Below are 72,089 nucleotides of genomic sequence, written 5' to 3' on the forward strand. Positions count from 1 at the left end.
TATATACATATATATATGTATACACACACACAGAGATTAGTATATATACATAAGTGGCATCGATCCCAGCAGTTTGAAATATCCTTAAAGAAACTTGCAGTCTATTTTCAGGATCTCATACGGCCTAGTCTTAAATTTTAGTCCCTGCCAGATAGATGGTGTCATTAAATATTCATCTATTGTTACTGGAAGGATAATGAATTTGTGTTTTATATAACCCTGAAAGGGATAATCTTGTTTTATTCAAACTATATTCCTCACACATTCATCAAGACTGTTTTAATGCACTTCTCAAAGTTCACCAGTGAACAAGTTTCCAATACTAGTAAACAAAAGTTATGTGTAGATAGTGTCACCCTAAAGATTAAGAAGCTGAGAGGGGAGAGTTTGCATTTTCACAGACCACAGAGAAAGGCACCATGATAATGTAACCATCATCAAACTGATTCTGTGCTCAAGTCACACCATCACCTAAGTTTGTTCAGCTTTGGTTGGCTTTGGAGAAAAAGAATTTTCAAAGAAAAAGATAACATTTGCATAATATTTTACTTATGGCCTTTGTGACAGCTTCCACGGTATTATTCAGAAGTCTAAAATTCTTCCAGATACAGAATTAAGTTCACACCTCAGTGAAGCAGATGAACTCATCTTTACTGATCTCAAAAATTTTTGAGACATGCGATATTTTTAGATGTCTCTGGCCAAGTGTTAAATAAACTACAAGCTAAAGGAAAACTATAGGTCCTTCTTAATATAAATCAACTAACTTGAAGATGATGAAAAACTCACCTTTCATATTTTTTTAGTATTTTTCCAGCATTTGTTATGTAAAGAATTATATTAGATAAACTTCACTCCTTAGATCTCCTCTTCAAGACCAAGTACTTTTAACCTATTTTTTGCAATGCTTGGAAGAAATATGTTTTAATTTAATCATTCACGAATGTTTGAAATGAATTATTAGCTCAATCTAATACCAAATTTAAAGGAAAAAATAAGAAGCTTAGTTTGTGGTTTCATAATCCACTAAAATGTGTTCCAAAAACTATTCTCTTATTATTATTTAATGTCTTGTTAGTCATTCAGTCATGTCCAACTCTTTGCAACCCCATGGACTGTTGCCCACCAGGCTCCTCTGTCCACAGAATTTCCCAAGCAGGAATACTGGAGTGGGTTGTCGTATCCTTCTCCAGGGGATCTTACTGACCTAGGGTTTGAACCTGGGTCACATGCATTGAAGGCAGATTCTTTACCATCTGAGTTAATGACTTAGTCCTACTATTAAATGGTTTTAATATTATCTTTTGAAATTAGAGGTTAAAATGGTCTTTTTCATCTTGTTACTCATTCTATGCCTTTTATTTATATATATATATTTTTTTAATTTTTATTTTTACTTTATTTTACTTTACAATACTATATTGGTTTTGCCATACATTGGCATGAATCCACCACGGGTGTACATGCGATCCCAAACATGAACCCCCGTCCCACCTCCCTCCCCACAACATCCCTCTGGGTCATCCCTGTGCACCAGCCCCAAGCATGCTGTATCCTGCATCGGACATAGACTGGTGATTCGATTCTTACATGATAGTATACATGTTTCAATGCCATTCTCCCAAATCATCCCACCCTCTCCCTCTTCCCCTGAGTCCAAAAGTCCGCTATACACATCTGTGTCTTTTTTGCTGTCTTACATACAGGGTCATCATTGCCATCTTTCTAAATTCCATATATATGTGTTAGTATACTGTATTGGTGTTTTTCTTTCTGGCTTACTTCACCCTGTATAATCGGCTCCCGTTTCATCCATCTCATCAGAACTGATTCAAATGTATTCTTTTTAACGTCTGAGTAATACTCCATTGTGAATATGTACCACAGCTTTCTTATCCATTCCTCTGCTGATGGACATCTAGGTTGTTTCCATGTCCTGGCTATTATAAACAGTGCTGCGATGAACATTGGGGTACATGTGTCTCTTTCAATTCTGGTTTCCTCGGTGTGTATGCCCAGCAGTGGGATTGTTGGGAAACTATAAAACTCCTAGAGGAGAACATAGGCAAAACACTCTCCGACATAAATCACAGCAGGATCCTCTATGATCCACCTCCCAGAATTCTGGAAATAAAAGCAAAAGTAAACAAATGGGATCTAATTAAAATTAAAAGCTTCTGCACAACAAAGGAAAATATAAGCAAGGTGAAAAGACAGCCTTCTGAATGGGAGAAAACAATAGCAAATGAAACAACTGACAAACAACCAATCTCATTCTATACCTTTTAAAGGTAAAGCTATTTGGCTGGAAAAAAGAGGAGAGAGTATTTTTAAGGACTGAGGGGCCATCATAAATTGGAATCCCGTGAGAGCCTTGCACAGCTGACGGTGTAAGAAACAGGTGCCTGCTGGGTTTCTCTTTGCTTTGACAAGCAGGTGTGTGGTTTGCAGCTTTTGCTGATCTATCCAGACACTCAAGTTCAGACAAAAGCAATCCGAAGTTCCTGTCATTTTTTGTTTATTTTACCTAAGTAACTCTTGTGAACTCCACCCAGGCCTGGGAGTCTGCTTGCCCAGGAATAATTTTACTGGGTACATTCAGTGGCATTCCAAATTTCAGAAGGATGACTATATAGAGTTGGCTAATACTCTTTTTGTAGAACCTGGCCTTATCTCTTAAAGCCTCCTGGAAGGCAATATCAGTATAACCTATGTCTATTCAAAGTAGATGTTTAAAGGAGAATAAGTCTCTAGTTTAGTGCATTTAAATTAACCTCCTACTCTTACTCACTCATAGGCATATTCAGAAAACCATGTTTTGCATTTTCCTGGGTAGAAGAACCACAATTTTCCAAAAATTCTCAATGGGTCAACTAATTTCAAAAAGTAAAAACAACAGACATAGAGAAAATAATAAATGATTACTTGTCTTTGCTTTAGTATAAAGTATGATACAACATTGTAACATTGACTTCCTATGTCCTTTTATAATCACAACAATCAAAGGCTGATTATTAGGCCTTTTTTCCTCTCCTCAAGGTTAATGTGAGCATCTCCACAGGACGTATTGCTCAGGGTGCCAGGCCCTTGAGAGGGCTGTCTGCCAAGTCAGTTTTAGGGGCAATCAGAGCACTGGTGGAATATCAGATGATTTTAGATGGCACCAGCTTGACATTTAGATAAACTCAGCTAGTCATGGATGTCTCCCTTGACATACTCTTTCAGTGCTTCCAGTTACAGCAGGAGCATAGTACCAGTTGGCATAGGGATTATTTTACCACTTCAGTAACACTCCCTAGTGTCTCCTTTCAACAGAAATAGCAGGCCTCCAGCTCAGTCTTCACTGGAAAATATATCTGACAAGAATTTAATAACATTACTTAGCTCATGGTATTTTTTTTTGGGGGGGGGGGTATTTCTTTTTTTATTCTATTTAAGGCAAATAATCCGTTTTCAATTTTTAGTTAATAAGAACGTTTACTTTTTAAATAAGTATACTATTAAAAAGAACAACTTAAAATGAACAACTTAAAAATGTTTTTATTAGTACAGATGACACAAGGATATGATAAAATCATAAGACTGGGATGTAAATAATAGAAGTTTGAGGAGCACCAGACTAAACAATTGCTAATCAAGTCATGCCTTTTATTTTTACAGAGATTAACAATCTTTTAGAAAATTCGGTCTGTTTAGGATGTCTTATAACCAGCAATAGCAATTTCTAATAAGCTTTCCTGAAAAAAAAAAAAAGTATTTTTATGAGAGATGGCTTTAATATTAATTACTTAGGATGCTTTTAAATGCTTATAATAGAAAACATGCAGGGTTTCCCAGGTGGCTCAGTGGTAAAGAATCTACCTGCTAATGCAAGAGACACGGATTTGATCCCTGCATTGGGAAGAACTCCTGCAGAAGGAAACAGCACCCCACTCCAATATTCTTGCCTGGGGAATCCCAGGGACAGAAGAGTACAGTCCGTGGGGTCGCAAAAGAGTCAGACACAACTTAGTGACTAAACAACAGCATTAGGAAACATAACTAAAAGTATCTTGATAAGAACTAATTCCTAACAGTTCCAGCATAGATTCAGCACAGATTCAGTCAGTGACTCAGTGACATCAAGGGTCCAGGTTCTCGCCATCGTTTCTTCTGCCGTTCTCAGCATGTCAGTTTTGTCCTTGTATTTGTTTTCTCATCTCAGGAGAGCTGGATGGCACCAGCTCTCATCCAACAATAACCAGATTCAGAAAAGTATGAACGTTTTGTCCCTTTCCAGAGCAGAAGAAACCCAAAAGTTCCCTTATTTGCCTCCACATTTCTTAAGCAAGATTACACCTGTATAAAATCAAACATTACCAGGAAGAAAAGGAATTACATCAGGATTGCCTTAACCTAATGCTCATTCATCCACTGAGGCCAAGGAGGGACCAATAAAGATTATGGGCTTTCATGGAGTATATAAGGTTTTCACAAAAGCTGGTCAGGGTTCTTAGGTAAGAGGAGACTCTGCCTTGGGCCCACCAGTGTAATAAACTGCACTCCACTATCTGAAAAAAAAAAAAGAAAAGATTATGGGCTTAGTAACTGAACAGTGTTGGGATTCTCTTGGCAAGGAAGTAGGAGGGTTATGGCTGTTGAATTTCAGTCCGCATTGCTTGCCATGGGCTTGCCTTAACACAAGACTGGAACAAGTTAGGACATGCAGAAAGTCTAAGGATTAATGTTGGAGAAAACTCTTATTTCAGTGTCACAAGTAATAGAAACCTGGGCCAAACGGACAAGAAACACACAGAAAATGGAAACTAACAGTTTTGTTTTGTTTTTAAGAGTCCAAATAGAGTAAACTCTCAAAAAATTGTATCTCAAGGATTTAAAACACACTGGTTGGTTGAAAATCCTCCCTTATTCCACCCGCCTCAGCTATTGTGAGCAGGAAAGACCTGAAGGGCAATGCCGGGCCAATTTTTAAAGTGGCTGTGATTGTTAAAAAAAAAAAAAAAAAAGTGGCTGTGATTGTTATTACTTTTAAGAATACAATATTCTTTAAAGCTGCAGAGTAGAAATCATGGAGGGAAAATGAGAACATTGAACTTCATTAGATATTTTTTTACACTTTAACTTACATGTGGAGTATGTGAAGGGGCATCTTTATCTTGCCTGTGCAGAGGCCTTGTCCATGTTTTAATCTGGTCCTGACAGATAACTTTAGCTCCTGCAAATGAGATGTTCTGATAGCCTCCAACTCATCTCAGTTGAGTTACTAGTGTTATAAATGCACTCTAAGCATAATTCTTGGCTTTATTCCACACTCCAGAATGAATGGAATCAAATAAATGACTGAAGCTGGATCTGGACTGAGACATGCGACAGGAAATGGCCATTCAACAAATATTGACATATTGATTGAGCACATAAAGGGTCCCAAGTTCTTTGTATTTATTCTGTTTTCATCCAAACAATTACTCCATAATACAGTCATTTTTTAAATTTATCTTTAACTGGAGTATAATTGCTTTACAATATTGTGTTGGTTTCTTCCATATATTAACATAAATCAGCCATAGGTATACATATGTCCCCTCCCTCTTGAACCTCCCTCCCACCTCCCACCTCATCCCACCCCCCTAGGTTGTCACAGAGCACCAGTCTGAGCTCCCTGAGTCACATAGCAAATTCCCACTGGCTATCTATTTTACACATGGTAAAGTAGGGCCAAAGTAAGGGAGTGATTTCTTCGAGTTTACAAAACTGGTAAGTATGGAACCAAGATTTGAACTTGGGCTTTTCTGACTCTAAATCCTGTCTTCTTTCCATTGAACTAACCTGCCTCCTGAGGGTCTGTGCAACCAAATACCAAAGAACAAAATTAAGAGGTTATGAAATGAGATCCAAGGTACAGGCTGAGATGTGAAGGAATAGAAAAGCAAGAGTCAAAACCAAATCTAGGTGACAAACAGATATTTAGCCCCTACTATGTGCCAAGCCGTGGAATAGAAGAGAGGTCGGGATACATGTCTAGATATGATGGAAAAGGGGAAGTAGGTCAAGAATCAATAGTGACTCCAAGACATTCTGCGATCTCAAAGGAGGGGCTTTTTATATGTTCCTTGGTGTGGGGCCAGAACAGGGAGTAGGTGTGGCTGGGACTTGGGGATAAACAGGCACACCTGGGCAATAGGAATGCACTTGGCTGGGTGGGGTTGGTGAAAACAAACTTATTGGTAAGCTTGCCTTTTCACAGCTGGGTGAGATTTCCCATACTTTATACTTATGTGCATCTGAGGGCAAATTCTAGCTATCCAACTCTTAATTAACTGACAGACATTCTCTCCTTAATCATCATCCAAATATTTCCATATTTTATATACTGGTAGAATTTACTTTTATCTTGAATTTTAGTAACCAGAGTGTATTGGGGACTATTAAATCTCTAATAGTGTTGCCATAGCTGAGATCCCCCTGGAAAGAATATTGCTCAATTAGCATTTATTCTGTTCTCATTCCAAAAAGCTGGGCTATTGTTCCCTGAGTTGTCATCTGGGTGTAGCTGTTATCTTTGATATCTGTCACTTGGAGGGTAAATATTGTTATTACGGTTGTTGGCCCAGATGATACCACATAGTTTCAGCTGTATGATTCATCTTGCAGAAAAGAATGTAAGTTCTTTCAGTGTATCGACTCTAACCTGCCAGTCTTCATAATGGCCTGCATATTTTTGACCAGGTCTTCTCATACTTGGGCTTCCCTGGTGGCTCAGAGGTTAAAGTATCTGCCTGCAATGTGGGAAACCTGGGTTCGATCCCCGGGTCAGGAAGATCCTCTGGAGAAGGAAATGGCAACCCACTCCAGTATTCTTGCCTGGAGAATCCCATGGATGGAGGAGCCTGGTGGGCTATCAGGGGTCGCAAACAGTTGGAGGCAACCAAGCGACTTCACTTTTACTTTCATTTTCTCATACTTATCAGTGCTACCGAAACAATGTAGCAGATATCTGTATCTAGCCAAATCTAAAGAAAAACAATGTTAGTGCTGAGACATAGTTTCAATTTGGGTGTACCAAGAGCCCATTTAGTTTCATTTATAGCCCAAAGTTGGATATATAACCCAAAGCAAGTTGGAAAAATCCTGGAAGGTCAATCCATGCAAAAGAATTTCCTGAGACAGAAAAATCAATGCCATACCCCTCCCTACCCCCTTTCTCTGAGTGCACAGACAAAGGAAACTACCCTACAGGCTACTGGGCAAAGGTCAAAAGGTACTTGGATCAGTTTAATGCTACTGACCCCAGGAAAGTACACATAAACTCATTTTACCAAATATGGTTGTGTCTCAAAAGCATTGGACTCATTTTTTCTAAATGTATTTTTCTGTATTTAAACATAATTTGGAGTTAGCCTGTAAAAATAAAGGTACTGTGAATATTGTCTGCTTGACTTAGGACCAGCTCTATTGTGAAATAGCTAGAAAGCTCTGAAGCTGGAGTCAGAAAGAATCTTAGGTTCAAATTCTGACTCAACTATTTAATTCTGTATTACTTTAGGCAAGTTACACAACTTCCCTAAATCTCTTCATCTAAAATATAGGGATAATAAATTTTACTTTAGCAAATCGTTAGTTTGAATCCAATGAGATGATGCAAATGAGTACTCATAACAGTGAGTGACTCTGAAGAAGCTAAAAAGTGGCTATTTAGATTTAAAAAGCAATAGACTCAGTCACGGGTCAGGAAGTGAATGTACTTAACATGTAGAGTGACCATTTGATTATTGAGAAAAAAATTGGAGGTTTGGATATTTTGAAAATTCCATGTAAGATATACAGCAGAAAGTGAAAGGCCCTCAGTCGTCTCCGACTCTTTGCAACCCCATGGACTATACAGTCCATGGAATTCTCCAAATATTCCAAATACGGGGTCATTGGTATTTGGAGAAATACAGCAACCACCCTCCAAATACCAACGATCCCCGTATCTAAATTCGCAGCTTTGACCTCTCCTCCAAGCTTTAGACTCTGATATCCAGCTCCCCACAGGTCTACTACATCTCAACATGTCCAAAACTGAACTCAGCATCTTACCCTTCAAAACCATTGTTATTTCCTAGCTCGGTGGAGTGTGCCTGTAATTCACTCAGTCACAAAATTCAGAAATTTGAATGTCGTCCTAGAATCCTCCATCTCTCATGTTCCACCCTAAACATCTGAATCAAGGGCAGTAGAACTCTGTTTCTTAAACCTGGCAGAGCTTCAGAACTAGGGTACTTTGGGAAAATATCAAGTCCTGCCCCAGAGGTTCTAACAGGAGACAGGGATGAAGAGCATCCCCATGGAAAAGAAATGCAAAAAGGCAAAATGGCTGTCTGAGGAGGCCTTACAAATAGCTGTGAAAAGAAGAGAGGTGAAAAGCAAAGGATAAAAGGAAAGATATAAGCATCCGAATGCAGAGTTCCAAAGAATAGCAAGGAGAGATAAGAAAGCCTTCTTCAGTAATCAATGCAAAGAAATAGAGGCAAACAACAGAATGGGAAAGACTAGAGATCTCTTCAAGAAAATTAGAGATACCAAGGGAACATTTCATGCAAAGATGGGCTCGATAAAGGACAGAAATGGTATGAACCTAACAGAAGCAGAAGATATTAAGAAAAGGTGGCAAGAATACACAGAAGAACTATACAAAAAAGTTCTTCATGACCCAGATAATCATGATGATGTGATCACTAATCTAGAGCCAGACATCTTGGAATGTGAAGTCAAGTGGGCCTTAGAAAGCATCACTATGAACAAAGCTAGTGGAGGTGATGGAATTCCAGTTGAGCTGTTTCAAATCCTGAAAGATGATGCTGTGAAAGTGCTGCACTCAATATGCCAACAAATTTGGAAAACTCAGCAGTGGCCACAGGACTGGAAAAGGTCAGTTTTCATTCCAATCCCAAAGAAAGGAAATGCCAAAGAATGCTCAAACTACTGCACAATTGCACTCATCTCACATGCTAGTAAAGTAATGCTCAAAATTCTCCAAGCCAGGCTTCAGCAATATGTGAACCATGAATTTCCAGATGTACAAGCTGGTTTTAGAAAAGGCAGAGGAACCAGGGATAAAATTGCCAACATCCACTGGATCATGGTAAAAGCAAGAGTCCCAGAAAAAAATCTATTTCTGCTTTATTGACTATGCCAAAGCCTTTGACTATGTGGATCACCAGAAACTGTGGAAAATTCTGAAAGAGATGGGAATACCAGACCACCTGACCTGCCTCTTGAGAAATCTGTATGCAGGTCAGGAAGCAACAGTTAGAACTGGACATGGAACAACAGACTGGTTCCAAACAGGAAAAGGAGTACATCAAGGCTGTATATTGTCACCCTGCTTATTTAACTTCTATGCAGAGTACATCATGAGAAACACTGGACTGGAAGAAACACAAGCTGGAACAAGATTGCTGGGAGAAACATCAATAACCTCAGATATGCAGATGACACCACCCTTATGGCAGAAAGTGAAGAGGAACTAAAAAGCCTCTTGATGAAAGTGAAAGAGGAGAGTGAAAAAGTTGGCTTACAGCTCAACATTCAGAAAACGAAGATCATGACATCTGGTCCCATCACTTCATGGGAAATAGATGGGGAAACAGTGGAAACAGTGTCAGACTTTATTTTTGGGGGCTCCAAAATCACTGCAGATGGTGATTGCAGCCATGAAATTAAAAGATGCTTACTCCTTGGAAGAAAAGTTATGACCAACCTAGATAGTATATTCAAAAGCAGAGACATTACTTTGCCAACTGAGGTCCGTCTAGTCAAGGCTATGGTTTTTCCTGTGGTCATGTATGGATGTGAGAGTTGGACTGTCAAGAAAGCTGAGTGCTGAAGAATTCATGCTTTTGAACTGTGGTGTTGGAGAAGACTCTTGAGAGTCCCTTGGACTGCAAGGAGATCCAACCAGTCCATTCTGAAGGAAATCAGCCCTGGGATTTCTTTGGAAGGAATGATGCTAAAGCTGAAGCTCCAGTACTTTGGCCACCTCATGCGAAGAGTTGACTCATTGGAAAAGACTCTGATGCTGGGAGGGACTGGGGGCAGGAGGAGAAGGGGACGACCGAGGATGAGATGGCTGGATGGCATCACTGACTCGATGCACGTGAGTCTGAGTGAACTCCGTGAGTTGGTGATGAACAGGGAGGCCGGGTGTGCCGCGATTCATGGGGTCGCAAAGAGTGGGACACGACCGAGCGACTGAACTGAACTGAACTGAACTGAGGTACATATACTGTGGGAATCTACTTTCAAAAATAAATATGTTGAACTTCCACAAAGAACTGATACTCTTCCAGAGCTGGAAGCCACTGTTGTAGCACACAGTCTTACGAGATTATGTATATGTATCTTCATCTCCACTCCTGTGGCAGCTCCTTTACTCTATACCCTCACGTCTCTCTTTTTAAACATAATTCTATGTACTATCTTTTTATTTTTGGCTATGCCGTCTTCACTGCTGTAGGGGCTTTCCTCTCGTTGTGGTGAGTGCGGGCTACTCTTTTATGTGGAGCATGGGCTCTAGGGCACAGAGTCTCAGCAGTTGCAGCTCCCAGACTCTAGAACACAGACTCAGTAGTTGTGGCACCTGGGCTTAGTTGCTCCGTGGCATGTAGGATCTTTCTGGATCAGGGATCAAACCCATGTTTCCTGCATTGGTAGGCAGATTTTTTTTTTTCACCATGGAGCCCCCAGGGAAGCCCTTCATCTCTCTCTTGAATCCAGAAGTCACTGAATTGGTGGTCACTCTGCTTCTAGTTCCCCAGCCACCATCCCACTTCGTCTGTCTTTCCAGTGCTGCCAGATCTATGTGAACCTAAGCTTTAGAGGAAAACACATCTAAATTCAAATCCCTGCTTTGCTAATTACATGTCTATAACCTTGAGCAAATTAGTTCATCTCTCTAAGATTCAATTTTCTCATGAGGAAAATGAAGATAATACTAATACCTATTAAATGAGATTTGGATGGATGAAATTTATAAATCTCTTAATATAGATACAGGGACTGGAAGATAGCAAGCTATTAGAATTATTTAGCTAATATAATTCTTTTTGCTATTATGGCACAAATCTATGTAATTCCTGTTTCATTTTCTCCTCTGGCTCCTAGTTTCCTTTTCAGCAAATAAATCCCAAGTTAGGCTTTCTTCATCCCAATTGCCTTTCTCCTACCTGGACCTCTGGGCTTCCCTGATAGCTCAGTTGTTAAAGAATCTGCCTGCAATGCAGGAGACCCCGGATTGGTTTCTGGGTCGCAAAGATCCTCTGGAGAAGGGAAAGGCTACCCACTCCAGTATTCTGGGCTGGAGAATTCCATGGACTGTATAGGCCATGGGGTTGCAAAGAGTCGGACACAACTGAGCAATTTTCAAGTCACTTCACTTGCCTGGACCTCTAGTAATCACCAGTCATGAACATCCTCTGATGTGGCATTTGTTCTTCCACATTTCTTCCCAGGACTCATACCTGAGGCCTGCACAGATTATACAGCTCAGCCAAGTGGGAATTTGTGTGATTTGGTTCATCCACTGCCCAGGTCTGACTTACCTAACTACCAGCTAACCAGAGGGTATCTTGACACTAAATAAGCTAATAAACACAATTCTCTATATGTCTTGTATAGGCCCAATTTACCACACATAAAGGGCATACAGTACATAATTATACTCTCCTCTCTAAACATAAAGTTCTGAGTGTTCTTGCCTTAAGCAATACCTAAAGCTTAAGCTCAGATAGAAGAAAAGAAAAGTAGAAGCTCGGGTAAGCTCAGGCAGAAATAAAGGGAAACAGTCTGGAGAGAGTTCATTTTCTGGAGGTGGGCTAGTTAGGTGGTCAGATCAGCTTTGTTACGGTTGTTGAGTCACTCAGTTATGTCAGACTCTTTGCACCCCAGGCTTCCCTGTCCTTCATCATCTCCTGTAGTTTGCCCAAACTCATGTTCATTGAGTTGGTGATGCCATCCAACCATTTCTCCTCTGTTGCACCCTTCTCCTCCTGCCTTCAATCTTTCCCAGCATTAGGGTCTTTTCCAATGAGTCTGCTGTTTGCATCAGGTGGCCAAAGTATCAGAGCTTCAGCTTCAGCTTCAGCATCAGTCCTTCCAATGAATATTCAGGATTGATTTCCTTTAGAATTTTCTGGTTTGATCTCCTTGCTGTCCAAGGGGTCCTCAATAGTCTTCTCCAGCATCACAGTTTGAAAGCATACCAATATTCTTTATCAGGGAGTGAAACATCCTAATTCCAGAAACTGTGCCTGGGGATATTTGAAGGACTAGGGAGGCAGAGTGAAGCCCTTGAGAAAAGAGATTAGCAAGACACAGCAACAACTATTATGATGATGGTGCTTGCTAACTTTTATTGAGTTTTCATTTTAGACCAGGTGCTATGTTAATTCTTTTACAAACATTTCCTCTAATTGCTATGTTAATTATTTTACAAGCATTTCCTCTAATTGCTTCATCAACCCTTCAAGAGGTTAGGTACCAGATGGAAAAACTGAGTCTCAGGGGGTTAAGAGACTTGCCCAAGATTACAGGGCCGGTGAACAAACCCACTCCCCCCCAGTTCCCCCCAACTCAATTCCCCCGCAAAAGACTAACTGTTAAGTGCACTTAAAGCAGGGATTTCAGCTCACTGAGCACATGTCCCAGGGGCTCTCTTGAATCAATTTGCATACTTCACTCAGAAGAGCAATTAGTTCCTGTTTCTTTCATCCCCAGAATCCCTTCCTCTTAGTCCAGCCAGACAGGTCTGAGCCCGCTGGTTGTAAGTGAGGCTGGAGCAGAGAGTGACCTGGGTGATTCAAGTGCCACTAGGTGGACAATATAGTTGTAGACACTGACCTAGACAACACTATGCTCTTAAATCACACAAGAATTCTATGATAAATCCACTAGACTCTGCCCATCACAGAAAAGTAAATAGCCTCCCTAAGAATTAATTTTGAGGAATTAATTCAAAATAGTCAAGACATGAGGCCTCAGTAGTTATAATACCAAAAAAAAGCCTAACATCATAGGAATGAATAAGTAATTTTTGGCTCAAACTTACAAAAGCAGTCATTAAAACTCACATGACAAATTGTGCCTGCCAACTTTGAAACAACAGAAAATAGACTTTGATAAGCTAAAATTTCAAAAGGAGTCAAAATTGTATCTACCATATGGACATAATTATGTTTTTGTTAAAAGCATAGAGGATAACTCTGAAAGAATACACCACATTATGAATGGGTGGTGGAAGCAGAAATCATACTGTTTATTTTTCATAAGTGACATCTTACAGTATTTTTAATGAGCATAGTTATTATTTCTCAATGAAAAAAAAAAGCTTTATTTTTTTAAAAAATAAAAAGAACTAGTCTCCTAGTGAGTCCTAGTACATTTTGAAATTGTTTCTGAGTCTAACTCAGCCCACCTCTTATTTTCTTCATTATGCACCCATGATCCCATGACCCAACAGCCTGGTGGCCTGTGGTAATCAGAGCTGTTAAGTAACTTCCCTGAAATTTTAAGGCTTTTGACATTTTCTCCACTACCTTATAAAGAATGTTCAACAGGTTTTTGGCTTCATAACCTACCAGAAATCCATTCTTCCTCCCAGCTGTCCATTTTATTAGAATGATGTGTTGAAACACAGGACCACACAAGCAAGGGCTGGTTTTAATTGTTAAACATTCCCCATTGTGTCTGGTTTCTCTCTGCTGCCTGATGGGCTCCACTAAAACTCCTGTAACTTGTGTTCCTGAGGGAGTCCCAGCACAAATAAGACTGCCCCCTGCCCCATGCCAACAGTGCATCCTGAGCAAATGTCATGCCACAAGCCATGTCACAAGCTTGCATCAGCTAATGATATTCCAGAACCCTTCCCTAAGAAGAAAGTGGATGCCAGGTGATCACAGTGAACACAAAACTATCAAAATACTGTCTTCCAGCGATTGGTACATTTGCAAGTTCTGTTCCAAATACGTTGGCAGCCATTTTACTCCAGGAAGCCAGGGAGGGGAAAGTCTGTTCTTGCATCATTACCAGCAGCCTGGGGAAAACCCAGTCCTTTCATACACAAACCCAGCTGGCTGCATTTGACTGCACAGAGCCTACCTGAGTCTCCTTACCAACCCATGCCTTTGGCAGGTACTTAACTCAGCACCCCTCTGAGATTTAGTAGAGAGCAAAAAAAATACTCCAGTGGCACCTTTCAGACATGTAAGGGTGAAACACATGTGATTTTCCACACCCTTGAAGATTCAAATTCATTTCCATAAAGCAACGTTGCTCTATATGACTCTACAGAAACCACAACAAAGGTACTGAGTGAAGGCTATCTGTATTACTAGAAAGACACTTTGTCACACAGTAGATTTTCAAAGAAGTGTGACAAGTGCAGTGCAGGGCTGGATGAATCCAAGAAGATTGAGAAAAAGGAGCTGTAACAGTGCAGGAAGGACAGGGGCATCAGGGGAAATGTAGATCTATAGATGATAAAGGAGAAAAAAAATGGAAAGAAAAGAAAACCTGGGGCAAATTTCCATTCTGCAGGAAAAAAAAAAAAAAACCACTTTTTACCTCACTTTGAGTCTACATCTGAGAGTATGAACAGCGCTGAGGAACTCAGAACCTTCTAACCCGGTAAATTCACTTTTCCACAAATTGTTTCCTCATCTACAGCAAACTTCACATCTTCTTTCAGCCTTCCTCTCTTCCCCACACAAATGAAAATAAAGAATCTCTGATATTTATGTTTTGCATTTGTCTCTTTTTAATTTCAATGAAATGAGTTAAGACTGAGGAAATCAAAAATGCCATAAAGCGAATTGAAAAAATACTCTGCAGAGACCGACAGCCACTTTGGTGTTACTGCCTCCTCAGTAAGTTTTGCATGACTGTGGCCTTGTCCAGCTCTCACCAGAGAGCCAAACAAACCCAGTAAAAATCAGCACCATTTATTAACACTTCATTTTATCAGACTATGAGAAAACCCAGAGGAAGAGTATAGATGGCTTCTTCCCTTAAGAAACTGAGACTCTCAAAATGCTGCACACATAAGCCCCAGCTAAGATTGTAAAGGATCTCAGAGCTGGTTAACAGTAAGAAAATGCATATTCATCAGATAATGAAGAAAATATGGGAGAAAGATTGGAAGAAAAATATGGAAGAAAGAAAACCCTTCAGAGACCCTAAAAGATTTTGTAGTACGAAACGTGATCCATGGGAGCTTGTTAGAAATGTAAAGTCTTGAACCTACCCCAGATCTCCTGAATCAGCGTTAGCGTTTAACGTAATCCCCAGTATAGATGTGTGTGCACTAAAGTTTGAGAGGCATTTCACTAAGATTTCTCAAGCCACTTTACACCCGCTGTTAAAAGGAGCCCAGTCTGGCACTCTGTAACAATCTAGAGGGGTAGGAGGGAGAAAATATGACTGTTTCTCGTTGTACAGCAGAAACCAACACAACATTGTAAAGCAGTTACCTTCCAATTTAAAATATTTTTTTTTTAAATTGAGCACAATATGGCTTAAAACTTTAGATGGGTAAAGTGACTGAAAGTCGCTCAGTCGTGTCCAACTCTTTGCGACCCCCATGATCTATACAGTCCATGGAATTCTCCAGACCAGAATACTGGAGTGGGTAGCCTTTTCCTTCTCCGGGGGATCTTCCCAACCCAGGGATCAAACCCAGGTCTCCCACATTGCAGGCGGATTCTTTACCAGCCGAGCCACATGGGAAGCCCAAGATGGGTAAGAAAAGGTATCGATAGTAGTGTAGAGAGAAGACCAACTGTTGGGGTTTCTAGGGGGGGTTTTGTTTTGTTTTGTTTTGTTTTCAAAAAAAAAAAAGGAGGCATTTCAGAAAGTGCAACAAAACTAATCAAACAAGTACAGGAAGAGGGAAAACAGGGGCTTCAGTTACTGATAAGCTTGATATGAGTCAAATGTCTGCGGCTACCAAAAAAGAAAAAAACTGAAAAGCAAGCAAGTACAAAAGCTAGAGGCTGCCCTACTCAACCTTACAACTGGTCACATCTTATCTTAAGTGCATTCAGTTCAAGACAGTGCAATTAAGAAACATAGAGACAAACACAAGAACACGCTCACTTGAGAAGAACCATGATAGCGAAATTAAAATAATGACCTGGGGAGGGTAAGGGGGAATTGTTGAAGGAATTAGAGTTGGTAAATTTGTTTAAGAAAAGTTTGGATGAAAAAGAAGCTCAAAAATATGGAAGAAAATCATTTGGCCTGTGGACAAGCTTTTGAGAACCATCTGTTAAGATATTTGAAGACCATTCAGGCCCCATAAATTTGTCACTTAGGACTTCTCTGGATCTTCAGAGCATCTTTTGCAAAACCCAGCAAGGCAGAGAAGCAGGTGTCATTCTCCTCAAATTACCGGAGAGCATGATCAACAATGGAGCTTGGTCTAGAGCAAGGTTTTCTGAACCTTTGTCTAAGGTACTTTCATTACCCAGCTTGCTAAGAAATTCCTACTTTGGTAATCATTACAGAAGAAAAGGAATGAAACATGACCCAAAAAGTTTATTTTGATTTTTTCTTCTACCCTGTCATCCAGATACAGTTGCCACTAGCCTCGTGTGCAGTTGTGTATCTGACACACAGATAGTGGAACTGAGGCACTGAAATTTTATTTTCTTTTAACTTAATTGAAAAACTATAATTATTTTATTTAAACCAATATTTAACTCAGTTTTGAGAAAACTTTAAGACATTTTAGATACATAAATTTAGTTTTTCAACATTATGAGATCTAAATATTATTTTCAATGACAATTTAGCATCCTAATTGATGTGGGCTGTATGTGGAAAATATGCCCCAGATATCAAATATTTACATGGAAAGAAATACAAAATATTTCAGTATTTTATATATTTTTATTCTAAAACATTTTAGATGTATATTGAGTTAAAATATATTGTTAAGATTAATTTCACTTCTTTCTTTTTACTTCTATGATGTGTTTATTAAAAACTTATAATGATCTATGTAGCTCACATTATATTTCTATTAGACACTCCTGTTCTGCGTCATTCTGAAAAAGTTTGAAAAGGAACTCAAACCTCTCTCTCCAAACTAAGGCTGCCAGTGGTTGACTTTTCTATCAAACATGCCTGACTTCATAAGGAAAGATGCAAACCCCACCGAGAAGAGCACGCTCGCCAACATTTGTTCCTCCGTCACCCCTCCAAGTATTGCAGAGGTTTGAGTCGAGTCCCTTAGGAATGCATAATTTCCTTGCTGCGAGACACTCTCAGACAATGAAATGAGACATTTCTGGAATGTATTAAATATAAGGAGAAATCCCTTCTCATTCCTGCTCCTTAATTTCAAGTGAGTGGTGATCCTTTAGATGATTCACCTCTTTTGCTATTTCCTTGTCACCCCTTGGGTTAGACTGGTCATAGAGGAGATCACCACCCTGTTCCATCCTCTGCAGGAGAATCAGTAAAAATCAAGCTGTACATACACTTGAATAATAGGAATGAAGTTACAGATAGCTCAATTCTTCCCATCTCCCCCAGACAAAGCTCAAAAGCTCACCACTGGGAGCTGTGGCTTAAGAAATAAGCTTAGATTACCTCATTCCTTTCTTCTCCACCTGGCTAACTCCTGCTCATCCCAGTAAAGATTTCTTCTTTCAGTAAACATTTCCAGTATCCCAACTGCTAAATGTCAATGTCCTTTCCTCTACCCCTGTTGTACCTTGTGACTCCTTCTTTCATATTTATCACCATTCTCTATGTCAAAGATCTCCTAGAATCTCCTGAGGTATATTTCCTCATCATCGCCTGACATTCTTAAGGTAAAGGCCAACATGCCAAGGACATCCTGACTTTTGAGAGACTCTGACTAGTTTATGGTCCTAAGAGTAAGTAAGGAGATAGCCTAGAGTATATGACGGTGCTTCCCTAACCTCAAGTAGCTACATGCCAATTTCATATTTTTTACCATACCTGAGATCTTATTAATAAACATCTTTAAATAACTCATATTTTTCATTTAGATGTATTTAAGGAAGGAACTTTACATCACTGTCATAAATGGAAAACTAATATATTTATATGCATTGATAGTATATAGCAATTAAACATTTATCCATTACCGCCTAAATTTTTCTCTTCCACCACCAGTGGTATACCCATCGCACAGAGGAATAACGGTCTAGAACGTCGTGGCAGAACAGATGGAAGTCTAAACTATGGATATGAGCTCATGAAAATTCCACAGAAAACTAATTTGGCTTAGGATATCAGCTTTTTCAGAACAAAGACTTTCTCTGAACCAAGATCCATAAGTATGAAGATCCTTTTTCTGAACTCAGAGCTGAGGACAGGATGGGCCATAGGGAAGTGCAGGAACCCAGTAAAGTCCAAGAAAAGCAAAATGGTCCCAAGAAACTCATTCTCCAATGCAGTCTACCCCCAGGCTCTAGCTCCCAGCAGTGGCATCTGGGTAAGCAGCACCCTGCGAGTGTTGGCATGGAGAAAGAGTTTAGCTGGGAGGCAGAAAGAAGCAGATAGATGTAGTCTGAAGTTTAGAGTGTACTATGCATCCCAAAGTGACCAGGCAAGCTTCTCAAGTGCTTCACTTCCTCCTCTATCAAATCCTTTTTTTTTTGGTGATAGTTTCATAATCTCCCTTAAGCCAAGTTCTGCAGATAAAATTAATTCAGCTTGACTTTTTCTTCCAAGTTCCCCTTTTTTATTTGGGGGTTACAGTTTTTACCAGCACAGTTTAGTTGTTCTGTATCCATGCACGTGAAATGGAATAAAGCTTCTCCCTTCAGAAAAATCACCTTAAAATTCTAGGACCTCAAACTTTATTACAATCCCCCAGGTACATATAATGACTTTAGGTCTAGACTACATGTAGTTTTCTGTACATGATCTTATTTCAGCCAACTCTCAAATGGGAAAAAAAAACAATTGTATTTTAAAAACTAAATAAACACGGATTTTACATGATATATCCATAGGGATTTAGGCAATTAGGATGGCAAAAAAAAAAAAAACAGCTTCTGATAGCTAAATGGGTAAGAAACAAGCAGTTTCCTTCACAGCTAATAAAACTAAGGGTGCTGCAGAGGTTATTTTGAAGGCAGATTTCCACGAACTGTCAATCACTTTCAGTTAACAGAAAATTACACCCATATATTCTTAGAAATCTCTGTTTTCTTCTTACTACACAGTGCTAGGGTGATAACGTTCCTCTTTGAGGTGGTGTATATTAAATACACGTGGCTTGACGTGAAAATGCTAGGGGATTTTTGCATACTTTCCTAGCCTAGATGCACATAATGCTCTTAGAAATATTTTGCAGAGGGAAATGTTTTATGATTTAACACATGTTCCACACAATCTTTTTGAGTAGTGGAAATATTGTTCTAAAACTTAATGGCTCTTTAGAAGAAAAGGATTATTTTCTTGGTAGAAAAAAACACACATTAACAATTGCTATATTTAACATGTATAGCTATTACCTTTTTACTCTTTTGCCTGAAATATATGACAATATTGCCTTTCTAGGACCCTTTATAAAGTATGAAGGCAATATTAGTCTAACAGAAATTAATAAGCAGAGCAAATAATATTTTAATAAACAGTAGGGCTAACACATAAATATAACTATTTTTACTATGCAAAAAAATGAATGACCTGTAATATTATTAGCTTTTAATGTTAATTGTACTAATAATAGCATGCACTTTCACAGTTACATTTTCTAGTCTCAGAGACTTTCATATTCATTATCTTCTTTCAGTTTCTATGAAGCAAGATAGCAATAGTATTCTCAGTATAACTATGAATAAGTAAAAATCTATAAAAGTAAAATGGGCTTCTCTGGTAGCTCAGATGGTAAAGGACCTGCCTAAATACTTTTCCCAAAGTAACAAAGCAAGGTAGTAATTAACTAGGACAAATTCTACCAGTTTGTCTTATGGTCAAATGAACTTATCAAACTATGGTGCATCTTCATGCTGTGCATCTACCTTGAAAATTAGACCATCTCATGCTTCTGCTGTTTTTCCTCTTTGGAACCTAATGTGTCACTTGAACACAGTCCCAAGAAAACCTCACTAATAATTACCTAGTAACATCCAGGCTATGCTATAAATGATCACTGTGTTGGGCAGTCTTTTGAGGGAAATATCATTATTCCCATTTGACTGATGACAAAACTGAGGATTAGAGAGCTCAAGTTGTGTGTGCATGGCCAGATAGGCAAGAATTAGACAAGAAATGGAATCTGGCTCTAGTAAACTACAGACCCAGCCAGCATCTTTGTCCCTCCCTAAGACTCCTCAATGAGGTCACAGAACTCCAGGGTCATCTTCCAGCCAATGGAACTGTTAAAATGGGGACAGGCTAAGAAACTGACTGAAGTTGGTCTTTATATAAGCTGGAAAATTACTTTGGTGAATCAAATGAATCATTATATTACACAAAAATTATCCAAAAGAATTCATCAAGCATTAAGTGTTCATGATATCTTGTAAAGAAAAATATTAGCAAGTTGTTGTTAACTTCACAGGCAACTACTCTGAAAAGACAGTTATCCACAGTGATCACTGTGGTGCAGATCTGCAGAAGACTACTGGTGAAAAAAAAAAAAAAAAACCCATTCTGTGTGGGCAAGAATGTGCTTTTGTGTACACATGTGTGGTTCCCAATCTGCCTGTGCTTCTTGGGACTCTGTCTGTTCCTCCTTCTGACTGCTGAACACTGTGGCATCACCTTTCCAACTGATGCACAGTGATAGGTCTTTCCTCTGTCTAATACCACTCCTATCTGGAATCACACATTTCCTGGATTAGAAGGCATTGTTTCGTACTCTGAAGCTGCTAACAATATCAGATTGCATATGAGAATACAAAAGTACGTAAGCAATACTGCTTAGAAATAATTATTCTCTTTTGCAACACCTATCCCCTAATTAGTATCTGTGAAGCTAAACCCAGTGATATCAAAACTGTTCAAAAGGAAGCTTTCCCCAGAGAATAGAGCCATATGTAACATGGATAATTAAAAATTGGGTGTATTTATGCTTAGAATCATAGAAATGAAAGAAGATTTAGATATAATTATGTCTCATGAACCACTAAGGCCCAGAGAGATAAGCCCAAGGTCACAAAGGTAATTAGTGGCAAAAGTGGGCCAAGAACCAACAATGTCAGCGTCTTGGTTGAATGCTCCCTCTAAACCAGTTATGTAGAAATGCATTTTTAAATAAACTCGGTCACACTCTCAAATATGAGGTTACTGCAAAAAAGATTTCTAAGTATATGCATATTGAGACCCTCACATGCAGACAGTTTTTAAATGCTGGGTATTCCTAATTCTGACCTAAGTGAAGAGACCTGAGTTCAAGTTTCAATTTTTAATGAGGCCCTTAACAACAAGTGACTTTGCCATCATGGGTTAGTCTCCTGAACTATAAAATGAAGATGCCAGGTTCATTAGGTAACAACTGACCAAAACAGAAAAAAAAAAGAAAAAAACAACTAACTTAAGCAAAAACTTCAAACTGGTTTGTGTCCAGGAGCAGACATGTTTCAGGTGAGTCTTAATCCAGGGGTGGAACCATGTTGCCAGGACCTAATGTTCTCCTGTCTGTCTACTAAGCCCCTTTATGTTGCTCTGCTTTCAGGCTCCGTGTGTCATAAAATGGCTACCAGAAACTCAAGGCCTATATCCTCCACGAGTCCTCTGAGTCAGGCAAAATCAACAACTGTGTTGGACAAAATGCCTTTAAGGTCCCTGGCATTTGCTCTGATTCCTGGATCTGTGAGATCCTACTAAAGTCTTACTTAGAGTATCAGGATGTAGGAACTGTCTGGAGGATCTAAGGACCTCTCTGTACCCCCACAAAGGAAGGAATTTGTTACTTTCTACTGCCATGGCCTTGATGTGACTGGTGCTTCATGGTGTGCCCCACACTTCAGCTCCTCCTAATTGTAGTTTCCTCCGTGTAGTTTATTGTCAAATGTCATTTTGCCTTTTCATACACTCTTCCCTCTGCCTGGGATGCCCTTCTTCCTTATCTGTCTGCAAAATGCTTACTCACTGAACAAAACATCGTTTTTCCTCTGAAATCTTCCCTGATTACAATACTCCCCTCAAGTGAAACTGATCACTCAGTTGTACTTTGGCCTTCCTACCTACCTAGACTGGAATATATACCATATTGTATAGTATTCATCTATGTATATGTCTTCTCTAACGGGACTTCCTTGGTAGCTCAGGGGTAAAGAATCTGCCTGCAATGCAGGAGACACAGATTCAATCCCTGGGTCAGGAAGATCCCTTGCAGAAGGAAATGGCACCCACTCCAGTATTCTTGCCTGGGAAGTCCCGTGGACAGAGGAGCCTGGCAGGCTGCAGTTCATGGGGTCACAAAAGAATCAGACACAACTGAACAACAGGTTCTCCAACTGCCGTTTGGAGATGAGCGAGCATGCCTTATTTATCTTGATGTGCTCAAGGCCAAATACAGTTCCCAAAACATAACAATCATTTGATAAATTTTGATGAATCGATAAAATCTGGTTCCTTTGAACTAAAACATTACTGACTCTCATTCTGTCACCTACAATACAATTTAAAATAATGCATCTGCCTCCCACACTTCAATCTAACTCTCTATCAATAACAAATGATTTTACAGTCTTATATGTTCATAAAGTAGAGTTAATCCTGCTTTCTAATCATTTGTAGGATAAATGTTTATTTGGTTTTCACATAATGAATGAGATTCCATCACTAAATCTGCGGCATCTGAGCACTAGAAAATGTGCTCCCTAATACCCATACAGTTATATAATCTATCTCAGTGTTACATTCATTGTCCTAGGAGTTCTTTGATGCATATACTGAAGAATACTTTTTATTTTTTTTTTTTGTATTTTTTTTTATTAAATTTTAAAATCTTTAATTCTTACATGTGTTCCCAAACATGAAACCCCCTCCCACCTCCCTCCCCATAACATCTCTGTGGGTGATCCCCATGCACCAGCCCCAATCATGCTGTATCCTGCGTCAGACATAGACTGGCGATTCAATTCTTACATGATAGTATACATGATAGAATGCCATTCTCCCAAATCATCCCGCCCTCTCCCTCTCTCTCTGAGTCCAAAAGTCCATTATACACAGCTGTGTCTTTTTTCCTGTCTTGCATACAGGGTCGTCATTGCCATCTTTCTAAATTCCATATATATGTGTTAGTATACTGTATTGGTGTTTTTCTTTCTGGCTTACTTCACTCTGTATAATCGGCTCCAGTTTCATCCATCTCATCAGAACTGATTCAAATGAATTCTTTTTAACGGCTGAGTAATACTCCATCGTGTATATGTACCAAAGCTTCCTTATCCATTCATCTGCTGATGGACATCTAGGTTGTTTCCATGTCCTGGCTATTATAAACAGTGCTGCGATGAACATTGGGGTACATGTGTCTCTTTCAATTCTGGTTTCCTCGGTGTGTATACCCAGCAGTGGGATTGCTGGGTCATAAGGTAGTTCTATTTGCAATTTTTTAAGGAATCTCCACACTGTTCTCCATAGTGGCTGTACTAGTTTGCATTCCCACCAACAGTGTAGGAGGGTTCCCTTTTCTCCACACCCTCTCCAGCATTTGTTGCTTGCAGATTTTTGGATCGCAGCCATTCTGACTGGTGTGAAGTGGTACCTCATTGTGGTTTTGATTTGCATTTCTCTGATAATGAGTGATGTTGAGCATCTTTTCATGTGTTTGTTAGCCATCCGTATGTCTTCTTTGGAGAAATGTCTATTTAGTTCTTTGGCCCATTTTTTGATTGGGTCGTTTATTTTTCTGGAATTGAGCTGCATAAGTTGCTTGTATATTTTTGAGATTAGTTGTTTGTCAGTTGCTTCATTTGCTATTATTTTCTCCCATTCAGAAGGCTGTCTTTTCACCTTGCTTATAGTTTCCTTTGTTGTGCAGAAGCTTTTAATTTTAATTAGATCCCATTTGTTTATTTTTGCTTTTATTTCCAGAATTCTGGGAGGTGGATCATAGAGGATCCTGCTGTGATTTATGTCTGAGAGTGTTTTGCCTATATTCTCCTCTAGGAGTTTTATAGTTTCTGGTCTTACATTTAGATCTTTAATCCATTTTGAGTTTATTTTTGTGTGCGGTGTTAGAAAGTGATCTAGTTTCATTCTTTTACAAGTGGTTGACCAGTTTTCCCAGCACCACTTGTTAAAGAGATTGTCTTTACTCCATTGTATATTCTTGCCTCCTTTGTCAAAGATAAGGTGTCCATATGTGTGTGGATTTATCTCTGGGCTTTCTATTTTGTTCCATTGATCTATATGTCTGTCTTTGTGCCAGTACCATACTGTTTTGATGACTGTGGCTTTGTAGTAGAGCCTGAAGTCAGGCAAGTTGATTCCTCCAGTTCCATTCTTCTTTCTCAAGATTGCTTTGGCTATTCGAGGTTTTTTGTATTTCCATACAAATCTTGAAATTATTTGTTCTAGTTCTGTGAAAAATATGGCTGGTAGCTTGATAGGGATTGCGTTGAATTTGTAAATTGCTTTGGGTAGTATACTCATTTTCACTATATTGATTCTTCCAATCCATGAACATGGTATATTTCTCCATCTATTAGTGTCCTCTTTGATTTCTTTCATCAGTGTTTTATAGTTTTCTATATATAGGTCTTTAGTTTCTTTGGGTAGATATATTCCTAAGTATTTTATTCTTTTTGTTGCAATGGTGAATGGAATTGTTTCCTTAATTTCTTTTTCTACTTTCTCATTATTAGTGTATAGGAATGCAAGGGATTTCTGTGTGTTGATTTTATATCCTGCAACTTTACTATATTCATTGATGAGCTCTAGTAATTTTCTGGTGGAGTCTTTAGGGTTTTCCATGTAGAGGATCATGTCATCTGCAAACAGTGAGAGTTTTACTTCTTCTTTTCCAATTTGGATTCCTTTTATTTCTTTTTCTGCTCTGATTGCTGTGGCCAAAACTTCCAGAACTATGTTGAATAGTAGCGGTGAAAGTGGACACCCTTGTCTTGTTCCTGACTTTAGGGGAAATGCTTTCAATTTTTCACCATTAAGGATAATGTTTGCTGTGGGTTTGTCATATATAGCTTTTATTATGTTGAGGTATGTTCCTTCTATTCCTGCTTTCTGGAGAGTTTTTATCATAAATGGATGTTGAATTTTGTCAAAGGCCTTCTCTGCATCTATTGAGATAATCATATGGTTTTTATTTTTCAATTTGTTAATGTGGTGAATTACATTGATTGATTTGCGGATATTGAAGAATCCTTGCATCCCTGGGATAAAGCCCACTTGGTCATGGTGTATGATCTTTTTAATATGTTGTTGGATTCTGATTGCTAGAATTTTGTTGAGGATTTTTGCATCTATGTTCATCAGTGATATTGGCCTGTAGTTTTCTTTTTTTGTGACATCTTTGTCAGGTTTTGGTATTAGGGTGATGGTGGCCTCATAGAATGAGTTTGGAAGTTTACCTTCCTCTGCAATTTTCTGGAAGAGTTTGAGTAGGATAGGTGTTAGCTCTTCTCGAAATTTTTGGTAGAATTCAGCTGTGAAGCCGTCTGGACCTGGGCTTTTGTTTGCTGGAAGATTTCTGATTACAGTTTCAATTTCCGTGCTGGTGATGGGTCTGTTAAGATTTTCTATTTCTTCCTGGTTCAGTTTTGGAAAATTGTACTTTTCTAAGAATTTGTCCATTTCTTCCACATTGTCCATTTTATTGGCATACAACTGCTGATAGTAGTCTCTTATGATCTTTTGTATTTCTGTGTCGTCTGTTGTGATCTCTCCATTTTCATTTCTAATTTTATTGATTTGATTTTTCTCTCTTTGCTTCTTGATGAGTCTGGCTAGTGGTTTGTCAATTTTATTTATCCTTTCAAAGAACCAGCTTTTGGCCTTGTTGATTTCAATAATTACCTTAAACGTAAATGGGTTGAATGCCCCAACCAAAAGGCAAAGACTGGCCGAATGGATACAAAAACAAGACCCCTCTATATGTTGCTTACAAGAGACCCACCTCAAAACAAGGGACACATATAGACTGAAAGTGAAGGGCTGGAATAAGATATACCACGCAAATAGAGACCAAAAGAAAGCAGGAGTGGCAATACTCATATCTGATAAAATAGACTTTAAAACAAAGGCTGTGAAAAGAGACAAAGAAGGCCACTACATAATGATCAAAGGATCAATCCAAGAAGAAGATATAACAATTATAAATATATATGCACCCAATATAGGAGCACCGCAATATGTAAGACAAATGCTAACAAGTATGAAAGGGGAAATCAACAATAACACAATAATAGTGGGAGACTTTAATACCCCACTCACACCTATGGACAGATCAACTAAACAGAAAATTAACAAAGAAACGCAAACTTTAAATGATACATTAGATCAATTAGACCTAATTGATATCTATAGGACATTTCACCCCAAAACAATGAATTTCACCTTTTTTTCAAGTGCTCATGGAACCTTCTCCAGGATAGATCACATCCTGGGCCATAAATCTAAACTTGATAAATTCAAAAAAATCGAAATCATTCCAAGCATCTTTTCTGACCATAATGCATTAAGATTAGATCTCAATTACAGGAGAAAAACTACTAAAAATTCCAACATATGGAGGTTGAACAACACACTTCTGAATAACCAACAAATCACAGAAGAAATCAAAAAAGAAATCAAAATATGCATAGAAACTAATGAAAATGAAAACACAACAACCCAAAACCTGTGGGACACTATAAAAGCAGTGCTAAGAGGAAAGTTCATAGCAATACAGGCATACCTCAAGAAACAAGAAAAAAGTCAAATAAATAACCTAACTCTACAACTAAAGCAACTAGAAAAGGAAGAATTGGAGAACCCCAGAGTTAGTAGAAGGAAAGAAATCTTAAAAATTAGGGCAGAAATAAATGCTAAAGAAACAAAAGAGACCATAGCAAAAATCAGTGAAGAATACTTTTTAAATTATTTTATTTATTTACTTTTTTTCCAGCTGTGCTGGGTCTTGGCTGTTGTGCAGGCTTTCTCTAGTTGCAGCGAGCGGGGGCTACTCTTGTTGCAGTGGGCTGGCATCTCATTGCAGTGGCTTCTTTTGTTGCAGAGCAAGGGCCCTAGAGCACACAGGCTTCAGTAGTTGTGGCGCACATGCTCAGTAGTTAGGGTGCACAGGCTTAGCTGCTCTGCACCATGTGGAATCCTCCTGGACCAGGGATGAAACCCACGTCCCCTGCATTGGCAGGCAGATTCTCAACCACTGGACCACGAAGAAAGTCCTGGAGAATACTTTTAATGAAGTTTGTTGAGTGTACAATTTGTGTTTCCTATCAATATTGCTCAGCTACTGTGTTTAATTTGAGAAAAAATGTCTCTGTGTTTTGGGAATCTGTTAACTGATAATATTCCTACTCACCCTCCATAGCCAGAGGTCATTATGCCAGGGGACTCTAGGGTGCAAAACCTTGCTGTAGGGAGCTGCAGGACAGGGATCTGGGTGCAGGGTATTCACTCTATGTGCCACACCTATATTCCACTTCATTATTTTTATACAGGAAGAATTGAATTTTTTTAAACCTAGGAAAGGAAAGATAATGTTCAAAGAGGAAGGCAAGCCATTCCTCTTGTTTTCAGTTACAGGAATGATGACATCTACAGCTACTAGCAAGGGAGACCAAGGCCTGGGTCCCTGGCATAATTTGCAGGACTCACAGTAGCCCAGAAAAAGCTCCGCCTAATGGGTTGCATTATCGACTTGGGTGTGGCTATTACTTCTTAGAGCTCAATTATGAGGTTGACCATCAGTTTACTGCCAGCTTTGGAATTTAAGGAACTTAGTGGGAAGTATTATCTAAGCTCGATGAGGTTTCATTTACTTAACTCACTGAACATGACTTGGAAAAGCAAGCCAACAAACGAGTTCAGAAAGCATGTATGTTTACCAGAAGAGTTCACATGGTATTGCCATACTGATGTTATTGTCATTGCAAATCCACTTAGAGACCACCCACTACAGCACTGAGAAAGAGTTACACCCTCATGCTCCTGCTGTAGAAAGTCCACTTCTCGGGTTTCTTGAATGATTCATGCGCTCTCTCAAATCCAGGATTGGGATAGACTGTCCTGTCTGCCTGGAGTACACTTCTCTCACTGACATTCTGGTTCCCCAGTTTCATCTAGTCAACCTTGTTTTCCTTCAATTCGCAAGTTCTCCAGGAATACTTCTCAAGATCTCTTGGACTCAGTCATACCTCCTCATGTCTAGAGCTTTTCCTTCCCTAGAGTTCAATGCTGCCTCCTTCGGTTGAGGCATGTAAAGTCCTCAGTGGCCAGGATCCTTTCTGTCATGTTCACAGATGTGAACAAGAAAATGGGAGTGTGGAGTAGTCTTATCAAGTTTGGGGAAAATGAACAAAGTGTTCTTTTTATGTTTATACAAATGCAAAAAGGGGAATATCTGGGAAAGGAAGAGAAAATAAAAACCAAACTAATATTCCACTATATTTAAATTCCCTCTTATGTACCAGGCACTAGACTATGATGTGCATGGGGGCTACAAAGTCCAATAAATCATGATTCCTGCTCAATGAATTATAGTTGCCTTGTTTGAGTCAAAATACAAGAGGTTGATGCACCAAAAGAAAATTTGTTGGATTCCTGAAATAAGAAGAGGAAAACGAGAGAAAGACGAACTGGAAGGTGAGGGGGAAAATAGGCTTTGAACATTTTCAAATTTCATTGATTCCTTTTACCTTCTTCACCTGCAACCCAAAAAATACTCTGAATTCAGACTTGTGTTTTGTAACTGAATATGGAAATGTTAAAGCCTGTTTCTTACACTTTATAAAGACATTTGGAGACTCTTTGCTTTGTATGCTACAGTATTATTTTAAAAAAGAGCTCAATCAACAAATATTACAGAACCATTCCTATGGGGCCAGCACTGTGCTTACTGCTGTGGGCTGTATGCTTTAAAAGAGATGCTTTATCCTTCCTTCATATCTCAGCTCTCCACATCCTCCCAAGACGCATAGCTGTTTACATTTGTGCATTTATCCTTTTTCATTTTCCCTTTGAATCAGCACTCTGTAATTGCAGTAACACATTTTAGTGCTCTGTTAGGTGAGGAAGCTGAGATAGTTGCCTATATGACTCAACCAAGCTCATGTTCTCCCAAGTTTCTTTTATTTGAAATTCCACCCTCATTCTGACCACACTGCCTTGGCAGAACCACTAAGTACAAAAGATGACAATGATTAAGTCCCATCTCCTAAACAGAAGATACAGTACAGATTTTCTTCTTACAGTAAAAAAATAATACTAGTCTCCATCTGAACGTTAGAGCCCATAAAATTATGCAAAGAATGCTCACATATTAAATTTCCACAAACTTACAATAAAAGGAAGATGATCAAAAATGTGTGTATCCTTGGCAATTGGGGTTTTCTTCCAGAAGATGGCTCTGCAGAGGGCAACTGTAAAAAAAAAAAAAAAAGAAAGTCATCTCTTCCCCATGCATTGATGGATATACCTCATGGAGCCTAGAGTGATAGGATACAAAAAAAATAAATAAATAAGAATGCTGCAGGAAACCTGGATTTGATCCCTGGTTTGGGAAAATCCCCTGGAGAAGGGAATGACTACCCACTGCAGTATTCTTACCAGAATTCCATGGACAGAGGAGCCTGTCAGGCTACAGTCCGTGGGGTCGCAAAGAGTTGGACACGACTGAAAGATCAACACTCACTCGTCAGAGAAAGACGGCAGTAGGATTTATCAGCCTTCCAGGGAAGCATTTAAAGCCTAAAAAAAAAAAATATCAGTGACCGTGCAGAGAACTTCTGCATACAGGGTGTACTCCTAAGGCAGTTTCTACATGAAGTCAATAAAATGGCCCTTTTGCCCAGTATAAAGGGACAGAGTACAAACAGATGCTGAAGAAAAAAGTGTCTTCTCCTTCTATTCAATTCTCTGGAATGTTGCAAACTGTTATAAACATATAGCTTAGTTTTTTCTCCCAAGACTGACTCACATTTTACTAAAAATAATTTGTACACCTCTTAATAGTTGACCAAGTGTGTTATACTGCACTGAACAGAAAAGTGATGATAGAACAAAGCTAACGAATTACTTGGGAATTAACATCCCCTTGCCTAAAAAAATAAAGCCTATGCAACCACACGAGCTTCTTTCCCCTTCCAAGAAAATTTAACATCTAAAAAGTCAAGTACAGTCTCAGTTAAATTTCAAAGGGAGATAGGGGGTTTAATAAAGGAAGGACTTTTTCTTGGCTAGGATCATATCTGCCTCTCTCCAAGAAAGTCTGGAAGACATTGAACATTGTAAAACTGCAGTTCTCAGAATCTAGTACCACTTTCCTGTGGATGCCTTTCTATCAAATCATCAAGGAGTATCTGGAAAACTAGACTAGATTGGCATCCCCTTGCTTAGGGTGTTTCAGTCAGCTCTGTTCTACAAATGAGCCTGGAGCTGTAGGCACCCTTCAGGCTGGAGCAAAGAACTTGGTGGGTGGCCTAGAAGAGAGTCTGGGCTTTGTAATAAAAAGACGCAGTGATGGTGCATCTGGGCATGAGAAGCTGCTGAGGAAGATACTCAAAGGTCCAGGGAAAGATGCCAGTCCACATCAAGACTACATAAACACTACAGAGAATCAGCCCAGGTGCCAGGCTAACACTGTAAATAAAGTATCTTGGCTTTGTCCTTATTAGAGGGACGTCATTATCTTAAGGAGTATGTTACAGTTACATGGAAAAACATAGAGAGAAATACATCAAAGGTGTGGGGAACACTGAAACTCAGCAAACTTATTGTGATTATAGTTGTTAAAGCGCTTTCCCGCAAATTATTGTGTTGAATCTTCACAACTCCAGGGATACAGGTTTATTGTGAGGCTGGAAATGAGATGTTAAATGACAACTACCTTGCATGTGGCCACTCAGTGCATCTTGAGACCACCCCAGGGAAAAGAGGCCGGGTCCTCCATCCTGCACACAGAAGGGGGTCCGTGTTCAGATGCTTGATGACCCCAGTCCCCACACAGTGAGTTCACCCACACATGACTGGGCCAGACCCCACCTCAGACCCGACATCTTTGTTATGACTAATTCCACCTTTGGAATGTCTGTGGTCAGTTAATTCCAATTAAGGCTTCCGTCCCTATAACCCTCATATGCCAAAAGGAAGTCAGTTTCCCTCCCCTGTTCTTAACCCCTTGCATGCTCTGTACCACTTCTCTCTGGCTTCTCTCCTCAAACCCTCTTCTCAAACCCTCTGGAATCTTCTTCCTTTATGTAAAAGAAAAAGAACCAACAAACACAGCATCTCCCCACATTAAACTGTACATTTCACCTACCATAGAACTAAGGATAGGGGTGACAATTTATTAACCCATTAATGCCACTTTAGAACCACCACAGCTCCATCCTGGCATCTTTGACATCTGACAATACTACTATGTACACTTACATGTTTCTATCATCTACTGACCTCTGGTCACATGCTTTAAGACAGAACACTCCTCTCCTCAAACCCAACTTCTGCCATTTTTCTAGAAAACTTCAGTGTCTTTGGGAGCAATCCACCTAGTACCTTCAATCTGTTGTTCCTTGGCCTCAATTCATTGAGTCCTCCGGCTCCTGGGTCTTCATTTCATCAGAGTCCATGAGCATTCCCCTAAAAGGACACTAAGTAGTTGGCTATATGAACTACTCACCACCAGCACCTTCAGATAGATGTCTCTTCTTATACTGCATTTACCTGGCAAATTCCAAAACACAGGATCAATGCCATCTTGGTACCTAGAAGGTTGAACACTCCTAAGTAAAATGTTAAGCCATTCAGATTATTGTCATAATAAACATATGGTCTCTGATCTTAAATCCTTAATTCATCTCAATCTTTTCACTTGATTAAATTTCCTCCCTACTATCCTATACATCTCTATTGAGGCTATAATCTTTTTCTTCACTGCCCTCCCCCCAAAAAAGATGTCTAGAGACAGAAGAGGAAAAGGAGGGGATATGGTGACATAAAAGCTAACTTTTGAGGGAAGAGTCCTCTACTCTCTATAGAGTATTTCTTTCTTTCTTAAATAAAGAAATCCTCAGGGCTCACCCTGAGCTCTCTTCTCTGCTCATTTTGAGAAGTATCTCTCACCTACTTCTACAGCTTCAATTATCTTCTTTATGCAAAGGACTTTGAAACCTCTATTATCAGTCCAGGTCACACGCCTATGTATCATTAAAGCTTAAACTCAACATTTCAACTTATACATCTAGAGAATATCTCAAATCCTTATGTTGAAATTGATCTCTGTCTCTGTCACACACACACACACACACACACACACAAATTGCTTCTCTTATCTCCTCCTCACCAAAATGCATCACCACCCATTTGGCAAGACAGAAACCTGGTAGACATCCTTGCCTCTTGCCTCTTGCCTCTTGCCTCTGCCTCACCCAAGTCATCAACAACTGCTACTAATATTATCTCCTGGCTTTTTCTCAAATTCAGCCACTTTTCCCTGTTCAAATAATGAACAATAGCCCTGTTCAAACAAGGAAACTAAAGCTGAGAGAGGTTAAGACATTGTACAATGCCACACAACTAGAAAGTGACCAAGCCTACTCATCTGCCTCCAAAGCCCATGATAGAAATGGGAGAATTTTGGAGGGGGCTCTCAGAGCCAAAGAAGCACAAATTAGACTGTCCCAACTGCAGAGTGGCCCAAAACCAAGGGAAAAGAGGCACTGGGGGTAACCAGTCTTCCAAGGAAGCATTTAAAGCCTCAAACAAAATCAGTCAATCAAAGAACTTCTGTGTGCAGGGGTTTCTCCTGAGGCAGTTTCTACATGAAGCTAAAAAATGGCCCTTGTACCTAGAATGAAGACATAGCGGGTACAAACAGATGCTGGATAGATGGAGAAAGTATCATAGAATGTGGCCATTGATGGGTGTATGTCATGAGTGAGTGAATACTCTTTAAGGCACCGAGATTTTGAGGTTGTTTGTTACCATAGCATAACCTGGTTTATCCTGAGTCAATCTCGTTTTGTTTTCATTAAGGCTTCTGTGGTACTCTCACTGTCAAGTACAGAAAGAAAGATCGAAATGGCTGCAATGAATGTTCTTCCTCTGAAAAACTTTTCTAAGAATTCATTTAATCCTCTCATTAGGTTCATGTTTCTCCCTGGTTTCTCCCTTTACAGTTTTGAAGTCAGTGAAGTTGTCCATTAGAGAGACTGAGAAGAGATGAACGTTAGAGGAAAAAAATTAATGAATGGCAATTTTTCAGCATCCACAAAGTGAAATTACCTTGGAAATTATGTAAAAATATACCATGAGGCCTACGGAAAAGCGATGTAAAAAGGTCTTTTTTATTATATTGTATCATCTTTCTAGAGCTAATCTTTATATCTTACTGACTGTGGCAGACAAAATATTCTTTGCACGGGAAGATTCAGTGGTTGCAAATTTTAAATTATTTTTGGTTAAAAACATGGGTTTTGGAGTCTGGCAGAAATAAGCCTGTATCCAGTTTCTCTGCCACTTTCCAGCTGTGGAACTTTGGGCAGGTCTAAGACAAGAACAGTAATAGTATCCATCCCAGTATCACTGTGAGGGCTAGACCATCAATGAATCTACAGTGCTTTCTGTAGTGCCCACAGGTCTTAATAGGTGCTAATTATTAATAGTATTATTAATACTATTGTTGTAATTATTATTTTTATTTTTACTATGAAACAAATTTTTAAAAAGGACATATAGTTCTGTAATCCACATCAGCTAGGTCTGAAGGGTAGGAAAATGTGAAGCCCTTTAAAGAAGTTGGGAAAAATAAATTCTAATGCATGTGCAAACTTAAGAATACATGGGTCTTCTGGGTAATTTAGGAGCTAATTTCTAGAAAGGAATCAAGAGACAATCTCTATAAAAGTAATATTTTAATTTAATGCTTATTTTTATCAAGATAATTCATGTATATTTTGAGTCAAATCTTACTAACATAAAACATGACAAAAAACAACAGACACTTGTTTGGTGTGGGGTAGAAGTGGACTCAAAATACTTGTTAATATATGGTGAGAGTGAGATAAAAGGCTGTCTCTAGAATAAGTCTTTGTTTAGGGACGGGGAGGAACTAAGCAACTAGGTGGATGGCAGGCCCATTAACTAAGATGGGGAAGACTAGTAGACGAGCAGGATTTCCACAGAGGGGGCAGGCAAAGAACCAAGAGACCTGATATTTAGCCTCAAAAGTGAAGATGCTGAATAGACAATTTGATATACAGCCTAGAGGTCAGGGCATAGATCATGGGGAAAGTTAATCAATTGCAGGTTACTGGTATGTAGATGTTAATACTTAAATGATAGCAAGCTAGGTGAAGACCCGGGTTTGATCCCTGGGTTTGGAAAATCCCCTTCTCCCACCTGGAGAAGGGAATGAATACCCACTCTCGTATTCTTGCCTGAAGAATTCCATGGACAGAGGAACCTAGCTAGCTACAGTCCATGGGGTTGCAAAGAGTCAGACACGACTGAGTGACAACACTTTCAATATTACTAACCCAGACTAAAAATGCTACAAAAAACTGATGCTGCAACCTTTCAACGTGTAGAGCTCAGGCTGAGGAAGGACAGCCAGGAAGGGTAACTGAGAAGCAATGGCTGGTAAGATTGTCAAAGAGTCAGGGGGCACTGTGACTCTGGAGCAAACAAGAGCTCAAGGAGGAGGGCCTAAAATACCCAATCAAAAAATGGGCCAAAGAACTAAACAGACATTTCTCCAAAGAAGACATACAGATGGCTAAAAAACACATGAAAAGATGCTCAACATCACTCATTATCAGAGAAATGCAAATCAAAACCACAATGAGGTACTATCTCACACTGGTCAGAATGGCTGCTATCCAAAAGTCTACAAACAGTAAATGCTAGAGAGGGTATGGAGAATAGGGAACCCTCTTACACTGTTGGTGGGAATGCAAACTAGTACAGCCACTATGGAGAACAGTGTGAAGACTCCTTAAAAAACTGGAAATAGAACTGCCATACGATCCAGCAATCCCACTGCTGGGCATACACACTGAGGAAACCAGAATTGAAAGAGACACGTGTACCCCAATGTTCATCGCAACACTGTTTACAATAGGCAGGACATGGATGCAACCTAGATGTCCATTGGCAGTTGAATGGATAAGAAAGCTGTGGTACATATACACAATGGAATATTACTCAGCTATTAAAAAGAATGCATTTGAGTCAGTTCTAATGAGGTGGATGAAACTAGAGCCTATTATACAGAGCAAAGTAAGTCAGAAAGAAAAACACCAATACAGTATATTAACACATATATATGGAATTTAGAAAGATGGTAACGACGACCCTATATGCAAGACAGCAAAAGAGACACAGATATAAAGAACAGACTTTTGGACTCTGTGGGAGAAGGTGAGGGTGGGATGACTTGAGAGAATAGCACTGAAACATTTATATTACCATATGTGAAACAGACGACCAGTCTAAGTTCGATGCATGAAACAGGGCACTCAAAGCCGCGCACTGGGACAACCCAAAGGGAGGGGATGGGGAGGGAGGTGGGAGGGAAACTTGGGATGGAGCGGACACAGGTACACCCGTGGCTGATTCATGTCAATGTATGGCAAAAACCACTACAATATTGTAAAGTAATTAGCCTATAATTAAAATAAATTAATTAATTTTTTTAAAAAAAGGAGGAGGGCATGGACAGCTGCGTGCACACAGCTCAGAAATCACACTATAATCCTAGCCACCCTTTATTTCCCTGCTTCTGCCCTTAATGGACCACTGTGCTTTTTCTATTATTCTTCTCTTGCATTAGAATGGCTCTTCACCTGCCAAAATCCTACCTGTCTTTTGTGACCCAGTAAGAATGCCATCACCTTGGTAATGCATTTCCTATCTCCACTAATAAGAAATGCCCTCTTGCTCCACAATATTCCATAGCCTGTTGTATATTATAATTTATTCTGCTTTGTGCTGTATGTATAGGTGTTCTCTCTTTATCCTTCTTGTCTTCCAATTAGACTGTAGTCCCCCAACCCCTATTATTTCAGCAGAGTGCTGTGCATGTGCTGGGTACTCAGTAAAGATTTCCCTTGAGTCAAATCCAGAAATACAGGACTCAAGCCTGAAAAAATATCTCCAAAGGACAATCTGCTTTAATACTGTAGATTTGATTGCCAGGATATGTATCTTCTGCACCTAACCCAGAAATTATTTATACATTTCCCTGACCCTCTATAGAAAAATCGTGGGAAGAATCATTTCCAAAAAACAAACTTTTTAAATGACACCTTAAAAAAGCATGTGATCAAAAAAGTGTAGTGTAGGCAAAGTTCCTGTCACACGCATATCTCCCATCACATAGCTCCTGTTGGCTGCGTATCTCCTGAGCTAATGGCTATTTTAGAAACTATTTAGACTAAGCTTTCCTCCAGATCTCAGGTATGAAAATAACAAGTTGCAAGTCTCGTGAATGAAAAAAAAAAAAAAAGTGATCCCTGAACTTCACACTAAAGAGCTAAAAAGATTGTTCTAATCCAAGAGCTGGGTTAGCAGGCAGCAATTCTTCAATCTTCTTGCTTCAAACATCACGTGCTTGTTCTCTTATTCTAAGGAGGAGGAGTGTGGTAGAAAGAGGGCATCTGGAAGGCAGTTCTGGCTAAGAGCTGGAGGAAGAGAAGAGAGAAAAACAGGTTACCCATGGTAAACACAGTCACAGTCCAAACTTGATATACCAAACAGAATTTCTACAGGCCTAACAAGGGAGAATTATTTGCCAAGCTGCCATGTGCAACTTGCTATAAAAACAACTGCGACTCAATGACAAAAATGTTAATTTTTATGATTTCCTTTATCATCTCTTCTGTGTTGAACCATGTTGCAAAACAGTTGTTTTTTAACTAATCACTCTTTCGTAGCCAATGGTGATTTACAAATTAGACCCTCAGACCTCCTCTAAAACACTTAGGTCTTTACAGATATTCGAAGATAAACAAATAACCTGGTGATTAATAAGAGTACACATTCTTTTTAGTTGCATATGCCAGATCTACCACATATTTGTGATCATCCAAACTGGTTGTTTTTTGTTAATATCTCTACTTCCTGTACCTTCAAACCACATATTCAGAGGGAGAAAACTTTTTTTTTGCGAGTACAAGGTGGTGATTTGCAGACGCTCAGCAGTAGACTACATAAAAGTAAATAATCAATCTAGAGACTACCCTGGTGGTCCAGTGATTAAGAATCCACCTTCCAATGCACGGGATGCTGGTTCAATCCTTGGTCAGAGAGCTATGATCCCACATGCCACTGGGCAGCTAAGCCTACACACCACAGCTAGAGAGCTGGCACCACAACTAAGACCCAATGCAGCCAAATATAGAAGTTGATTTTTAAAAAGAGTATGAGAATAATCAACCTAGCTGCCCTTTGCTGCAACACTGAATAGTCCAGTAACCTCCTTTTCTTAATGGTGGCACCAGTTCAGCCACACTCTGGAAGGTATTGGTTTCCCAAAGTACAATGTGGAAGCATCAGAATATAAGGACAGTGTCAGGAAAAGTGACAGTGGGGACTTTGTGGTCTCTAGATTCAGTTGCTCATACAAGAACCTGGGAGGGGGAACCCCCAAAAGATTAATCACTTCGTTTTGTGTTGCAGAACTCAATTCAGGTTAACAAAGCATTTGCCAACAAAGGAGATGGGAGAATGGCAGTATTCACTTGCTCTGGTCTGAATAAACAAATGTGGAATTTGTGGGCTGACTAATGTCCTGGGATAAACCAGGCAGTCAGCCAAATCCTAGGAGTTCTGATGCAAAGACAGCAAACCCACACTTTTCTTCTTCATGGAAAGTGCTCCATGGGAGTATTAATGTCCACAAGGGCAGCCTGGGTCTTCAGCTTGCCTTAAAAATTCACCAGTATTCATCCACAGGAAATTCTCAATGCTTCCAAAATTGAAAACCTAGATCAAGTGATAGAAGCAGAATCTCTTCTCGGAAAGTGTCAAATATGCCATTTAGCTCCTTTTAGAAATGTGTTATCACAGTCCCTTTTTAAATACATTACTCTGAAAATATATAATTAGGCTATTAAAATATGACTTTGGTTCTATCTTTCCTTTCATTCATTCATTTTATTCATTGAGTGCCTTCATTCATTCACTGTATGCTCCCAGCATACAGAAGCAATTTAAGTTTCTATGGATGAAACAGTCTCTGAGTCAGACCCAGTCCAGCTCTTGGGGAATCCCTGGGCAGTCTTTGATAATTTCCAGGGCATTGGAAGAGTATTACATTCTTATAATTTTACTTTTGTTTAACAGAAAGTATTAAAATTTGTAATTTTTTAGTGAAAGAAGCAATAAGCTCTTAAATTAAGGTCACAGCATAAGTTTGTGGGGACTTCAGAAAAAAGAATAAGGGGTTTCCCTCTATTTGCCCACAAGGGTCCCTCACCATTCTTTGAGGACCAGATTTTATTACCAATGACAGCTACTGAAATATCAAGGACTAAGTTTCACAGGTTCCTAACTAACTCAAGAAAAACTTCCCAGCAACACCTCATGCAATCTCCTTTAAACCTATAAGGCTGGTTTATCTACCCAGATCAGACCATACATGGTATATGCAGGCTTAAAGCAAAAACACTGGAATGATTCAATGTGAATATAACATACACTAGAGGGAGAAAGTTCACTGTGGTAAATGATACAAAGGGAGTGTTTTAAGAGTCTCCAAAAAACCTCCAGCCTTCCTTGTGATGTGGGGTCTTCTTAAGTAGTATTTACCCACATTGGGGCCTTCCTATTTCCCACATGAATGTGTAATCTCCATGACTTATTATTAATCCTCCAGAGTTCCAGGAGGAACCTGCCTGCCAAACTGCAAATTTATATAGATGATTCCTTTTAAGCGGCATTATATGTAACTGCCTTAAGAAGGAAATTCAGGTAGATTAGCAGAGATTCAAGCCAGCTCATTCACACATACACACACAAAAAAAAGCTGTCAAGGAGTCTGGGGTTTACAAAGTCATCGAATCAATACCAAGTTTAACATGTTTTGGTTAGTCTCATGAACATAACTCTTTAGGAAAAAAAGTATTACAAAGTCAAAGTGTGGAAAGGGAGCATTATTTCTGCTTAATTACTATGAAGAGGGGAAAGAAAGTAGAAAGAGAAAGCTATAGAAAAATTCGGGAAAAGAGCTACTTCAGGTATAAAAAACAAGGAAGGAAAACCTGAGCCTGGGACTGGATGATAAACAGATGGCAGAAGGCACCACAGAAACTGTTGGACCAGCAGCTCAGTCCTCGCCTTGAAGGAACAAGACGAAGCACATAGCCCACAAACCAGAGGAAGCCTGCACAGGAAGCGGGGGGGAAAGATAGAGGCTTATGGGCCTGGGGACAGGATGAAGCCAGTCCATGTGAGGTTCATGAAAACCAAGTAGGCAATACAAGCAGCAAAGTGTTTCCTTGTGTCATTCACTCAGGACCACAACCCGATTTCAAAACACCATGGGACCACAGATGGGAAAACTGGGTAAAATGGGGCCATTTAAAAAATTTTCTCTCTTTGCTGTTTGCTTGTCAGAGATGACCAGAACTCCTTTGACAACCCCGTGTGTAAAGCACAATTCTCTGGTGGCTCAGACGGTAAAGGGTCCACCAGCAATGTGGGAGAGCTGGGTTAGATCCCTGGGTTGGGAAGATCCCCTGGAGAAGGAAATGGCAACCCACTCCAGTACTCTTGCCTGGAGAATTCCGTGGACAGAGGAGCCTGGCAGGCTGCATTCCACGGGGTCGCAACGAGTCAGACACGACTGAGAGACTAACTCATTTTTTCACTTATGTAAAGCACACACTGGATCCCACTGTGGTGAGCGATTTGATGGACAGTGTCATATTTCCCAGAGAAATTAGACAAGCAGTTGGACTTGACAAGTAGCATAAAATAACATAAAAAGCTTCCCTAAACAGTGCCAGAGAATTAGGTGCCAAAAGCCTGAGGTGGTTATTAGAAAATGGTAACCGCCTCTGATTGTCTGCCTACAGTCTCTTCATCACCAGGAAACGGCTACGGCAGAACCCAGCCAAAGCAATCACAGCTCCCTTAGGAAGCATTCACCGTTCACTGCTAGCTCTTGCTAACATCTCCGCTGTTTGCAAAGTGGCTAGACAGGGATGTGACAGCAATTCCTGTCGTCAGTTAAGAAGGAACTGCCCAACGGGATTTTAACTTTTAACTGGATTTCAGCCATGCTCTTTCCTTTGGTTACCTATCAGCTGAAACTTCTCTGGCAGCCAAGCTCCAGTGCATTTCGTTTCCATGGTCACTGGAGCAGTACAAAGGAAAAAAAACTGGAAAAGGGTCAGGACACCCCACCTCTATCCCTAATCAGCTGCAAGGCCTGTGGCCAGGCCAAGTTGCTTCTTTTTTCCTTTAATCATAGAATAGAATAATATAAAACCTACCTTACAGGGTTACAGTCATTGGAGAGAACAGATGAGCAAAATGTTACAGAAAGTATATTCATATATTATATTACCATCTAAGTTATGTGTATATATACATGTTTTTAAATGTTTCCCATTGCATAAAAGTAAGGATAGATGTGGCAAGTCCCTGGATAAGTAAAGTGACATGGACCATTTGGATATTTAAGAAAAAAAATGCCTCTCTTGATCCTAAGGAGAAAGATAATTGTCTAAATTGTTCAGACCATTTTTCTTCTCCAAGTCCTAGTCATGGGATCTATACAAAGACTGACTTTCATGATTGCTGGCAAAAAAAATATTTTGAGGAAAATATAATAATAGCTACTGATTACTAAATGTTTACTATATGCTGGCCGATCTGTGAAGCTCTTTATAAATATGACTTCACTTCCTCTTCATTATGATCCCATGAAATATGTATCATTTAATAATATTATACATTAGGAAGAAATTCATTGTTAGAACTAGTATTTAAATTCAGGTCTGTCTCACTTCAGGGCTCTTGGTCTTAGATCCATTTCAGTTCTGTAAAGGAAATCATGTTTCTCTTTTGCCCCAGCTTCTTGCAGTTGCTATTAAAAGTTGGCCCATGTGCTCTGGCTGGTTGGAGCGCCCTTTGTATTAGAGCTGAAGGTTGCTGGAGGCCCACATGGAGGCCCATAGAGAGGGGGTGGTGTGAGGGAGTGTTCTAAAAGGAAATGGCAAAGAAGCTTCACGAGAAAGGACCTGTGGGGTTCACACTCATATCTGAAAGGCTATATTTCTTGGGTAAATGCCACACAGGTTTGCATTTAGACAGAACAGGAAAGAGTCCCAGAAACACACACACATAATTAACCTGCACCAAAGGAGGCAAGACTATACAGTGGGGCAAAGACAGCCTCTTTAATAAGTGGTGTTGGAAAAACTGGACAGTTACATGCAAAAGAATGAAACTGTACTACTTTTTCACAGCATATACAAAAATGAATTCAAAATGGATTAGAGACAATTATAAGAATTCACCATAAAACTCCAAGGAGAAAACATAGGCAGTATACTCTTTGACACTGGACTTGGCAACATTTTTTTGGATCTGTCTCTTCAGACAAGAGGGAAACAAAAGCCAAAATAAATAAATAGTATTACATCAAACTAAAAAATCTGTTGTTCAATAAAGGAAAGCATCAACAAAATGAAAAAGCCACCTACTGAGTGGGAGAAGATATTTGCAAATAATTATGTCCAATATGGGGTTAATATCATATATATATATATATATATATATATATATATATATATATATATATAATTCATACAACTCAATAGCAAAAAGAATAACCTGATAAAACATGGGCAGGGTATCTAAATAAACATTTTTCCAAAGAAGACATACAGGTGACCAATAGACACACAAAAACATGCTCAACATCATGAACATCAGGGAAATGCAAACCAAAACCACTATGAGATATCATCTCACATCTGTCAGAACAGCTGTTATCAAAAAGACAAAAGATAACAAGTGTTGATGAGGATGTGGAGAAGAGGGAAACCTTCAACACTGTAAGTGGGATTGTTAAGTGGTACAGCCTCTACAGAAAACAGTATGGAGGTTCTTCAAAAAATTAAAAATAGAACTACCACATGACCGAGCAATTTCACTCCTGGTTATTTACCTAAACAAAAACACTAATTCAAAAAGATATATGCACCCCTGTGTTCATTACAGCATTATCCACCAATGTGAAAGTGAAAGTTGCTCAATCATGTCCAACTCTTCCTAACCCCGTGGACTGTACAGTCCATGGAATTCACTAGGCCAGAGTACTGGAGTGGGTAGCCGTTCCCTTCTCCAGGGAATCTTCACAACCCAGGGACTGAACCCAGGTCTCCAGCATTGCAGGCAGATTCTTTACCTTCTGAGCCACCAAGGAAGTTTAAGAATACTGGAGTGGGTAGCCTATCCCTTCTCCAGCAGATCTTCCCAACCCAGGAACCAAACTGGGGTCTCCTGCATTGCAGGCAGATTCTTTACCATCTGAACTACCACAGCATTATTCACTAATAGATGCATGGATAAAGAAGATGAGGATTATTGCTCAGCTATGAAAAAAGAAATCTTGCCATTTGCACCAATGAGGATGGATCTATAAGGTATTATGTTAAGATAAATGTTAAAGAAAGACAAGTACCCCATGATCTCAGTTATATGTGAACTCTAACAAACCAATGAAATGAAAACAGACACATAGATTCAGAGAACAAATGGTTAGCTGTCAGAGGGGAAGGAATAGACGTTGGGCAAAATAAGCATAGGTGAAGAGGATTAAGAGGTACAAATTTCTACTTATAAATAAGCCACAGTGATGTAATATACAGCATGGGGAATATTGTCAATAGTACTATGATAACCTTGCATGGTACAGATGGTTACTAGAATTGCCATGCTGATTATTTCATAATCATTTAAAATGTAGCATCACTAGGTTGTACACCTGAAACTAGCATTATATTGTGCACCATCTATATTTCAATATATAAACAAACATTTTTTAAAAGAGCAGGAAGGAACGTTTTCTATAATCTCTGGTCATTCTCATTTAGACCAAAACTGTTCCTCAGACGTGGCAATGAGCTGTTCAGGAATTTTATTCAACTAAGATTAGTTCAGTTTGGATGTCTAATAGGTTTTTGCATCCCATCTCCCACCAGTTACCTCAGATAGTTTCTTTGGAGTTAAATACATTTCAAATATGTATCCCAATTTTATCCTCAAAAGTAGTACTGACTCAGGAAAGGTTTCTATCTTTCACAATAATGCTTGAACCCTGGAAGAACCATATAGCATATTTAGCCTAATTATTAGATTTTACTTTAAGAGAAAGGTTGACCAACAGAATTTCAGAATTGAGAGTAATTATAGCTGTACAGCTGATCCTGAGTTATTATAGAATGGAAAGCATAGTGCCATACCTCTTATACAGATTATATCATTTGAACCTTTATAATATCCCTATGAGGTAAACACTGTTAGGATTTTCATCTTCAAACAAAACTAGATTTGTCATTAATATTTCTTATGATCCAATGGCCACCAAAATGACAAAGGGGTAAAGCTGGGACGAGAGCAACAGAACATTTTAGCATATTCCCCTGCAACCTCCCTACTTCCCCAGTGTTCTCTCAAACACCTTATTCAGTCAGCCAAGGCGGTTCAAAATCATTTGTCCTACTGCTTCCCTGACATGGATTGGTTACTAGAAATATCCCCAAAAATTATCCAGAGGGGAAAAAAAAAAAAACAGTAAAACCATAAAGAGGCAATTAAAGAAATTTAACTGTTTAAAGGACCTGAGAATAAACTATGACTTCAAGAAAACAGTATATTATGCAAATTATGAAATTGTGAAAGTTAAGTATGCAATGAAGAACTGCAGACTAGCCCCATGAACAGACTCTTCCATGTAATTCAATGGAAATGATTTCACTGGACTTATGCAATAGAAAAGGAGAAAAAGATATATGCTGAGAAATGTAGGACCAAGAGAGTTGGGCCAATAAAATGAAGAGCTTTGGTCGGTATGCACCCTTTGGCCAGCTCCCTCCCTCCAAGAGAAGGTCACAGCTGAGGGATGTCTTAGAGGCACACGACTGCCTGGGGCAATGGAGTTAGTACAGAGAGACATTTATAGGATGACATTGACAAGTGGTTGTTGAACAAATCCACCTCTAAAATATACCCAATGACTTACATCATCTTTGGCGTTTCCAGCTTACTATTTTCTTACCCAGAGTCTAACCACAGAAAAGCTGGATCTCAAAATTTCCTTAAAGGGAAAATATTTAGGAAGGCATTACATAGTAGGTCCTTGTTTCTACTTTTGTTGTTGGTGTTGTTGTTGATGTTATTAGTTATGTTTTATAATATATCTTCTTTAATGGAGACACAATGGATAAGTTCTTCAACTCACCAGTTTTTGGAAGCATGAATTTGCAACAGTGGTGAAAGGGTATCTATCTCTTCAGTGCTCAGGTCAGGGGTAAAATAAGTGCTTTTTCTCACCGATCCACCAGCATCCAGAGTTCCCCCTCTAAAACCTGTGAAGATGAGACACTTATATTAATACAGAAACACAAGCAAAGGATCAGGGTCTCCTTTTATACAAAACTGTAGCAACAATATACATAGACAAAACTCGGGCTTGTGAAACACTGCTACAGAAAAAAATAAGAGAAAGAAAAGAAAAGGGAGGAGAGGGAGAGGAGAAGAGAAGGGAAGTGAAAAGCCTTTAGACAAATACAAGAGATGAAAAGACTTCATTTGTTTTATGTCTTTTAGGATCATGAGTTTATCTGTATTATATGCATTATATCTTTACTATAACTCTGGAGGTAATTTGGATCACCCTCAAGTTTCAGAAAAAGAAATCAGTGCTCAAAGAAGTAAAGTAGGTTATGCTACTAAAAAGCATCAACCCCAGGATTTGATCCTAGGTGTCCATGATTTTAAAAATATTCATTCTCTTTTATCTCATTACCTTTCTTCCCAAGAGAATGCTCCTTTGAGGTACACTTTCAATTCTGTAAGTGCAGATAACATATATCTGCTGGCAAGAAGACAGAAGTTTTTTCATTGATTCAGAATGAGGCTATTTTTCCTCTCATCAAAAGAGAGAATGATTGTAGGAGAAAGAAGAGGCAAGTGTTCACAAATCTTGTGACTTGGCCTAAACACAGGAGATATTTCCTAATCCCCACTTCCTAAGGCCCTTTATCACTTGGACAGTGTGCAGAGTAGAGAAATACATTGAATATAGTATACTTCCACTCTGTAACTAAAATACAAGAGTTCCATCTTCCAATTTCAGCTAGTTTAAATCCATGAACAGCATGAAAAGACACAAAGATAGGACACTGAAAGATGAACTCCCCGGGTTGGTAGGCTCCCAATATGCTCCAGATCAGTGGAGAAATAACTCCAGAAAGAATGAAGAGACAGAGCCAAAGGGAAAACAACACCCAGTTGTGGATGTGACTTGTGATGGAAGAAAAGTCCAATGCTGTAAAGAGCAATACTGCATAGGAACCTGGAATGTTAGGTACATGAATCAAGGCAAATTGGAAGCAGTCAAACAGGAGATGGCAAGAGTGAGCATCAACATTTTAGGAATCAGCGAATTAAAATGGACTAGAATGGGTGAATTAAACTCAGATGACCATTATATCTACTACTGTGGGCAAGAATCCATTAGAAGAAATGGACTAGCCATCATAGTCAACAAAAGAGTCCAAAATGCAGTATTTGGATGCAATCTCAAAAATGACAGAATGATCTCTATTCATTTCCAAGGCAAACCATTCATGGTATCCATCACGGTAATCCGAGTCTATGCCCCAACCAGTAATGCTGAAGAAGCTGAAGTTGAACAGTTCTAATTCCAAAACTAACACAGAAAAAAGATGTTCTATTCATTATAAGGGACTGGAATGCAAAACTACGAAGTCAAGAAATACCTAGAGTAACAGGCAAACGTGGCCTTGGCGTACAGAATGAAGCAGGGCAAAGGCTAATAGAGTTTGCCAAGAAAATGCACTGGTCATAGCAAACACCATTTTCCAACAACACAAGAGAAGACTCTACACATGGACATCACTAGATGGTCAATACCGAAATCAGATTGATTATATTTTTTGCAGTCAAAGATGGAGAAGTTCTATACAGTCAGCAAAAACAAGACCAGGAGCTGATTGTGGCTCAGATCATGAACTCCTTATTGCAAAATTCAGACTGAAATTGAAGAAAGCAGGGAAAACCACTAGACCATTCAATTCAGTTCAGTTCAGTCACTCAGTCATATCCGACTCTTTGAGACCCCATGAATCACAGCACACCAGGCCTCCCTGTCCATCACCAACTTCCAGAGTCTACTCAAACTAATGTCCATTGAGTCAGTGATGCCATCCAGCCATCTCATCTTCTGTCGTCCCCTTCTCCTCCTGCCCCCAGTCCCTGCCAGCATCAGGGTCTTTTCCAATGAGTCAGCTCTTTGCATGAGGTGGCCAAAGTATTGGAGTTTTAGCTTTAGCATCAGTCCTTCCAATAAATATTCAGGGCTGATTTCCTTTAGGATGGACTGCTTGGATCTCCTTGCAGTCCAAGGGACTCTCAAGAGTCTTCTCCAACACCACAGTTCGAAACCATCAATTCTTCGGTGCTCAGCTTTCTTCACAGTCCAACTCTCACATCCATACATGACCACTGGAAAAACCATAGCCTTGACTAGACGGACCTTTGTTGGCAAAGTAATGTCTCTGCTTTTAATATGCTATCTAGGTTGGTCATAACTTTCCTTCCAAGGAGTAAGTGTCTTTTAATTTCATGGCTGCAATCACCATCTGTAGTGATTTTGGAGCCCCAGAAAATAAAGTCAGCCACTGTTTCCACTGTTTCCCCATCTATTTCCCATGAAGTGATGGGACCAAATGCCATGATCTTCTTTTTCTGAATGTTGAGCTTTAAGCCAACTTTTTCACTCTCCTCTTTCACTTTCATCAAGAGACTTCTTAGTTCCTCTTCACTTTCTGCCATAAGGGTGGTGTCATCTGCATATCTGATTAATATTATTAATATTTCTCCTGGCAAGCTTGATTCCAGCCTGTGCTTCTTCCAGCCCAGCATTTCTCATGATGTACTCTGCATGTAAGTTAAATAAGCAAGGTGACAATATACAGCCTTGATGTACTATGACCTAAATCAAATACCTTACGATTATACAGTACAAGTGACAAATAGATTCAAGGGGTTAGATCTGATAGAGTGCCTGAAGAACTATGGACAGAGGTTTGTGACATTGTATAGGAGGCAGTGATCAAGACCATCCCCAAGAAAAAGAAATGCAAAAAGACAAAATGGTTGTAAATAGCTGTGAAAAAAAGAGAAGTAAAAGGCAAAGGAGAAAGGAAAGATATACCCATTTGAATGCAGAGTTCCAAAGAACAGCAAGGAGAGATAAGAAAGCCTTTCTCGGTGATCAATGCAAAGAAATAGAGGAAAACAATAGAATGGGAAAGACTAGAGATCTCTTCAAGAAAATTAGAGATACCAAGGGAACATTTCATGCAAAGATGGGCACAATAAAGGACAGAAATGGTATGGACCTAACAGAAGCAGAAGACATTAAGAAGAGGTGCCAAGAATACACAGAAGAATATACAAAAAAGATCTTCATGACCCAGATAACCATGATGGTGTGATCACTCACCTAGAGCTAGACATCCTGGAATGTGAAGTCAAGTGGGCCTTAGAAAGCATCACTATGAACAAAGCTAGTGGAGGTGATGGGATTCCAGTTGAGCTGTTTCAAATCCTGAAAGATGATGCTGTGAAAGTGCTGCACTCAATATGCCAGCAAATTTGGAAAACTCAGCAGTAGCCACAGGACTGGAAAAGGTCAGTTTTCATTTCAATTCCAAAGAAAGGCAATGCCAAAGAATGTTCAAACTACCACACAATTGCACTCATCTCACACGCTAGCACAGTAATGCTGAAAATTCTCCAGGCTAGGCTTCAATAGTATGTGAACTGTGAAATTCCAAATGTTCAAGCTGGATTTAAAAAAGGTAGAGGAACCAGAGATCAAATCACCAACATCCATTGGATCATCAAAAAAGCTAGAGAGTTCCAGAAAAACATCTACTTCTGCTTTATTGACTATGCCAAAGACTTTGACCATGTGGATCACAACAAACTGTGGAAAATTCTTAAAGAGGTGGGAATACCAGACAACCTGACCTGCCTCCTGAGAAATCTGTATGCAGGTCAAGAAGCAACAGTTAGAACTGGACATGGAACAACAGACTGGTTCCAAATCAGGAAAGGAGTTTGTCAAGACTGTATATTGTCACCCTGCTTATTTAACACACATGCAGAGTACATCATGAGAAATGCTGGGCTGAATGAAGCACAAGCTGGAATCAAGATTGTCAGGAGAAATATCAATAACCTCAGATATGCAGATGACACCACCTTTATGGCAGAAAGAAAAGAAGAACTAAAGAGCCTCTTGATGAAAGTAAAAGAGGAGAGTGAAAAAGTTGGCTTAAAATTGATCATTCAGAAAACTAAGATCATGGCATCTGGTCCCATCACTTAATGGGAAATAGATGGGGAAACAATGGAAACAGTGAGAGACTATTTTTGCACTCCAAATTCACTGCAGATAGTGACTGTGGCCATGAAATTAAAGGATGCTTGCTCCTTGGAAGAAGAGTTATGAACAACCTAGACAGCATATTAAAAAGCAGACACGTTACTTTGCCGACAAAGATCCATCTAGTTAAAGTTATGGTTTTTCCAGTGGTCATGTATGATGTGAGAGTTGGACTAGAAAGAAAACTCAGCACCGAAGAAATTATACTTTTGAACTGCGGTGTTGGAGAAGACTCTTGAGAGTCCCTTGGACTGCAAGGAGGTCCAAGCAGTCCATCCTAAAGGAAATCAGCCCTAAATATTCATTGGAAGGACAGATGCTGAAGCTGAAACTCCAATACTTTGGCCACCTGATGTGAAGAACTGACTCTTTTGAAAAGACCCTGATGCTGGGAAGGACTGAAGGCAAGAGAAGGGAGAGGACAAGATGGTTGGATGGCATCACCGACTCAATGGACATGAGTTTGAGCAATTTCTAGGAGTTGGTGATGGACAGGGTGGCCTGGCATGCTGCAGTCCATGGGTTCACAAAGAGTCAGACATGACTAAGCAACTGAACTGAACTGAACTGAAACCTATGCTCCAAATCCTCTTGCCTTTTTCCTCCCTTAAAGCAACTGTCTATACACAGTCAAGTCTCTATGACAACCTTAGCTGTTCTTTTATAGGATAGGGGGACAGTCCAGTGGTTAAGTCCTTGGGGTTTGGCATCATGTCTAGGTTTAAATTCAGGCTCCATCATGGATGTGGCCCTGGGGCAAATTGTTTTACTTCTCTAATCTTTCTGTGGTTTCTCAATCTCTAAAATGGGGATAATAACATTTCATGGAGTTGCTATTAGAATTTTTAAATTATGTGCACAATATCTTAGCATGGTGCCTAAGACATAGAGAGTCAGCACATTTTTCCTGAATCATTACTCTGATCTAACTCAATAAGCTGTCAAGGAGACAAATTATAGTACTTTGAAGTAGCTTTAAGGTGTATGGAATTATTCTGATGGCTTCCATTTGCCACAGGGAAATTTATCTGGAGGTAAAGAAGCTGCTCAAAATACTTTCTCAAGAGACTTTTCTTAAGAGACCTGAAATATTCAAGTTGTCCCAATTTTTTTTCTATGTCTTAAGTCTAGTGCAAACAAAATGCATCCTATTAAATAATTAGTATTTAATATAGCCAAAAAATTAATTTTAGGCCTGATTTTGTGATATTGCAGTATGGTATTTGTGTGTGTGTGTGTGTGTGTGTGTGTGTGTATAGTGTTTAATGAATGTGCATGGTGATTTATGAGATTATAAAGAGCTTTAACCACAATTTTGAGCAATTTACCTCATGGTAGAATTTTTTAGTGTTGTATCTTCACATTTACACCATATGAAGGAAAACGTGTTAGACGCTTAGTCGTGTCTGACTCTTTGCAACCCCATGGACTGTAGCCTGCCGGGCTCCTGTCTCCATAGGATTCTCCAGGCAAGAATACTGGAGTGGGTTGCATTCCCTTCTCCAAGGGATCTTCCCTATTCAGGGATCAAACCCCAGGCTCCCGCATTGCAGGCAGATTCTTGATGGCTGAGTCTATATGGTTTATTTAACACCAATATCTTGGTGAAGAATACAGCCTCCAAGGATATCATTAGTCTTTAAATGATCTACTTTTGACCTGCACTATAGGAAAGAGCAGGGACAACCTGTGTATTTTACTACATCAAAACCACAACTACCACCAGTACCCAACAATTACTGAATCTCCAACCTATTGTACTTCTTAAGCATTGACAGTTATGGGAAAAAATTGACTGATTTAATGCAGCTAATTTATTTGTATATTTGCTAAGATAGTATGATGTATTACCATTACTAATAATAAATACCTCTGCAAAAAGCAAGCCATAAATTGCTTTGGATTCAAAAGCCTGTTTCCACCATTAATTAGCAGTGTGGAGTTCAATAAATCAACCAGCTCAAGCTTCAATGTCTACATCTACCAAATCTAAACAGATTCAAAACAGTGGCTACATATTATATTAGACTACATATTTTGAAGAGATAGTGTTGTGTTCTACCTATAATAAACACTAGACAGCTGACAGCTATTCTGTGCTAGAATACAATTTATTTTCAACTTAACAATTCTTCTATTTTCCTTTTCTCTTTTTGCAAAATATACATATTTTTTCCTTTCCACTCTTGATCCTACAGTATTATTTGTGTTCGTAAAACCTCCTTAAATTCTTTGTGGAATTAGAAAAACGCACACACACAAGTAAATCAATAACATTTTTCTCGTTCTTCAAAAAAAACTTTGTAAATTGACTATTGATCTTGTGATTTCAAGATCAGGTGATTTTTTTGCACAGTGGCAGGTGATTTGGGGTTTTCTAACTTGAATATAAAGTGGTATTCTCAGGAGAGGGTCAGGAGGGTGGTATGAAGAGCCTAATGAAGCAAATTCAAACGTCTTTGCCTTCAAGCCTCTTTTCCCAGCCAATAAAGAAAATGCAGGTTAAAATTTTCCACTCTAACTGACTCATCTGGCGGAAAAAGTCTTCCAAGTGCCAAGAAGACTAGGAGAAAAAAAAAAAAAACTGGTAGTGAAAAGGGCACAGGAAGAAGGGGGAGATAGGAGAAGCATGTTATATTCCATCAAGCTATTTTTTTAAAAAAAAAGCAGTTTTGAGGATTGAAAAGGAAGATGCATTGAACTTTACAGGTTAAAACAGAGCTCTGGAAATACAATACTTCTCATAGTACATTTCACACCAAAGTATCTCTCAAGTACACGTTTTTTACACTTCTATAAGGAAGATAAATAATTAAATGAGGTTTAAGTATCTAGAAAGCTTATGTCAAAGAATTAAAAAGCAAGCTTTATGGGGTATATTATCCAATTTAGCTAACCAAAAATCAATTCTTTCAGACCCACTAAATACAAGGAATTCTGCTGAAAATTCAGGTAAGAAACAAGGCATGGTTTGTGCTGGGAATTCACAATATACTAGAAATCAAAATTCAGGTATGCAAATAGAACATGTGTCTGTCATAAAAGGATGGCAATACCAATCATGCAAACACGGGGAAATTTTTTCTAATTATTGCCAGGTTTGAACTTTTTTTCCTTCCATAAAGTGAAGGAGTTGTCTTAGTCTCCTCAGGTCTCCTTCAAACTTAATATTTTGTTATATGTTTATAAAAAATATTTATTTCACTATTTTTTTGCAGAGAGATAGAAGAATTTTGCCTTTAATAAGTTAGGCACTGTACCAGAGAATGCAGAGGTTTTTGAACATATGCCTTGGTTCAGTAGGACAAAGATATTCTCATTGGAGCAACTGGAGAAACAAAAAACTATTAGCCAAAAAGTATATAAATAAAACTGTTTTAGTCTGATTTCTCCCTGCTTTCGTAGCATGGGTTTAATTGACATTAACATCCTTTTTCTGTGATTATTCCATTTGACTAACAAATATAGCAAATATATTTGAATAAAAGTGTTTTAATCTGCCACCATTACTCTCCAATTTTCATAAAATAACCAGGTATGAAATCTCATCTAAATAAAGAATAAATACTAAAATATGATGATGCATATTATTAGCTACAGCTGCTCTAGGCAAAATGAAGCTTCACTTCCACTATTCTCTCTTTCCTGCCTTTTTGTTTCACGTTGTGATAGGCATGGCTAAGAGAGTTGCAGAGATTAAGTAAGATAAAATTAAATGACCATGTAAAACCTTTAATAAATAATAGCTCTTGTTACCACTGCTATGGTTATTATCATTATTTATGCATTTTATTTTTTTTCTGCCATTCCTCACTTTCAAAGATAATTCCTACATGTAAAGCTTCCCAAGGTATGACACATCTAGTACTAAGAGCCCTTGAGAAGATTTGGGGATACACACACACAAAAAAAAAAAATTTAATTTAGCAGTCATGCTTAATTTAGAAATCATATTAGGCCTTCCCAGATGGTGCTAATGGTAAAGAAACTGCCTGCCAATGCAAGAGGCATAAGAGACACGGGTTCGATCCCTAGGTTGGGAAGATACTCTGGAATGGAGTATGGCAACCCACTCCCATATTCCTGCCTGGAGAATCCCATGGACAGAGGAGCCTGGCGAGCTGCAGTCCATGGGGTCACAAAGAGACACAACTGAAGCAACTTAGGTTGATATATATTAAAGTACATTTGAAAATTTTACAGCTAGCACATTAACCTAGTGATTTAACAATTATTATTATTAAATAAATTTCATTAAGTAAAAAAAACAGTAGTATCTTCAGAAGCACAATTGTACAGGTGGTATGTGGTACGTGAATACAGCAAAATTATGAAAATTATGAGCAACAACTGAAGTTTGGGAAACAATGCATAAACAGCCACTTTCACAATCTGAGGAGTGAGGAAGGAGTGTCACATTTTGAAAGAAACAAATCTCTCATATCCTAGATTACAGATCTCTTGAGGGAAAATTCAGTCTTCATCTATGTCAGTACATTAATATGTGCTCAGTGACTGAAAGCTACCTAAATTTGGAGATAATTAAAACTCTGTGTGTGTGTCTTTGATCAGAACATTCCGCTTATTCAGACAGCTCTTACTGGAGAAAAATAAAAGGCAGTGAATATGGAAAGGGCTTAAACCGTGAGTCATACCTTATTCAACATCAAGGATTTCTTACTACTGAGAAAACCTATGAATAGGAGACAGTCTTTACCATTGTTTCCCTTGTGGCTCAGCTGCAATGTGGGAGACCTGGGCTCAATCCCTGGATTGGGAAGATCCCCTGGGGGAGGGAAAGGCTACTCACTCCAATATTCTGGCCCAGAAAATTCCATGGACTGTATAGTCCATGTGGTTGCCAAGAGTCAGACACAACTGAGCGACTTTACTTTTCACTTTACCAATGTTTAAAATGCACGGGTTAAAAAAATCTTAAATTTCTAACACATGTAGGGAAACTTTTAACCACTCACTCTTCACAACATTGGAAAAGTCTGAGCACATTCAGTTCAGTTCAGTCGTTCAGTCATGTCTGACTCTTTGCGACCTCATGGACTGCAGCCCACCAGGCCACCCTGTTCATCACCAACTCCCAGAGCTTGCTCAAACTCATGTCCGTCGTGTTGGTAATGCCATCCAACCATCTCATCCTCTGTCGTCCCCTTCTCCTCCTGCCTTTAATCTTTCCCAGCATCAAGGTCTTTTCAAATGAGTCAGTTCTTTGCATCAGGTAGCCAAAGTATTGGAGTTTCAGGTTCAGCATCAGTCCTTCCAATGAATATTCAGGACTGATTTCCTTTAGGATTGACTGGTTTGAAAAGTCTAAGCACATGGTAGCATTCAATAATTTTTTGTTGAATGAATGATTAATGTGGATATTATACCAACAAATAACCTAAAGCTTCATAATCATAATGCTGACCTGATAGTCCTGCACAATTGGTCAGGGAGGAAGCTAAAACTGAAAGAAACAGGCTGAATAAAACCCCTATGGAAAGAGTGCTATAATAGTGTTACAATGACAGCCTATTAATAGGAATAGCATAAAAACTCTATTGTAAATAGATTTTCAAAGCATGTATACATGTCATAAGCAAGGCAATACATTACCTAACCATAAAGACTATAATTCAATTGATTAGGGGAGTTTAAACCTATCATTTAACATCAATCCTTATATGATTATGCAACAAAAGAGACTTCAGAGACTCTTGCTGAAACATAAGGGCTTTTTGAGAAGTTCAATCATACCTTTTCTCTTTTCTTTTCTTTAACATGATAAGGTCAAAGTGAATATCTTAGTAAAATTCTTTAATCTTACTACTGGGTCTGAGTACTGGTGGGACAACACATGGAAGACACTCAGAAACAGTGTTGGTGGAGCTTGAGAGCGGTGCTTCCAGCAGTGCTTGTGGTGGCCTTAGCCAAAACAGCCTCTGAGTATAGAAGGAAAGGGAGGGCTTATTCTGTATGCACAGTGGAATGGAGAAACAGGTTCACATATCCATAAATTTAATGAGTTCCCATCTATAAATACACTTCCATGCCATACCTTTGTGCACTTTCTGCTTTTTAAGAGACTTGAATTATTATTATTTTCCACTGAGTATTGCAATTATTAATTTATAAGTACTTAAAGGCAGGAAATGTCTGATTATATATATATGTATGTACATATATATATTATATTTCTAGAGCCTAGGTCAGTGCCTGACACATTATAGCTTCTTAGTAAACATTTGTTGGATGAATGAATGCATGCATTTGTAAATGAGTGCTTCAGTCCCTAGACAGTTGGCAGAAGAAAGGGTTTGGGAGAGGAAATAGGAAAGAGAATTTCTAAAATCCAAAGTCAGTCCATTTATTTCTTGTCTTCTTCCGCCTACAAGACCTGGCAATGAGAAAGCCAAGCAGTGATCTCACCTGCAGAACCTGCTGGGCTAGTCCAGTCAGCAAGTGAGGAGAGTCCAACCACTCATGTCAAACACAGTAAACTTGGCTCATAGATTACAAGAAGTACAGTGTGACTGCTCTCTTCCTCCAAATCTGCCCTGCTAGGCTAGATCTAATTATCCACCATGGAATTTGGCCAATTACACTGAGATTATGGTATGTTGAGAAATTTGAACTTTAACCATACATAAATGAAAGCATGGGGATCAGAGTCATTGCTTCTGGGTGATTTTTGAGTTTTTTTCAAACAGAAAACAGTTGCTTTGGAGCCTGTGAGTTTAAGTCAAATTTTTGAATGTAAATTGTCCTCAGATGTCTTTATTAAAATCATTCAAATTTATTGAATAACAATATCTGGATATTATTTCTAAATATAAATAACTAAAATATAGCACCCTTTATTAATCATCATCCAAAGAAAAAAACAAAACGTTGTTAGGTACAGAGAATGATACAAAATAAGTAAGATATAGTCTCTGGTGCTGCCTTTTTCAGTTAGATTTCAACTGAAGTACGTTCAAAACCCTACGAAAATGCTTTCCTTCCTACCTGAGCAGTAGATGCAGAAAGGTTAAGTCTTGCCAGTCTACAATAGAAAGTCATCAGGCACTCATCACATTTCCCAGCAGCAGAATTAAACAAATTTTGTTTACTGTTTCTTAATGTTTCTCTTTAAGAAAATCCCCTTGGTAAACACAGTTTGTCTCAGGGTTGTGCTGGTGTGATATTCTCAAGTTTTCTAGGTATAGCTGGACAAAGTCCTCTCCATAAACAAACTAGAGGGTGATCAGAGTTTTCTTTACTTTGAAAAATGGTTCCCAGTAGAATCTCAACAGCTAGACAACTTCTACAATTACACTTTTGTTCACCTTAGATGCAACTCCTCCTTAGATGCAACAGATGATGCCTGTTTTCAGATATACAAAAACATTTGTTCTCCTCACTACTTCAGAACTAATTCAGAGGTTTTCATTTTCTCTCTTTTCATTTCCTCCCAATATATCCATTTTCTCCTTTGCAGCAATGGACACCACTTCACAACAGGCCTTCTCCTTATCTGTTTTATCTCTTGTAAGACCAGCCTTTCTAGTACATTGTTTTCTGTTTTCATGAGAATTTCTGCCTTGCTTTGAGAGTTATTTAATGACAAGGAGGGAATGGTATAAAACCACAGAAGTGACTAAGAAAAGTCAGAGAAAGCAAAGCCAGTTCTACTGGCGATGAGAAATGATAGAAAATATGCCGGGTTGACCTCAAAAACCTAGGGACTGGTTCCAGCACCAAGGATTATCTGGTGCCAGAATTGAATTCGGGGAACCTCTTGTATTTCAGTTTCCACATCTACATAATCAGCATGGCCTGTCTACTTGACAGAAATGATAACAACATTGAATCAGACAGCAAAATAGTTTGATGTTTTATTCATTTATAAAGTGTATATCTCTGCATTGCATGAGATGTGGTTTTTAATGATATTAGATACCCAGCTGCAAAGGGGGTGATTATTCACACCAACTGTCACAGCCTTCTATTTACTTTGGCCTAGACTGGACTAACTCAGGGATATTTAGGAGCTGATTATATGGAATGAACAAGGAATCTATGTACCAATATATAGGAGCAATCCTACCATCTATATTCTGACTAGTTGGTTGACTTCATCAAGCTTCTCCCAGCTTGCTTTCTTGACAGTCCAATGCTGGCCATGATCCTTTCCAACCCATAAGCACTGCCCACACCCCAGATACAATCTGATAGTTTGTGAGCATCTGGATTGGACTAGAATTGAGCAGGGTGATGTCACTCTGGAGTCACACTGGCACTATAATGAAACAGCTGTAACACCTTAAACTTGTTATTTAATTTCTCTCAGGCTACATTTCCTAATTTGTACAGAGAAGCCACTAATATCTACACTGTAGATATTACAATGGGATGAGTAAAAACCAATAAAGATATCCCAAGAGCTAAAAGTAACATATCACAAATATGATATTTGGGGTTGTCCAGATATTTGAATTATAGTCTTAAAAATAGAAGATTTTTAAAAAGAAGCAGCCGTGCAATTAAAGTAAGATACACTTTGTGGTCTCTTTGAGCTCATACCTCTTTAGAAGTTTATCAAATATGTACTAGCACAATAATTAAGCCTGCTGCTGCTAAGTCGCTTCAGTCGTGTCAGACTCTGTGCGACCCCATAGGTGGCAGCCCACCAAGCTCCCCCGTCCCTGGGATTCTCCAGGCAAGAACACTGGAGTGGGTTGCCATTTCCTTCTCCAGTGCATGAAAGTGGAAAGTGAAAGTGAAGTCGCTCAGTCGTGTCTGACTCTTCGCAACCCCATGGACTGCAGCCTACCAGGCTCCTCTGTCCATGGGATTTTCCAGGCAAGAGTACTGGAGTGGGGTGCCATTGCCTTCTCTGATAATTAAGCCTAGTAGATACTTATTTTTTGATAATTAAATGAGTAAATAATTAAGGAATGAATTCTGCTAAAGTTGTTTGAAGGACTGTTGTTTCATATCTCTCCTCTAGGTGGCAAACTATTACCTCCTACAGTGAATTGCATTTCCTTGTCTCAGCAACTGACATGAAAATTGTACTTTAAAAAGTACACAATTTTATGTCTGTCCTAGTGTAGAAGTACACAATCATAAATCTATTTCCTTCTAAAGTTATCTCTTTGTACATCTTTAAGCTTTTTGTCCCCAAAAAATTGTTTCTAGAAAATCATTCAGAAATAATGATTGTGTAAGTACTATAAAGAAATTGAGTTGTGCAAGAGAGTTTTCAAAGCACTTGTACAAGATTGTTTTGGGTACTTTCAATTTTCATGGAGTACTTACGCTTAGGAAAACACTGTTTTTTCCAAAGTTCATTATTATTTTTCTAGGGAATGCTTTTTCCCCTAAATAAGAAAAAATTAATAAAAGTAATTCTACTAAAAATGACTTTTTTAAAAACTAAGCTCCAAATATATGCTTTTTCTTCTAGATTCATTGTGACAGGAACAGATAAAATTAAGAGCTGAATACAGAATCCTGTAAATTGAATACAGAACAATTAGATAAGTTCATCCAAATACTTCAATTTTTCTTAAATCCAGGATATGAGTTCCCTGAATGATTTAAATACTGTCCCCCAAATTCCACTCCCCTTTATAATGACATAGTCTATATTTTCTTACATAAGAAATACAACTGGAAAATATGTCGGAGTGCCAGGAAATCTAAAAGGCAAAGCTAAAAGTCACCTGAGAGCACACCAAACAGGAACAGCAGGAACTGAAGATGCCTGTCTGTTTCTAGTGCAAGGGGAGGGGATAAGTAAAAAGAACAATGACATGTCATAGCCCAAGAGCTAAAATTAAATGCATGTAAACAATTCCTGTTGAAACTAGAAGCCAATGTAGATTAGGCAAACCAGGTGAAGAGTTCTTTCCTGCCAAAACACGCCAGGAGAAGAGTCACCAAGCATTGAGACATGGCTAGTACAGAAGTGAGGTTAATTCTGGAAAGCCACAGAGGATTCTGAGCTATATGTGGCAGCTCTTAAATTCTACATTAAAGTGTAGTGTGTACCGAAAAGCCATATTTCTTCTTTATCCCACCCAAAAACCTGAAAGCCAGTTGTTCCGATATGGAAATCGGAATGAGAATTTCTAGCTGAGTATAATCATTTCTCTGGGGCTTCCCTGGTGACTCAAGTGGTGAAGAATCCTCCTGCAGTGCAGGAGGCCAGGGTTCAATTCCTGGGTTGGGAAGATCCCCTGGAGAAGGAAAATGGCAACCCACTCCAGTATTCTTGCCTGGGAAATCTCATGGACATGGAAGCCTGGCAATCTACATACAGTCTGTAGGGTCGCAAGAGTCAGACATGACTTAGTGACTAAACCACCATAAGTATTTCTCTAACACACATTTCTTGAGCAACCACTCTGGGCCAGGCCCTGTGGTCAAAACTTTCAGAACTACAAAGATGATAAGGTATGGTCCCTACCCTTAGAAGAGTGAGGAAGACAGGGGCATGTACACAAACAGTTTTATGGGCTCTGTCAAGAGAAAGGAACAGCAAGTAGGCACTAAGGCCAAATCAGTATGTTGGTGTGAAAATGTGGAAGAGTCACCTTTAAATCCCATCCCATAGATGAGTTAGTGGCAAGTTGCCTGACCAGAGTCCAACCATAGTATTAGGTTTTGCTGGAGTTCAAATTAAACCTATACTGCTGGGTCTTTGATGCAGCTAAATCATGGAATAGACCTGGAAAAAGATATAAATATATATAAAACATCTTTCCAAAAGCAATTTGGGCTTTTTTCATAAGATCATTCTCAAAAGCATGCAAGAAGCAGGAGCTATGGAAGAAAACACCACCCATGAAATTAGCATACAATTTCTAACTTTGCATGAGTATACAAGTGTAAACCTTTCTAAGCAAAATAAGAAACAAGATAAGAACCCATTAATAGGGGAGTGTAAATAAATTATAGAATATCTCATACAGTGATGTTAAAAGAATGAGGTAGCTTAGCATACAGACATGTCCATGTGTATAGAAGTGAAAGAAAACAATCAGGAGGAAACAGTCTAGGCTAAAACTTTTATTGTTATTTGATTCAACTTAAACACTTTTTCTGAACTATGGTGCTGGAGAAGACTCTTGAGAGTCCCTTGGACTGCAAGGAGATCCAACCAATCCATTCTGACGGAGATCAGCCCTGGGATTTCTTTGGAAGGGATGATGCTAAAGCCAAAACTCCAGTACTTTGGACACCTCATGCAAAGAGTTGACTCATTGGAAAAGACTTTGATGCTGGGAGGGATTGGGGTCAGGAGGAGAAGGGTACGACAGAGGATGAGATGGCTGGATGGCATCACTGACTTGATGGACGTGAGTCTGAGTGAACTCCGGGAATTGGTGATGGACAGGGAGGCCCGGCGTGCTGCGATTCATGGGGTCAAAAAGAGTCGGACACGACTGAGCGACTGAACTGAACTGAAACACTTTTTCTAAAGATTAAGCAAAAGCAGAAAAAGGCATAAATATGTAAATAAAGTATGAAATTATGCATTCTTTACTTATCACTATTATGTTTTACCTCCAAAATTACAATGATTTAGAGTGAATTTTTAATAAAAAAAAATTTTTTGAGTGTTTGTATTATTTTACCTACCAAAAATAATTTTGTTTTAAAGTACAGTGTGTGAAAACTTTTGGTATTATCCTTAAGTATTACTAGGTTGTTTTAGACACTTTCTCTGGAGTCACTTTTGCAAGCCTTATCTCTATTAATGTTTAAAGCCTTCAATCTAATTAACCCGTGCACACTATAATTTTAATTCAAAAAGAAAAGTGAACTTTGACCCAACTTCAGATGTTAAGTGTGTATCTAGCCTCCATACCAGCCCACAGCATATTTGTTATCATTTGTCTTTACTCTTCATTATAAGAAAGGTAAATGAAAAGGAGAGAATGGGGAAAAGGTCAAGAAAAAAAGAGAAAAGAACTGATTGTCCTTTCAATAACGGGAACTGAAAGTCATCTGTTAAATGTAGCCCCTATGTTCATGGTGGGTCAACATCCCAGGCTCCATTCTATGGCTTCTGCCTTACTGTACAATTTTCTCCTTTAATGAAAAATTGCCTTTGAGTATTGCGATGACTCAAGACCCTCAGCTGTGATCATCACCTTTTCGCCTTCTAGGGAAATTCACAAAGATAAAAAGCCAGAGTCTCACTTTTATGAGCCAAATTCACCTCTAGAAATGAGGCTGCACGCCACAGAGAGAAAGCCAGTACGGCATGTGTACAGGATGTGGGATCCAGCCCAGCAGCTCGAATCAGCCAACGCCGTTTCACGGAGAAGACAAAGGCAAATACGCAGAGAAGCAGGCACGTGGTTAGCGTCCACGTTACACAAGTGGAGCAGGCATCTCCACCCTCCCTTGGTGCCACAGCCCAAGCCAGACACACCCAGACTCTCCCACTCTCAGCCACCAGGGCTGGTCCAAGTTCAGCCACTAGAAGCCTGCAGCATGAGGAGAGGTGAGAGCTATGTGTGGTGTCAATCGACATGTACATGATTACCCAACAGGGAGAATAAAGGGGGAAAAGCACATCTACACCCACTCCTATACAATTGTTTTCCAAGATCTTGAGGCAGAGAAACCAGAACTAAGAGAGAATGGTATTAGCTCAGTAAGTATGAAATAAGCACCAACACTCTCTTAAGCAACATTCCAGTTCCAGTAGAAGAATTTTCAATGGTGAACAAGCAAAAGACAGTTCCAGCTGCCCTCAACAGCATTTATTGGTTTGCTGTAAATACATTAGCTAGACTGCTGAAACAACTAGGAAAAAAAAAAAACTGAGAAATTAAAATAATAATACTGTGATGATGATAATAATTATAGTTACCATTTATTAAGCAGTTATTAGGTGCCAGTTTGCTGTATTTAGCTACATGGCTTAATCTTCATAATAGTCTTTGAAGTAGGTTTTATTTTTCCAGTTTTACAGATAAGAAAGCTACATGAAATCTAAATTAAATATCTTTCCCAAGAATACTGCTGCTGCTGCTGCTAAGTCACTTCAGTCATGTCCAACTCTGTGCAACCCCATAGACAGCTGCCCACCAGGCTCCACCATCCGTAGGATTCTCCAGGCAAGAACACTGGAGTGGGTTGCCATTTCCTTCTCCAAAGCAGGAAAGTGAAAAGTGAAAGTGAAGTCGCTCAGTCGTGTCCGACTCTTAGCGACCCCATGAACTGCAGCCTACCAGGCTCCTCCGCCTTGGGATTTTCCAGGCAAGAGTATGGCTCTTTCACTCTAACTAGTGGCATGCCGTTGTCTTCTCCCCCTAGTTAGAGTGAAAGAGCCATACTCAGATTCCCCCTGAACTGTCTCCACTATACCAGGAGTCAGCAACCTGTGACCCTTCTGTCCAATCTGTCCTGCTGTCTGTTTTTGTAGATAAAGCTATACTGAAATGCAGACATTCTCATTCATTTTTGTATTATCTATGGTTACTTTGGTGCTGTAACAGCAAAATTGAGTATCTGGCCCACAAAGGGTAAAGAGTTTACTATCTGGCCTTCAAGAGAACAATTTGGCCAACTTCTGCAATGCAGTATGCCATTAAGTATTTTTAAAAGGTTGAGTATAATAAATATTTTTGGAGAATTATGAAATTCTAAGAAATTGGAGTACACTGCACTCAACTCTGCCTGTGCATAGATCTTTCTTCCACTCCTTAAAAACTCAGTTGGGGAAAGCATATTTGTGTTTCCAAAATTTAGAACCTGAATTTTATCAAGGAATTCTTTCACATCCTTCCCAGACCTGCTTTCAGTTCCTTCACACTTCAGGTTCTCACAGGACATCTTACCAAACTGGGCACCTAAAAGAGAAAGAGAGGGAGAAACACAATGAAAAAATAATGCTATAGTTTCAGGGAACTTCCATCCATTCTGACACTGACCCCCTGCCACAGGGCAACTCCAAAGGAACAGCATGCCACATTACATGGTTCATTTGCCTTAGGCTTGTTAGCTTGGTGCACCTGAGTAGATGAATTTATAGACTAGAAGAATAGTATTTTAGTATGGAAGGCATATTAGCTAGATTATAGTATTTATCAGGTTGAAAACAAAAACAAAAACTCAGCAAACCTGGGTGACTTGTCAGAGATTATGTCCAGTTCTAACTGTTGCTTCCTGACTTGCATACAGGTTTCTCAAGAGGCAGGTCAGGTGGTCTGGTATTCCCATCTCTTTCAGAATTTTCCACAGTTTATTGTGATCCACACAGTCAAAGGCTTTGGCATAGTCAATAAAGCAGAAATAGATGTTTTTCTGGAACTCTCTTGCTTTTTCCATGATCCAGCAGATGTTGGCAATTTGATCTCTGGTTCCTCTGCCTTTTCTAAAACCAGCTTGAACATCTGGTCCACATATTACTGAAGCCTGGCTTGGAGAATTTTGAGTTGGACTATAAAGAAAGCTGATCGCCGAAGAATTGATGCTTTTGAACTGTGGTGTTGGAGAAGAGTCTTCAGAGTCCCTTGCACTGCAAGGAGATCCAACCAGTCCATCCTAAAGGAGATCAGTCCTGGGTGTTCATTGGAGGCACTGATGTTGAAGCTGAAACTCCAATACTTTGGTCACCTGATGCAGAGAGCTAACTCATTTGAAAAGATCCTGATGCTGGGAAAGATTGAGGGCAGGAGAAGGGGATGATAGAGGATGAGATGGTTGGATGGCATCACCAACACAATGGACATGGGTTTGGGTGGACTTCGGGAGTTGGTGATGGGCAGGGAGGCCTGGCTTGCTGTGGTTCATGGGGTCGCAACGAGTCGGACACGACTGAGTGACTGAACTGAACTGAACAGAGAAAAGGCCTCTTTTACTCCACCATTCTTGCCCAGAGAATCCCATAGGCAGAGGAGCTTGGCAGGCTATAGTCCATAGGGTCACAAAGAGTCAGACACGACTGAAGTGACTTAGCACGCACATCCAATCCACCATGCATTCAGTAGGGTCTGGTGTAAGGCCACAGCCATATGCTATACATGTATATTCACTAATAGATTCACTAATTTCATGTCCTTTATCAAGGCCACAACTTTGATGGAAAGAGTACCTTTGAGGAATCAGGCAGACTTAGATCCAAACACTGACTTGGTCACTCATTGCTTGTGTAAACTTAGCAAAATCAGTAAACCACTTTAAGCCTCAGTTTTACATAAATAAAACATGGTAAGCTGTTCTCTGACTTTAAAGAAGATAAACTGAAACAGCACATTCAATGCCTAACAATGTATCTGGCACATAGTAAGAACTTTATGAATATACGGCAAACACTAGTATTGTTCTTACAAGATGAGTAAAAGTGCATCACCTCAGTCTCTTTTTGGAACAAGGTCCATAGGTATTAGCATTTGGACCACGTAGCATCTCACTGTTCAGGTATAGATGATAACTGCTAGTTGCCTATGGTCGAGTTGAAGAATTCACCTGAGAAAGCTAACTTTTAGCTTTCTAATCAAGTCTGGTACCAGTGCATATAATTGTCATTATATGTTATAACTTATGGACAACCTTGTTTTTAATTACAAGGTTTTTATTAGAGAAACAGGTTTCAGGGTGAGTCTGCGATCTGACTTGCCAGCACTTGTTGGAAGTTTTTATGTGATTCATTTACATGTGTGTGTGTGTGTTTAGGAGCAGTGCTATTATTAAACTTTGCTGACATACTGTGAGGAATCTGTGATTCAAATTTGTCTGTATAGACACCTTCCCCACCACCCACTCTGTCCCTTCACACAACTCACCCCTCCCCCATTTATCAAGGACTAGTTTCAGATTATTTTCCAGGATGTATACAGATAGAATCACTTGGAATGGTCCTTGCCTAATTCTCTTTAGCTACTTGTGCATATGAGATAGAAGTAAACACTGCTTAAAAGTAAAAATCTTTCAAAAAGAAAAAGGAGGGGGAGGAGACTTCCCTGGTGGTTCAGTGGTTAAGACTTCACTCTTTCATTGCAGAGGGCATGGGTTTGATCCCTCATGCGGGAACTAAGAACCCACACACTGCACAGTAGGGCCAAGAAAAAAAAAAGCGAAAATCTTTTAGGTAATGTGGTGAATAGAAAATCCAAGGGGACTCATTATGGTGTAAAGCAGGCATGTCATTTCCTCATTCTCAATGTTGTTAATTTTGTAGAAAGGATACCTGCAGAAAAAACCATCTTCACATCAAAGTCAGCAAATGATACTGATAGGTCAGTGCTATAAATCTCACTCAGAGGAAAAGGGAAAAGATGATTATATAAAACCCGCAAGGAATAAAGATACTCTCACAAATAGAAAACTGAAACGAAATGGAATGGACAGTAATGAAACAACTCCATGATGATTAAATAATAGCAAGAGTTGAAACTTTGTCAAGCACTTCCCACATATGGACATGAAACCTGCATATGAAGCCCAGGGCAAGGCATTGTAGAAAGGTTACATGATAATGTTTTACAGATGGGAGTTTTCTTTAGTGTTACTATTGTCTTTAAGCTTCCAACTGCTCTGTTAATTAAAAACATAGGAAAGAGTAGAAGAAATGAAGAGGAGGGAAAAAGAGAGGGAAAAGAGGAAAGGATGGGAGAATAAAAGAGGTAGAAAAGATGTCCAGTGTTAGGTATCACAGTCCATTAAAAATGCAAACACTTGGGGCCCCCACACAACCATTTCACTTGATCCCACCTCATTGAGTCACTTCTTAAAAGGACCCCTATGGACTCACGTTACATGTTGCTGACTAGTAAATTAAATCACCCCCTCCCCAAAATGAATGGCTTAAAATGCCTGTGGGCCAGGATTCTAAGGATGGTGTGACAGGTCCTCCTCTTCACAGTTTCTCACCAGGCTGCAGTGAAAGTGTCCAGCAGGGCGGGAGTCTCATCTGAAGGCTCACCTAGGGAAGGCGCTGCTTCCAAGTTAATATACCTGATTGTTGGCAGGATTAATTTCCTTGAGAAGAGGGTGAACAAAGGCCTTCAGTTCCCTACGAGCTTTAGCTGGAGACTGTCCTCAGTTCCTCTTTCCTATGGCAACTTTTCTTCATCAGAATCAGCAGGAGAGAGAGTCTTAGAACATACACTTGAGAAAAGTTCCTCCTATAATCCATGGGCTACTTAAAATCATCTCAAGCACCTCCGGTGCTATGTTACTGTAGTTTGGAAAATATTGACACATGTGATCTTCCTTAGTCCTTGTTACAATTATTTGAGGCAAAAAGAGAAGGCACAATTATTCCCATTTCTAAGATGAGAAAATCAGGTTCATGGATAAAATTTTACAGCCAGTAAATTTCCAGAAATGGGCCTGGCACTCATGCTTTCTACATATCAACCCAATTCTTCTACTGTACTATGAATGCTTCTAAGGAAGACAAATTTAGAACTAAAAGTAAAGTTTTCTTTTTTTATTTAGATATGACTATTTTGGAATTTAGTGGTAATTTGAATAGCAACCAGAAAGAAAATAATTAGCAAACAGAAATACTGAGAATAGATTGCCAAGTGGTGGTCGGCAGCATCTCAGATAGTTTTGGATTAGCTCAGCCTCCTAGGAGTCATGCCTGTGTAATCCCCTCCACTTGAATAACTTACTTTGAACCAATAGAATGTGACAATTTCCCTGATTAAAAAAAATTACAAAAGATTAGTTAATCAGGGAAATGATACCTTCTCTAAATTGCCATTTTCTGGAAATTTACTGGCTGTAAAATTTTATCCATGAACCTGATTTTCTCATCTTAGAAATGGGAATAATTGTGCCTTCTCTTTTTGCCTCAAATAATTGTAACAAGGACTAAGGAAGATCACATGTGTCAATATTTTCCAAACTACAGTAACATAGCACCGGAGGTGCTTGAGATGATTTTAAGTGGCCCATGGATTATAGGAGGAACTTTTCTCAAGTGTATGTTTTTAGAGTGTATTAGAAAAATATAACGTGCATAGCAAACACATGATTTCATAGCTAATGTTACTTAAATGAGATTTAAATGAAGTTGAGGAAAGTGTGAGTCAAACTGAAAACAAATATTAAGAAAAGAATATACTAGATGGTCTAAGAATAGGACAAACATTGTGAAAGCGGTATACAAATAACTGCATAAAATTTAGAATGCTCAGTAAATACACTGAATCTTATTAACTTTTGCCCCATGACTCTGGTTGAAGAAGGTAACTAGATATATTCTTATTACTACCAGAGCAAACCTAACTACACCTGGTAAAAGAGATGACTCCTTGAAAATCCAATCTTAAAAAAAAAAAAAAGAAAAAGAAAATCCAATCCTAAATTGTTTGCCCACAAATAATCCATCTATTAATATTTTATTACTAAAACATTATTCATTCTCTATGTCTTTCTTCTTGTCCTAGGATGTATTAATAATAACTTCCACTTATTAGGAGCTCGCTAAGCTAAAAGTTGGTGATAGACAGGGAGGCCTGGCATTCTGCAATTCATGGGGTCGCAAAGAGTCAGACACGACTGAGCAACTGATCTTACTGACTGATGCTAAAATCTGCATATACAATTTCAACTAATATTTATCCTTGAGGAAGGATGTATTAATATTATCGTTCATTTGAATGAGGAAACGGAACGTTAAAGAGGTTAAATAACTTGGCCAAAGTAACTCAGCAAAATAATAAGACAAGTAGAATTTATTTTTTTAATTTATCTATTTTAATTGGGGGCTAATTACTTTACAATATTGTAGTGGTTTTGCCATACACTGACAAGCAGAATTTAAACTCAGGTCTATCTAACTTTAAACCCTGTTTTAAGTCTACTTCTGCCAGTAATGTTTTAAAGGACTGACCCTCCACTTAGTATGCCCACACCTCATCTTTTTTGACTTCTTACACTTTTACTTTTTAGCATTCTAATTTTTTTCCTCTGGAATGTGGGAAAATATATCAACACCGGGGCATTCAAAACAAGGTCAGAGAATGAATCTTTTTTTTTTTTTTTTTTTTTTGCCAAATCCCCAGATAGGACATACACATGAAGCAGAATGAAAGAAGCAATTGCTTCCTGGCCCAAACTCTTTCGCCCCACTTAGTCCGCAGGGCAGAGGAGCAAACAGAAAGGTACAGTTCAGGCACTTCTTAGGGCTCCTTCCAGGCAGGGATGTTACCACTCACCACTTCCTCTGCATGTGCTTCCAACCAAGAACAATTCTACAAACAAAGGAGAAGCACGTTACTCATGGGCTCCAAATACCTGGTGGGTTGTGTAACTGCAAAGAAATCTCTCAAGACCAGACAGCATCTGAGTTTTGCTTTTTCAGTATGACATGTAAGTTTTGACTGACATGTGATTTTCTAAGTGATAAGGGTAACTAAAATGTCTTTAATTCTCTTTCCAAGAAGAACTTTGAGCTTTATGTCTTTAGATCAAGAAAAATAGACTTGCAAAATCTACTTTGAGAAAATATTACTAAAGTTATAGCCCATGAACAGGCGGGAATTAGAATTCAGGAGACTGTACAGAACAGAATGGTCCTATGAGGAAAATATTACTCTTCTATATTATTCACTCCCCATTTTGTAACAGGAAGCAAGTTTTTGCTCATTTGAATCATGGAGTATTAATATCACAAGATTCAGACCCTAGTAACTACAAACAAGACAAAATTAACTTGTCATGTGAAAGTCACATGAATATGGAAAACTGTTTTTAAAAACCTGAAAGCAAGCCATTGTGATATTCTCTAAGAATGTTCAGATTGAGCTTAGCAGAAATGTCTTCCCATTAGTCTTCTCTTCCCACGTAGCCCTGGAAGATGACCCCAAACAGCAGTACGGGTGTATCTCGCGGGCACATATCACCCTGACTACCACAGAGTCCTGTGGGTTGGGTCAGAGACAAGATGGGAGGTGCCATCAGAGCGTGACCACCTACATTCTCTCTTCTCTGGATCCTTTAAACAGTCCTGGCCAGTATTCCTGGAGAATATTCAACAATCTGAATTGATTAGACCATCTCCTCTATGACTGGATTCATATCAAATGTTCCATCAGGAACCCCACATAGATGAACCTCAAACTGTACTCACAAAGTATACATCAAAATTAGTAACACTGTTTTATAAGCCTGTCTAATACTTCACTGTTAAATTTCAAGTGCTAATTTAAGATTACGTGCCAAATTTTAAAATCCTAACATTGCCTTTATATTGATTATGTTTCTGATAATTCTTTGAATTTGTTTTGAAACTTTCATTTCAACACTGCCTTGGTTATAACCACATCAAACACAATTTGAGACTAGACTGTCAAAATTAAAATCCTAAACTGCCATCATAACGATACTGAATTTTGGCTTATGACACTTTTATAAAACTTTCATTTCAACTATGCCTTGGTGTATAACCACATCTAGTTCTTCAACTCTGAATTAGGGGTACTCACTTAATATGGGAATAGCAAAATTAGTAACCCAAATCTGACATGCCTTATTCTGGTGTCTAGGTCTGTTTCTTAAAACTTTTGCTTTAAATCTACCAAGGTTTCTTTAAGATGAAAATAATTCTGCATTCAGTTTATGATTTTTGAAGAAATGGTCTCATTATTGATTCATTCATGTAACAAAAAATTTTCTAGAAGTCTTTATATGATGGGGTATTGATTTATCATAAGCTAAATCTTGTGTTGGAGAAGGAAATGGCAACCCACTCCAGTATTCTTGCCTAGAGAATCCCATGGACAGAGGAGCCCGGCGGGCTACAGTCCATGGGGCTGCAAGAGAGTTGGACACAACAGAGCAGCTGAACAACAAACTTCGTGTATTTGAGGGTATAGTATAAAATATGAAATATGTTCAATTTTAAAATAACTTCTTTTACATGCTATTTCTATAATATAATTAACTTTACAACAAAAACTGCTACTCTTCCTAGAATGTAACAGCCATGAGGATGGGGATCTTTTACTATTTTGTCACCAGTACATCTAGAGAGCTTACAAGAGTGCCTGTCACATAACAGACACTCATTAACTATTTGTCAAGTGACCATTAGACGAACTGAAAAATCAGAATAGACGCACACAGAAATGAACAACCATGAAGAAAGGTATTCCTCATTCAGAAAAGGCCTTACTTTTAGACAATTTTCTAATGATATTGTCTTGCTCGCTATTTTTTCACTTAGTAAGAATGCACCTATAAAGAGAAACTTCAGAAGAAACTCTTATCAGGGGTATTATGTGGTAAATGCCTTCTCTTGGCATTGTTTCTGGGTGTTTTTATGTAGTTCTCTGATCTGCTTCAATAGATTATTCCAAGGTTGAATCCAATAGATTATTCCAATTTGAATTACAGGCATACCTTGTTTCACTGCACTTCATTTAATTGCGCTTCACAGATCTTGTGTTTTTTACAGACTGAAGATTTTTGGCAACCCTGCAGCAAGCAAATCTACACTATTTTCCCAACAGCATTTATTCCTTTCATGTCTGTGTGTCGTATTTTGATAATTCTCATGATACTTCAAACTTTGGGGTTATTATTATATTTGTTATGATGATCTGTGATCGGTGATCTCTGATATTACTGTTGTAATTGTTTGAGGCCACCACGAACTGTAACAACATAAAGTTGGCAGACTGAATAATACACGGATAATACACGGATAAACCTGTGTATTATGACTTCTCCTCTGACCTGCCCTTCCCTGTCTCCCTCCCTCTCCTCAGGCCTTCCTATTCACTGAGATAAGATAAATTAAAATTAGGCCAATTAATCACCTTACAATAGCCTCTGAGCATTCAAGTGGAAGGAAGAGTTGCAGGTCTCTCACTTTAAAGCAAAGCCAGAAATGATTAAGCTTAGAGAGGAAAGTACGTTGAAAGCCTGGATAGGTCAAAAGTTAGGCCTTCCCCGCCGAAAGAAAAAAAATGAAATCGTTCAGTCATGTCCGACTCTTTGCAACCCTATGGACTGCAGCCCGCCAGGCTCCTCTGTCCATGGGATTCTCCAGGCAAGAATACTGGAAGGGGTAGCCATTCCCTTCTCCAGGGGATCTTCCCAACCCAGGGATCAAACCTGGGTCTCCCACATTGCAGGCAGATTTTTTACCATCTGAGCCACCAGGGAAGCCTTGTGTGCCAAATAGTTAATTTTTTAACGAAAAGGGAAAGTTCTTGAAGGAAATTAAAATTGCTACTCCACTGAACACATGAGTGATAAGAAAGTAAAAGAGGCTCATTGCTGATATGGAGAAAGTTTCAGCAGTCTGAATGTAAGATCAAACCAGCTACAGCATTCCCTTAAGACGCCTAACCCAAAGAAAGCCCTAACTCTCTGCAATTCTGTGAAGGCTAAGAGAGGTGAGGGGAAAAGCTTGAAGGTAGCAGAAGTTGGTTCACAAGGTTTACATCTCTGTAACGTAAAAGTGCAAGGTGAAGCATCAAGAACTGATATGGGAGCTACAGCAAGATATCCAGAGATCTGGCTAAGATAATTAACAAAGGTGGCTCTATTAAACACAGATTTTCATTTATACATAAAACCTTGTATTAGGAGAAGGCACCATCTTGGACTTTCACAGCTAGAGGGGAGAAGTCAAAATTCAAAGCCTGGGGTTAATGCAGTGATGACTTTTAAGTTGAGGCCAGTGCTCATCTACCATTCCAGAAATCTTAGGGCCCTTAAAAATCATGCTACATTTACTCTGTTTCAGCTCTATAAATGAAACAACAGACTCTGTATGACAGTAAAAGATTCTTTTCAAAATATGACTGCTCACTGACAATGCACCTGGTCACCCAAGAGCTCCGACAGAGATAAACAATGAGATTAAGATTGTTTTCATGCCTGCTAACACAATATTTCTTCTGCAGCTCATGCATCAAGGAGTAATTCTGACTTTCAAGTCTTATTATTTAAGAAATATATTCCATAAGGCTACAGCTACCATAGATAGTCATTCTTCTGGGTAAAGTCAACTGAAAATCTTCTGGAAAGGATTCAGTATTCTAGATGCCATTAAGAACATCAATGGTTTATGAGAAGAGGGCAAAATATCAACATTAACATGAGTTTGGAAGAAATTGATTTCAATCCTCATAGATGACTTTGAGGGATTCTAGACTTCACTGGAGGAAGTAATTGCAAATGTGGTGGAAAGAGCAAGAGAATTAGAATTAGAAGTGCAGCTTGAAGATGTAACTGAATTGCTACAATC

General features: G+C 39.0%; 1 long non-coding RNA gene across 1 annotated transcript; it reads right to left on the reverse strand.

Annotated features, from left to right (window-relative positions):
* Positions 1 to 3,656: 3,656 nt before the first annotated feature.
* LOC138081099 (uncharacterized) lies at positions 3,657 to 32,288 on the reverse strand. Its single transcript, XR_011145009.1, has 7 exons — positions 31,882 to 32,288; positions 31,714 to 31,797; positions 31,046 to 31,109; positions 29,767 to 29,907; positions 29,500 to 29,579; positions 5,127 to 5,215; positions 3,657 to 4,550 (listed from the first exon to the last, which is right to left on the reverse strand). It is a non-coding gene; the product is annotated as an uncharacterized lncRNA (long non-coding RNA).
* Between the last annotated feature and the right edge of the window lie 39,801 nt (positions 32,289 to 72,089).

The sequence above is a fragment of the Capricornis sumatraensis genome, chromosome 6, assembly GCF_032405125.1.
Source record: "Capricornis sumatraensis isolate serow.1 chromosome 6, serow.2, whole genome shotgun sequence".
NCBI lineage: Eukaryota > Metazoa > Chordata > Mammalia > Artiodactyla > Bovidae > Capricornis > Capricornis sumatraensis.